Raw genomic sequence first — 72089 nt, 5'->3', positions numbered from 1 at the left:
TTGGCATAACAGTTGTAAATTGTTGTAGCTGTGTTGGGAAAGTACCGGAGCTCGAAGCGCTAATAGAAAGCACTGATGGTCCAATCGTTATAGGCACTGAAGCTGGATAAAATCGTATATCAGCTAAGCCGAAATTTTTGCGAAGAACCTAACGGTGTGCCGGCCGCGGTGACCGAGCGGTTCTGGACATTTCAGTCCGGAACTGCGAGACTGCTTCGGTCGCAGGTTCGAATCCTGCCTCGGGCATGGATATGTGTGATGTCCTTAGGGTGGTTAGGTTTAAGTAATTCTACGTTCTAGGGGTCTGATTACCTCTGATGTTAAGTTCCACAGTTCTCAGAGCTATTTTTGAACCTAACGGTGTTCCGAAAAGATAGGCCAAACACCGTTGGCGGTGGCGTGTTTGTTGCTGTCAGAAGTAGTTTAACTTGTGGCGAAATGGAAGTAGATACTTCCTGTGAGTTAGTATGGGCAGAGGTCATTGTTGGCAACCGGAATAAAATCCTGAGTTTGAATTCAAACACGTATCCGACTCATGCCATAACAGTTGGTGGTGACTTCAATTGACCCACGGTATGTTGGCAAAAATACATGTTTAATTCCAGAAGCACGCATAAAATACCATCAGAAATATTGCTAAATGCATTCTCTGAAAATTATTTCGAGCAGTTAGTTCATGAGCCCACGAGAATAGTAAATGGTTGTGAAAATACACTCTACCTCTTAGCAACAAATAATCCTGAGTTAATAACGATAATCAAAATCGATATAGAGATTAGTGAACACATGGTTGTCGTAGGGTGATTGAACATTGTAATCCCCAAATCCTAGAAAAATGAGCGAAAAAAATAATTATTCAAAAGCGCAGACAAAAATTCAGTTGACGCCTACCTTAGAGGCAATCTCTTGTCATTCCAAATTAATAACATAAGTGTAGGCCAGACGTGGCTTAAATTCAAAGAAATAGTATCGGCAGCAATTGAGAGATTTATACCAAATATAAAAACAAACGACGGAGCTGATACTCCTTGGTACACAAAACGAGTTAGAACACTGTTGCAGAAACAACGAAAGAAACATGCCAAATTGAAAGAGACACAAAATCCCGAAGGCAGGCCATCCTTTGCAGGAGCTCGAAATTTATGTCGGAGTTCAATGCGAGACACCTATAGCAGTTTCCACAACGAAACTTTGTCTCGAAACCTGGCAGAAAATCCAAAAAGACTCTGGTCGTTTGTGAAGGACGTTAGCGGCAAGAAACAATCAATGCCTCCTCTGCGCGATAACATTGGAGTTACTAAACACAGTTTTCCGAAATGCCTTCACAAAAGAAGACGAAGTAAATATCCCATAATTCGAATCGAGAACAGCTGCCAACATGAGGAACGTAGAAGTAATTAACCTTGAAGTAGTGAAGCAACTAAAATCGCTTAATAAAAACAAGTTTTCTGGTCCAGACTGTATACCAGTTAGGTTCCTTTCCGAGTATGCTAATGGATTAACAATCATATACAACCGTTCGCTCCACAAAAGATCTGTAACCAAAGACTGGAAAGTTGCACAGGTCAGACCAATATTCAAGAAAGGTAGTAGGAGTAATCCACTAAATTACAGGCCCATATCGTTAACGTCGATAGGCAGCAGGATTTTAGAACATATATTGTGTTCGAAAATTATGAATTACCTCGAAGGAAACGGTCTATTGACACACAGTCGACACGGGTTTTCGAAAACATCGTTCCTGTGAAACACAACCAGCTCTTTATACACACGAAGTTCTGAGTGCTATTGACAAGGGATTTCAGATCGTTTCCGTATTCCTGGATTTCCGGAAGGCTTCTGACACTGTACCACACAAGCTGCTTGTAGTGAAATTGCGAGCTTATGGAATATCGTCTCTGTTATGTGACTGGATTTGTGATTTCCTTTAAGAGGATCACAGTTCGTAGTAATTGACGGGAAGTCATCAAGTAATTCGGAAGTGATTTCAGGCGTTCCCCTAGGTAGTGTTATAGGACTTTGCTGTTCCTTATCTATAAAAATGAATTGAGAGACAGTCTGAGCAGCTGCCTTCGGTTGTTTGCAGATGACACTGTCGTTTATCGACTAATAAAGTCATCCGAAGATCAAAACAAAATCCAAAACTATCTATTAAAATATCTGAATGGTGCGAAAAGTCCTGTTGACCCTAAATAACGAAAAGTGTGAGGTCATCCACATGAGTGCTAAAATGAACTCATTAAACTTACGTTACCCGATAAATCAGTCTAATCTAAAAGCCATAAATTCAACTAAATACGTAGGTATTACAATTACCAACAACTTTAATCGGAAAGAACACGTAGAAACTGTTGTTGGGAAGGCTAAAGAAAGGCTGCGTTTTATTGTCAGGACACTTAGGAAATGTAACATACCTACTAAGGAGGACACTTCGCTACAAGAGGATACTACGCTTGTCCGTCCTCTTTTAGAATACTGCTGCACACTGTGGGATCCTTACCATATAGGACTGATGATGTACATCGAAAAAGTTTAAAGAAAGGCCGCACGTTTTGTATTATCACGAAAAATGGTAGAGAGTGTCACAGAAATGATACAGAATTTGGGCTGGAAATCATTAAAAGAAAGTCGATTTTCGTTGCGACGGAATCTTCTCACGAAATTCCAATCACAAACTTTCTCCTCTGAATACGAAAATATTTTGTTGACACCGGCCTACAAAGGGAGGAACGATCACTACGATAAAATAAGGGAAATCAGAGCTCGTAAGGAAAGATATAGGTGTTCATTCTTTCCACGCTCTACTGACATTGGAATAAGAGAGAATTTTGAATGTGGTTCTATGACCCTTCTGCCAGGCACTTAAATGTGATTTGCAGAGTATCCATGTAGATGTACATGTGGATGTCTGAGTTAAGGTGGTGGACTGTTGTCGGGATGATGATAGGTGGCTGCTCATAAAGACTTCGTTATTAGTCATACATTTTACTGAAGAACAAACTATAACATTCTGTGGTGCAATGTCCTCCATAACAGCGAGTGTTAAGGAACTGACGCAACAGTTGGCCATGGTCTCAGGCGACTGCTTTCTATGGCAGAGGGCTGTTTGCACTTGGTAGTTGGCCTGAAGGTGGCCCACTGGCTGGAAGATGCTAAGCCACAGCACTGTTGTTAAAACCAGAAGCAGGGGTCCACAGTTAGTGCAGGCCAAATCTCGTGATCGCTAATTGTAGCTTCATGTCGCCTCGGGGAACAACATACGCCTCTCCGTCTAAATAATGGCTACCAGAGTGAGATACCTTTGACAGAAAATAATTGTAATTTATGTTGGGTCTGAACGATCTTGCTATGCCAATCACAGCCCTCAACCATGTAGACCATAAGAAGTCTGTTGATTGGATGTGTAATAACTGCCCTACAAATGCCTTTCTGCTGTGTCATCATTAAAACAATGCCAGCCCCTTTCCTGGAGCACAATTTGGGAATCTGCCTGTGGCATTGCTGCATCTCACGTAATGGTGTTTGGTCGGCTGTGAGCTGGCCCACTAACTAAGTCTTTTGCAACAGCTATGGCAATATCACTTTTGTATCCCACCTGGAAGGCAGCGTGTTGGAATGTTCCTGTTAACTGAAAGTTTGGCTGAATGAAGGAAGTGAGTAGGAGCAGGAAGAGGTGAAAATCTCTCGGTACTGCTCTTAGAAATGGTTTTACTATGTCACAATATTAACTGAATACATAACTTTGCACCGAGGTGCGATGCCTTAGACCCGTAGTAAGTAGTACATAGTCTAAATAGCAAGCGAAGTCTCCCGGCCGTCTGCTCTTGATCAAGATGGGCAGAATCTGTCAAGGAGCTCGTAGACCGTCGCAGCACCGCGTAGAGGGCGTTTTCGCTGGTGTCTGTTGTAGTACTAACTTAACAACTGTCACCTACACCACGGCATCTTAGCTGTCAATACCACATTCCTCACCCTTGAAACGATGCACCGTCATTGAGTAGGGCTTCCGACGACAGGTGGAGGCACACAGGGGGGCCCAGCTGAGGTTGCGGACAGCGGAACTGCCGAGCCGTGCTGTTCGCTCGCGACCCCGTATTGCTTGTGGAAAACCTGTTGAGGCTGCACACCACCACCGGGTATGCTTGGATGAGGATGCGGAGAAACGACATCCATGGGTGGCAGCGGTGGCGTGACGGCAGCCTTAGAGTCCATCGGTACCGGCAATACTTAGGAACATGGCGGCGGCGGCAGCGGCCGGAGGTGGGGCCGTGGTGGCTTCGAGAGGCGCCCAACCCATGCAGGTAACCGGATTGGCAGCGGCGACTTCGACGATGGCAGGCGACGCGCCCGTGGCAGGGTTGCGAGCGGCTGAGGGCCATCAGTGGAGCCGTAGCCTAAGGTGGCGGACTCTGTGAGCCACCAATTCTCCCAGAAAACTAGCGGCAGAAAACCGAGGAAGGCACAAACGAATCTGGTTCCGGTGTCTCTTGTCAGTGCCCGAGGGGCCCAGAAATGACAAATAAGGCGCGGCCGTGCTGGCGAAGAATGCATCCCTGCTCCCAGCGCTGCCTGCCAGAGTAAACGCAATAGAACACTAAATCATGTGGCGCCAAGCCAAAACGAGGCGAAGCAGTGGGTGTGCGCGCCAGCAGGTGCAATAGCTGAAGGAGAGACTGATGGGCCTGGCCTTGTAACAATTCATTTGGGGAACGGGTGCCGAGCGTCTGCAAGCAATATGAAGCAAGGAAGGTCCAGAGCGCATGCTCGCGAGAGTGTGTGGCGCACAACTTGCTCAACTGCGACCTAAACATACGCAATAAGCGATCACCCTTGCCATTTGACTGGGGGTGGAACGGGGCTGAGGTCAGATGGCGAATGCCATTAGCAGCACAGAACGCTACAAACACTCAGGACACGAATTGGGGGCCATAGTCGGAGACAATAGCTTCAGGAAGGCCCCCAATGCAGAAAATAGACGACGAAGCCTGAATAGTACTGGCAGATGTAGTAGTAGACATAGGTACAACAAAAGGAAAGTTTCTGTACGTATCAATGACTATTAACCACCGGGTGTCCCAGTAAAGACCCGCAAAATCAATATGGACGTGCTGCCAAGGCGCAGTAGGAAATGGGGGGGGGGGGGGGGATATTGGCTTTTAACGTCCCATCGACAACGAGGTCATTAGAGACGGAGCACAAGCTCGGATTATGGAAGGATGGGGAAGGAAGTCGGCAGTGCCCTTTCAAAGGAACCATCCCGGCATTTGCCTGGAGTGATCTAGGGAAATCACGAAAAACCTAAATCAGGATGGCCGGACGCGGGATTGTACCGTCGTTCTCCCGAATGCGAGTCCAGTGTGTTAACCACTGCGCCACCTCGCTCGGTGCACAGTAGGAGTCGGCCACGCAAAGAACCGCTGGTGGGGAGCAGATTGATGCCCTACGCAAGAGCGACAGTTAGCAAGCAAATTCTCAATATGTTTATCAATGCTGACCCAAGTGCAGTGACAATGCGCTAATTGCTTCATCCGCACTATACCCCAATGATCTGCATGCTCCAAGAGGAGAATTTACGACTGCAACGAACGACGTACAACCACACTAGACTGATCACTGTCAGTTTGTAACAAGATAACACCATGGTGTGCAGACAAGTAGTGACGTTGCGCAAAGTAACGTCGAACTAGTGGATCACGAATCTGCGTAGCAGATGGAGGCCATTGAGTAAGAATATATTGGCGTTGGTAGGCCAAAACTACTCATCCAAGCAACAGACTTCTTATGGTCTACATGGGTACAAGCAGAGGACCATCGTCTACCGTCCTAGTACTTAATGAGTTTTATATTTTGTGGCTGGAGTTCTTCCATCGTTGCAGACGTGCACGAGAAACATCACTCCGACGCACCGGATGCAGTACATTCGGAGATATTGGTAATTGCTTTGCGTATTAGGGCTATAGAGCTGAACACCTGTGATCACGTAACTTTCATTTTCACTGAGGTTGCACATCACTGTAGATCATCTTTGAAAGTAGTGTGTTCTAGTCATTGGGACGTAGATCATATCAGTCATCCCGCGTTATTTATTTTAGATTGCGTAGCCATAAAAAGTGGCAGATTTGGGCAGTTTATAAATAATATTAGTAAGGAAATTCATTTGTAATTCTTTACGTTCATTGCATATCGACATACAACATTTTTAATATATAAAAGGGTTTTAATTTTCAATAAATATATAAGCAGAAACAACATTTACAATTTAGTTGTTGCTAGTTCTCTTTATCATGCATTTATTTTTATGTTGTAATTTATATGTTAAGGGTACGGAGGAGGAAATAATATCACCGTTAAGAGATTCTAAGACCTGCTTCAAGGGGTAGTCAGACTTGGCCAAAGCTTTACTTTCGCGTTTAGTATTAACCATTGGGCACATTCATTTTTACATCCTCCTGTAGCAGCATCTTGGAAACCATTCAAACACTTAAATTTATATTCGATGTTAGCAAATCCCCTTTTTTTTCAATAATACGTTTCTTTCTATAGTCACTCTTCATTTTATATCCTCCCTACTTCGGCCATCATCAGTTATTTTGCTGCCCAGCAATGGTTTTAGTGTCTCAGTTCGTAAGCAGATTCCCTTAACACTTCCTGATTTAACATTCATAATACCAAGGGAGAGGGAAGCGGTACTTTATGCCTACCTTTTCAGAATAATTTAATCTAGTCATGTACATTATATTTTAAAATTTTGAAAAAAAATGTATTTGTGATTTTTAATGATTTCTTCTACCAGATACAAAACTGTTTCAAATTTTTCAGTAAAAATTAATGGAAAAATTTATGTCTTGTCAGTGGATGTGAACAGGTGTCAAATTCATATTTTCAGGTTTAGGACCCTTCTTAGACATAAATATATCTTTAAAAAGTATGCTGTGCGTAAAAGACAAAGAAATATAACGAAATCCGTGTATCTTTGTGTTGGTCATATATTACGCCCCCTTTTGTAGTACACGTTGTGGAAAATCCGTTGGTACTGCTAGGTTTAATTCGAACACGTTCCATTACCTTTCATTTAGTTCCATTGAGGGTCATCTTATAATCCCTTTCCAGGGCACTATCTTTTCCATTCATATGTTCTTTGCTGTCTCTGACACAATTGCAGTGTCAATGGTAAACTTCAAAATGTTTATTGCTTCTCTCTAATATTTAATTCTGTTTACAAATTTCTCCTTGTGTGCTTTACTGCTTGTTCGGTGCAGATGCTGAATGACATCGAGTGTGGGATACCTGAACGTCTCACTCCCATCTTCAATTTGCACAACGAGAAATCCAGTGGCTGGAGTAGCAAAATGTATGTGCTTCAACAATATATGTTCTTTGATGGGATGGGGCTGTGAATTACATGTCCAGCTTCATTATTCCGCTCTTCTTTTTATCTGAAGAGTGCAAAATTCATATTTCAGTGCATATATGGCAAAAATTCAAACTTTCATTTAGGACAACATGGATTACCAAGGATTCACGTGCTACCAGTTGTGGAGGAACATATTGGAATGAGCGTCTCTACTATTTCAGAACATTAAATGCTATTTTTGTAACTTAAAGAAGAGCACAGTACATTGTGATAACTATTACTAGATCGAAAGGTATGCCAGTTCCGTTCGAACCCACTAGCGTGAACAAAGAGAAAAGACGGTTAGGGATGCAGTAAAGGGAAATGTCTTTAGTGTGTACTGTGGGATTGGAGAAGTGTGAGGTACGAAAACTATTGTATCTTTTTCATGAGTTTACGCCTCTTATCTTCAGATATCATTTTTAAATGACGAATGGTCATCAGAGGAAAGTTGCTACCTCACCATATCTCTGGACCAATAGTTTTCATCTAAGTATAATTGGAGGCGTTTATGTAAAAGTCCGATTTCAGAAGCTTCTCTGTGCTGGGGCGCCTGACTCAAATGCGTCAAAATTGTCATTGTCCATGTCAACAGAAGGTACAATGCAGGAGATTTCTCCAGTTCTAATTACTTGGACGCCGCTTTGAAGCGCTACAAAAACCCACATGTTTTAAAAGCTATAAAATAAGCTATTGCGTATAAGAATTACAGTAGGAATAGCATACATATCGTGAAAAGTTCTTTCATCAGCGTGTTATCAGTTCCTTCATTTCGGGCTATTTCTCCCTCCTCAGAGAGCTTTTCGCACGAAGACATTGTAACATTGTCAGCTGCTTATTCCAACGACTATCGATAGAATGGTTCAGTTATCTATCATGATCTTTAGGAAAACCACTTTTCTTTATGTAAGGGAAGCGTTCCTTCGCTGCAACCAAAAGACCATGAAATTATGGACAATTGGCGCATATATACTGCGCATTGAAGATATTAAATACCAAGGGACATAAATCGTGTAAACAATTCTCTTAGAATGTTACCGACCGGTTTTTGTTCATCTGGAAACTGCGTTGTAAAGAAAACGCGAGATCTGAGAGTTCAGACAATAAAACAGGAGACAGCACATGTCAGATAATTGTTTCTTCTCGCACTGGTTGTCCATATTTCCGTAGTTGCAGAGTACGCGTCTTCTGTTATACTACCTCAGGCATAGACTTTTAACACTTTCTGCCACCTACTGCGACACAGTTGTGGGGTGAGATATAATAGCTTTTGCAGTGTCGATTAACTTCTGAAATAGATCCATAAGACCCTCACCTCTCATAGTTCTGTACGACCTTACGTTTCGTGCACATATAGGAACGCAATTATCGACAGTTATCTCCTGAGCGGGTTTAGGAAGTCGTTTCTCGTTCACATAACACCTTTCTTTATTAGACACACATGGATGGCGAGAAATGTACGAAGTGCCACTTGACACTTCGGCGTGAGAGTAAATTTCACAGCGCAGCGAACAGCAAAGAAAATGAACGCTTTTCTTAGCGCCATCGGCAATAGACTTTAATATGGTCCAAATTGTACTTTTAAAATTCGTTCCAGGCTCTACTCACCACTGATTATTTTTTCTTTTACTTCCCTTTTTATTGACATGTGCTCCTTCTTCTGCAAACCATGTTTAGTTTCCTGCTCTCATTTTGTGTGTTATGAAATAAGTGAAGGAATCCCACCACTCCACTAAACACTGCTCTACTCAGCCCTCGTAGCCCGTACCTTACAACTACGTCGAGTGCTACCAACAGTTCGTAGGTGCGCCACACCAGTGCTTGCGCAAGCAGTGACGTCACGGTCTCGCTCAGTGTGGAGCAGTGAGGTCGCGGCCCGTGGGCTGCGACTCTACGCGCAGCTCAGCTCAGTTCGTGGCATACGTGTTCTTTCGCAACAGCACTGCTCGGCCCTTGGGTGACGTCAGGGACTAACTCTGCCCGTGACAGCTGCAGCCCAGTGCGGCTGCAGCTCGTGGGCCGAGGCTCCTCGCACGACTCTCTCGGCGGACCTCGTTTTGGCTGCTCCTCCCGAACCTGCAGCGCGAGGCAAGGCTCGCACCCCTGCCCTGGCTACGGTCTTGGACGGACCGCGCATTGATTCCCGCCTCTGCTGCAAAGTGCACAACCAGAGCTCACACTCAGCCGGTTGTCACCGACCGATTAACGTCATACAAGCCAACTGCGAAGTCCCTCCAGCAGTGGCTGCATCAATTACCACGGGAAGACACGTCCCTGAACTGATCCCTCTTATCCTCAGAACATTGATACCTTTCAAATTTTAAGTTAGTGTATCTTGTACAAATATCTCACAAGCGAATGTAAATGATTTGTGAAACTGTTTATTTAAAACATGTCAAGTAATGTATTGTTTTTCTTGTATACACCAGTCTTGTAATTTTGTTGTACACGACTTGAATGAGTAATCATGTAACGGCCAGTATAGTAGTCAAATGTATCGGAGACAAACGTAAGACATCAAGAAAATATTTCTTTCTTTATGTTTATGAAATATGTGATTACCAGAGAGTCCACAAGTGTTAAAAAGTACATGTAAAACTTTCTATGATGATAAAGAACAGAGATACCTTCACATTTTTTCTGCAATCAGCTAGGGGATGCCTTCCTGTTTCGTATCGTCCTTTGTTCTTCCGCTTTCGCAGTGTAAGTATCTACACTACAGTCCATTAAAACTGCTACACCACGAAGATGACGTGCTACAGACGCGAAATTTAAATGACAGGAAGAGGATGCCGAGATATGCAAATGATTACCTTTCCAGGGCATTCACGCAAGGTTGCCGCCGGTAGCGACACCTACAACGTGCTGACATGAGGAAAGTTTCCAACCGATTTCTCGTACGCAAACAGCAGTTGACCGGCGTTGCCTGGTGAAACGTTGTTGTGATGCCTCGTGTAAGGAGCAGAAATGCGTACCGTCACGTTTCCGACTTTTTTAAAGGTAGGATTGTAGCCTATTGCGTTTGCAGTTTATCGTATCGCGACATTGCTGCTCGCGTTGGTCGAAATCCAGTGGCTGTTAGCAGAATAAGGAATCGGTGGTTCCAGGAGGATAATACGGAACGACGTGCTGGATCACAACGCCCTCGCGTCAGTAGCAGTAGAGTTGACAGGCATCATATCCGCTTGTCACGGAGCGTGCAGCTTCGTATCGATAGCTGAGTCAACAGTTGGGGACGTTTGCAAGAGAACAACCGTCTGCACGAAAAGTTCGAAGACGTTTGCAGTAGCATGGACTATCAGCTCGTAGACCATAGCTGCAGTTACCTTTGACGCTGCATCACAGACTGGAGTGCCTGCGATGGTGTATTCAACGACGAACTTGGGTGCACGAATGGGAAAACGTCATTTTTTCGGATGAATCCAGTTTCTGTTTACAGCATTATGATGGTCGCATCTGTGTTTGGCGTCATCGCAGTGAACGCACATTGGAAGCGTGTACTCCTCATCGCCATACTGGCGTATCAACCGGCGTGATGGTATGGGGTGCCATTGGTTACACGTCTCGGTCACCTCTTGTTCGCAGTTTGAACAGAGGACGTTACATTTCAGGTGCGTTACGACCCATGGCTCTGCCCTTCATTCGATCCCTGCAAAATCCTACATTTTAGCAGGATAATATACGACCGCATGTTGCAGGACCTGTACTGGCCGTTCTGGATACAGAAAATGTCCGACTGCTGCCTGGACAGCACATTCTTCAGATCGCTCACCAATTGAAAACGTCTGGTCCATGGTGGCCGAGCAACTCGCTCGTCACAATACGCTAGTCAATAGTCTTGATTAACTGTCGTATCGTGTTGAAGCTGCATGGGCACCTGTACATGTGCACGACATCCAAGCTCTGTTTGACTCAGTGCCCAGGTGGTTGTTCTGGGTACTGATTACTCACGATCTATATACCCAAATTGCCTGAAAATGTAATCACATGTAAGTTATAGTACAATATATTTGTCCAATGAAACAGTTTATCATCTGCATTTTTTCTTGGTGCAGCAATTTTAATGGCCGCTAGTGTATCTTGTTAGCTCATAAGAACGATGAATATGTTTAAGTGTATTTAAATTAATAACTTTCAGAAGTATTAACTCAACATATGTCTTTGTGTTCAGTTTTTCGTGAAAGATACGCAAAACTGCTGACGTGGAGCCCGTCCGCCATTGGTGTGACCCTAATGCTGATTAGCAATTTATCAGATCTTTTATGGTGCCCCAACAAAACTGCAGTCTTTTAGAAACTAAGTCCGATACTCAATTAACTATGCAGCACAATGCGATTGACTGATCGCGTTATGCACTTGCCTTATGAAAATTGCATTGGAGGCACATCTGTAACTTTGCATTTCTCTCGACCACCAACCTGGAGTAATAGGAAATCATAATAGGAATCAACAAGCACTGCTCGGTTAATTTCAATTGACATTACTGAGCTGACTACCTGCCGGTAAGTGGTAGATGATCACTACTACTTTCTTTACATTCTCTATCTTCCTTCCAGTTTCGCAAGCAGGCAAGGTAACAGTTACGGCTCACAACTTCCACTCGCTCATTCACCTACCAGAGAGGTTGTAGCTATTGCTGGCTGGGGAGCACTTATACTGTGGTCACTCCGTGTGTGGTTGCAGTTTAACATCAAACCAGACACAATTCTGTTTACAACAACAAAATATACAAGAACCGTTACATCAGTTCGTTGTATCGGCGAGTAGTGTGAGCTAAATAGCTTTTCTCATACGGGAATGAGCAGCACCGTTAATTTAGAGTAATATAGAAACGTCTCTTGCCATGTCAACAGCCGATGGTGCTGAATCACACGAGATCTACCTTACTCATGAGTTCTCCCAGGACAGAGCTAGCACAATTATGGACCAAAAACCTCCCTTTCCTTCATATTTCATTCCCCAATGTTGTTGTTGTGGTCTTCAGTCTGAAGATTGGTTTGATGCAGCTGCCCAAGCTAGTCTATTCTGTGCAAGCCTCTTCAGCGCTGCACGACTAACGCAATGTACATCAGTTTGAACCTGCTAATTGTATTCAAGACTTTGTCTCCATCTACAATTTTAACACCCCCCCCCTCCCCGCCAACACCCACATATACACACATCTCTCCATTACCTTACTGACAAGTCCTCGATTGTGGTATCGATAGCTACGATGCCACGACGTAGGTTGAAGTTGTTAAGTTGGCACTACGACAGACACCGACTACTCGCCCTTCAGCCCTGGGATTCCCAAAGTGGTCGATATCGACCCCTTGGGGTCGATATCGGTTTCCTAGGGGTCTACATAAAGGAAAACTGATTTTGGGGGTCGACGAGGTCTAAAAATCGGCCCCTATTGAATAAACACAAGTTCTTGTTTAAATCTTTCATGATAGGTAGGTACTGTATTGTTTATGTTGTGTTACGTGTACTAAGAATAATTAATATTTTTGTAGGAAATAGGACTGATGTAGTAATGTAACGTCTCAAGTTCGTACAAGATGAAAAACTCGGCAAGTCTGCGTTTTGCTTTGCTCTCTATTTGACGCTTACGCGATTTAACACGAACGAATTCATGATCAAGTCCAAACATGTTCCTGATGTTTTACTATTTAACGAGCTTGCACTTAGGTTGAAAGTTCATTTCCGTTTTGAAATTCGTTGGATCTTTAACGATAATAACTCATATAAGTACTCATTTATTTCAAGAGATTACAAAGTTATTAGATAGGTAGATTAAGTGAATTAAATTGACTGAAAAAGTAGTAAACACAGCATACAACATATTTTAAATAGGTAGGTATAAAAGTTTTTGTAATAATTACTTACACTTAAGTTGTTCAGTAGGTAGGTAACTAAACTTTGAAGTGTTCAGTTAGCTTTGGTTTTCGTTCTTATGCTGATAGGTACCAACTTACCTAATACGAATTTTCTATACCTAATTACCTACTACAGTTACTTACCTAATATAGGTATCCAAGTTTATCAATGAGTAAGTCAGTAATATCTAAGAAGAATCCATTACCTGGGTGTGATAAAAATAAGATAGTGTGCAAATTTAACGGTTTATTATTGTTTTTTATTTAGGTAGTTTTTTATTTGCAAGATTACTGCGAGTTTTATGATGGCGGACACGAAAAAAGATGTAGACAATACAGTTTGGACTACTTGAAGTTCGGATTTGTTGTAGCTCCATCAAATCAACACTTGCCGATTTGTCTCATATGTGAAAAAGTAGTCAGTAACGATATCATGAAACTTTCAAAAATGGATGACCACTTATCAAGAGTACATGTTGACAAAAAAAAAACAAGCCCTTGTCATCTTCTCAAGCACTTAAAGAAAAACTAGACAAAAGGCCATCCATAAGATTGATGTTTGCGTCATCATCTATTAAATACGACGATGGTTTACGAGCGTCCTATAATACACTCCTGGAAATGGAAAAAAGAACACATTGACATCGGTGTTTCAGACCCACCATACTTGCTCCGGACACTGCGAGAGGGCTGTACAAGCAATGATCACACGCACGGCACAGCGGACACACCAGGAACCGCGGTGTTGGCCGTCGAATGGCGCTAGCTGCGCAGCATTTGTGCACCGCCGCCGTCAGTGTCAGCCAGTTTGCCGTGGCATACGGAGCTCCATCGCAGTCTTTAACACTGGTAGCATGCCGCGACAGCGTGGACGTGAACCGTATGTGCAGATGACGGACTTTGAGCGAGGGCGTATAGTGGGCATGCGGGATGCCGGGTGGACGTACCGCCGAATTGCTCAACACGTGGGGCGTGAGGTCTCCACAGTACATCGATGTTGTCGCAAGTGGTCGGCGGAAGGTGCACGTGCCCGTCGACCTGGGACCGGACCGCAGCGACGCACGGATGCACGCCAAGACCGTAGGATCCTACGAAGTGCCGTAGGGGACCACACCGCCTCTTCCCAGCAAATTAGGGACACTGTTGCTCCTGGGGTATTGGCGAGGACCATTCGCAACCGTCTCCATGATGCTGGGCTACGGTCCCGCACACCATTAGGCCGTCTTCCGCTCACGCCCCAACATCGTGCAGCCCGCCTCCAGTGGTGTCGCGACAGGCGTGAATGGAGGGACGAATGGAGACGTGTCGTCTTCAGCGATGAGAGTCGCTTCTGCCTTGGTGCCAATGATGGTCGTATGCGTGTTTGGCGCCGTGCAGGTGAGCGCCACAATCAGGACTGCATACGACCGAGGCACACAGGGCCAACACCCGGCATCATGGTGTGGGGAGCGATCTCCTACACTGGCCGTACACCTCTGGTGATCGTCGAGGGGACACTGAATAGTGCACGGTACATCCAAACCGTCATCGAACCCATCGTTCTACCATACCTAGACCGGCAAGGGAACTTGCTGTTCCAACAGGACAATGCACGTCCGCATGTATCCCGTGCCACCCAACGTGCTCTAGAAGGTGTAAGTCAACTATCCTGGCCAGCAAGATCTCCGGATCTGTCCCCCATTGAGCATGTTTGGGACTGGATGAAGCGTCGTCTCACGCGGTCTGCACGTTCAGCACGAACGCTGGTCCAACTGAGGCGCCAGGTGGAAATGGCATGGCAAGCAGTTCCACAGGACTACATCCAGCATCTCTACGATCGTCTCCATGGGAGAATAGAAGCCTGCATTGCTGCGAAAGGTGGATATACACTGTACTAGTGCCGACATTGTCCATGCTCTATTGCCTGTGTCTATGTGCCTGTGGTTCTGTCAGTGTGATCATGTGATGTATCTGACCCCAGGAATGTGTCAATAAAGTTTCCCCTTCCTGGGACAATGAATTCACGGTGTTCTTATTTAAATTTCCAGGAGTGTATAAACTAACCTAACGTACACTGAAATCCTGTGAAAATGAGGACGTACTTGATTATCTTCTGTTTCGCAAGGAGCAATTTGAAAATGGAGTTAAGTATGCGACAACAAGAGGAATGTAGGAAAATGATGACATCGATGCGAGCGGAATCAGGAAGGTAGTCAATTTTTTCTCGTTGAGTACGTATTATAGTGTATGTCTACTGAGGTAGCAGCGACACAGGTGAGTTGAATACTGTATTTGATGCTTTTGAGGAGGACAGAGAATCATTCATGTCTAAACTTACTCACCTCTGTGTTAAAGGGTAACAGAGAGTGTCCAGGAAGATCGATTGAGATAGAGCGTTGACTCATATACTTTAGAGAAGGACAAGTTGCTGAAGGTCAATTTTTTCCGGTGTTCTATTTGGATTCTTTAGTCACGTGATATAGCCTTCATTCTAGTCGTATGCAGCTACGTGTTCCGTATGTGGTTTGAAGCATTGTCTACTTGCGATCGTTAATGGTGAACCCGTTGGTCATCAGAGGACTTCCATCTCATGTGTGATGGAAGTTAATACATTTCTCTAAACACACTTTGATTTACGTGATCCCTACCCTGTCGCATGCTTGGTGCCAAATCGAGAGTTCAGCGTCATAACTAAGTTAGCTGTGGGTATTTGTGAGGGGCTGTAATCATTGTGTACACACTTACCCGACAGATGGGCTGTTTACAGAGTTGGTGACGGGATGACTTGTAATTTTCACGTATTGGACGCTGCTGTTATGCGTATCTGTTTGCTTGTAGGATGTACCGCCTGCTACTAACTATCAATTTTATATAGACCTGATGGAGTAATAGTATAATTACTGACTCATTATCGGATGTGATCAGTGGGCACTATACGTGTCTGCTCGTATCATAGAAAGAAAAAGTTTTTCGATTGGGCGAGAGATAGTTCAGCGTAGGGGAACTGGGGATAAGGCTGTATGTCTGACAGGACGGAAAAATAGGCGATCTAGGGTTATCGCCCGTTTTTAAGTGCTGAATGTTCTAGTCTTAGGAGTGTGTGATTGTTTATGTTCTCTCTCTCTCTCTCTCTCTCTCTCTCTCTCTCTCTCTTCTACTCTCTCTCTTCTACCGGAACCTGCGATGCACTAATCCTAGACTCTAGAACAATGCTTTACACATGATAGATTGGATGATTTAATTAAAAATGTGTCGAACTACGTTATGTATAAATATCGCTCCGTTCTTGTTTTTCTTAACTGTATGCTATTAAATTAAGGCACTTTGAGATCTGTTACTATAGATCGATATGGTGCGCTAAGCTCCAAGACGTGGTTACATTCCGAGAAATGTGGTGCACTTGGAGGGGCTAGGACTAGGAAAGCTCTGTTCAGTCAAGAGAGGTGGAGTGTAGCTGTATTCGTCTGCTCGGTTGAGGAATAATTGGGTAGTGATGTTGCGGGGTAGGTTGGTCAATGCCGAGGTGAAGATGGTCTTTTAACGTAAAAGGGCGAGATTGCTCTGTGACCGCTATACGCAGAGAGATTGATCGAGTACTATGCGTGAGGACTTAGAAATATGTATAGTGTTGTCTGGTACACTTTGTTCATTTTTATGTGTTCGAGAATTAAGTGTGAACGGACGTGCTGAGCAGTCATCTATGAATGTTCGCAATGCAGAGGAGGTATGGCGTAGCTATGATAGTGAAATTAGGAAAACAAGCTGCCACATGATTGGTCAGTGTTGGACCCAATGTAAAATTTTTCGCGATGTCAGCTGTTATGGATAATATTACAGTAGATCGGTGGTGTCTTACCCATCGCATCTGTGCATAATGATTGAGTGACAATGCTTGTTTGAGTTGGGGGACAAATTTTGGTTGAGGGACCGCAACTTCTGGGGTTGCTAGCACCGAAAACGGTGATCCCGTACTTGTGTACAAAAATGACCAATCACTAGAAATGGAACGCAGAGTTATAAACTATTCGGTCACTCCAACATATTAGTTTAAATGTAGAGGTGGTCAATCACTTTCGAGGGAAGTCGCCACAACGCGACCAGGCTCTTCTAGTTTCATTGTGTTGTGGCTGTCCTTTACTTAAAATCATTCAATATTACGCTATCGACTGTAAGAATACCATTTAAATGGTGGAAGGTATACTTTCCTGTGAGAGGCCGCGCATCAGTCATTGTTAATGTCTGTTTAGAATCAGACACTGACGCTGAAGTCGCGGCAGAAAGACGAAATATTCGTCAGTGTGCAAAATCATGTTAGAAAACACTGTCTGAACAAGGGTCAGGTGTCTGACTTGGTGAGCTGTTGGGAATGCTTGATGGTCACACTCTGAGTTATTCGGGGAGAGTATTGTGAATTCGCTTTGTCCTCGCTGGAGGTGGATCGCATTGGTGTCTTTGTGACTTGTAAATATGATGAGCTTTTTAGCTGGTAATTTTTTTCTCTGTTTGATGGTAGAGGGTAAAGATGATTGGGTGTTGAGGACCGGTTGTATCTAGTTTGGGACGTACAACATTGCGCTCATTCCCGGCGAATGGTCAAAACAAGGTCCTGTTGCAGTGACTGAGCTCGTCCTGTATCTATACAGGCTGCAGAAGGTAATAGATATATCCTTCTCCAACTTAAATTGCAGAGATCAGATGGGTGAAGATAAATGCGTACTCATCTGTGCTTAGAAAGGGAGAATGCTTTTTTATTAGTAAGTGAATTGTGGCGGGAGTGAATATGGTTTTATATATGCGAGTGTTTAAGATTTGTGAGTGGAAATTGCCAGGGAAGGGTGAATGACGTCTGGATTGCTGGTTGTGGGAGACACAGTTTACATCTTATGCTGGAGATGCAAGAGGGAGATAGAGATCAGCGCTATTCTATAGTCCATTTGTGCACTGTATGTCGTTACACAACAGCTGGAGAGCAGGTATAAAGAGAGCCCACTTCAGCATGCTGGTCCTGGGGCTGAGTAAATGGCTGTTTAGATGGACAGATATGTCGCTTTGACATGCCACCGCCGGCACTCGGACGCTCAGTTTGTATGGCACTATGGGATTAGTTTGAGCATTTAGTACTTGGTTTAGTGGTTATTGAATTAAGAACTGTAATATTGATGGTCATGTCCTCAGCAGGACCGCTGTATAATTGTGTGAGAGTGTTTACGTACCTGAAGATATGGTTCACGATTGGTGATGTTAAGCTGATGGTGCAATTTAGCTACCTCTGTAAACAATAGCTGTCTCCTGCTGAAAGAAAGAAAGAAAGGGGTGACCCTGCCCCCACACCTGATGGATGAGTTATTAGATAAGAGCAAGTGATAGTTGTTGAATGATGCTATGGGTTCGGATACAGGAGTCTCTAAACGGCTGGGCGAGATGTTTTTATGTAGAAATTTATGCAATCAATAGATAGTGATATTCTACCGCTAGTGACAAGAGTTAAGAGCAGAAAAATAGGTCCAAATCGAGTGCTATCAGAATGTTGAGACAATGGTAATAATATTTAATTAAGGGTGGAGGTGGTAAATGTGGACAATGTGAGTGTCGTATGTGCTTGATGCTCTGTATAAAAGGTTCACTCTTTAATTGGGTGTGGTATTTCTGGGTGTGTGTAACATTAATTTTAGTGTTGAAAATGCGAGAAAGATGAGGTGATTGGTATTTAGGTAGAGGCTACGTTTGTAATTCGAAAAGAGGGATTGAGAAAGGTAAATTGATTGATGGACATGGTTTGTGGGGTGATAAATGAACATAAAGATAGGGTTGAGGACGTTTGTTTATGTTGATGGTGGGATGCGTGAGAGGTTAGGTGCAGTGGGAGGAGTAAATTAGATCTATTTTTTTTTAATGTTCTAAACTAAGAATAATATTGAGAAGGTTTTAGATGGCTGGTCACGCGCCGAGGCGAGAGCAGGGATGTGTAGTTATGTTTAGTTAAAGGGTCGTGTAATGTCGTGTCAGGAATAATGCGCAGCGTATCATAGGAGGTAAAGACATGTGCTGTTGCTATGATGTGTCTAGTGTATGGAGACTGCGCTTTGGAATTATAATGCGTTGATATAAAGTTGACTTTCACCCGCGTTCGGTGGTCGCAGCTCAGGGTTGTGACAGATCAGGATCCTGGACAGATGCATGTATGTGCTTTGACAGCTGATGAGCGCACTGACCGCGTCAACTCATGCTTGCGGAAGCCGAGCCGTGGGCTGTGCGAGGTCTGAAATCAGACGGATGGGTGACTTCACAATCCTGTGGGCAGGGTGCTGAGGGGGGGGGGGGGGATGGGGTGATGGGGTGGGGGGCGTACCTGCGCACATCTGCTGAGTTATTTTGTGAGCAGATCTGCGGGCTCTGCTATGCATTATTAGGATACTATACGAGTACTGAGCGTATCTACACATCAGTGTGAAGAATTATTTAGTAGCAGTTTGCTATAATGTGTAATTAAATTATGATTGGGTGAGTGTCTGTGGACTGTGCAACATGGCCCAGGGCACATTTGGGTGGGTGTTTTGTGATAGCATGATAGATATACTGTATGGTTAAATAAGTTGTTCGAAAAAATAAATAGAGTGTTCTCAATGATTACACGCGCCTGCAGTGCAGATCAGAGTAATTGGTTTTCCGTCACCATCTCGGTTACATGCAAGTAGCAAATGTTTTCCTGGCCACGTTAACCGTGTGTGTCAACGAGCTATGTGCTATTCTGACAATAAACGTGAAGGCAGGTACAGACCTGAGACGCCGGCGGTATACATGAGAAGAACAACGCGCGGCTTTCACATGTGTCAGAGGAGAGTGCCCTTTCTGGTTAGCTGTCATGAGCACTCGCAAGCTGAACTTGGATGGAGGCTCTGGAACCCCCTCCCCGCAGACAGCACACCTGGCGGCCTGCCTTGGAGCGTAATCTAAGGCGCATAGGCGATATCAATTTCTCCTGAGTTAGGCGTGAATGTGACTATGTTGAGTGCATGCCTGGGGAAGACCGAGCAGTGACTTTTGGTCGGTTTGGCAACCGTGGGTGTTTGGGCGCGTCTGTTGCGCTATTTTTCGAACATGTCCGTGCACTGCGCTGTGCTTTATTTGGAGTGTTTAAGAGTACAGTGCTCGTCTGCTGATATGGTGCACTGCATTATTTAAGAGCTGTTTGCTATTGTGTGGTGAAATTAGGAGTTGTTTACGTGTTTCTAGCCTGTGTCAGATGACAACAGTCGGATGAGTGCGGATGTTTCCTGACAAATATAGTTCACGACTAAATAAAAGGACTCGAAATAACTAGAGTGCAGTCATTCCTTACTTCCCGAAGCAGTACAGCGCAGTCTGAGCGGTTTTGGAGTAAAAACGGCAATATAGTCGGACTGTGAGTGAGTCAACAAATAACTGGACAAATTTATCTGTAGAGGAGTTAGTGCTCTGGATTGGAATGAATACCTTAATGGGTGTGATTGTGTTGCCACATGTAGTGCACTACTGGAGTTCAGAACCTGCCTTATGTCAGCCTTATATATCGAAACCTATGAGCAGCGAAAGTTTCAAAAAGATATGCCCAAAATAAATGCACCACCTTCCTCCTTCCATCATTCTATGGACTGAAATTATTTCTGAAAGTTAGGACTTGTTTGGCAATTTGGACGTATATGTTTTGCATAATTTACGAGCGGTTCGCATGTCTGTAGGCTGTGCAGTGAGTTATTTTTAACTGAATGAATTTTATCCATATTGGATGCTGTCGAACTCCATGACTGTTCCCGTATGGGGTTGTAGAAAAATATCTGCTACCAGTCACAATAAATGGTTTTTATTCGTCACACGACCTGTTTCGGGCTTGCGCCATCTTCAGGTGTTTATACATTCATTTACATGTCTGTACTGTTGGAGATCACTGTATAAATACAAAAAAAAAAAAGTTGCAGGTGGCTACACAAATACAAGTGGGACAATTGTAAGTGGTAAGGCAGTATTTGATGAAAATATATCTGTACTTACAAAAAGATGAAGCACCATTATTACAGTTATGCTGTGATGATAGTTTTGCCACTTAATTACACACTTATGTTCAATTTCACGTCCATATATCAGGTATAGCTCCATATTACACTATGATGATGTGCACTTGTGAAATACACTATGTTTACGTACAAACATGTGGGCTGTGGTCCAAGAACTTAGATGTAGCAGATGTAAAGATGTTGCTCACACAGAAACTCGTAGCTTCTGATCAACGAACTTAGCCACAGCTAGTGCAAAGGTGTTGCATATATAGAAATTTAAAAAGCTATTATAGATTGCGATGTTTCTTGACACACATTATGAAATTTTTTGGTTCACATTATTGACGGAATACTTAGATCTAGGAAGTACATTCTTGTTACATATATGAAATTACTCAAATCTATTACAAATGAAAAAATTAAAAATTAAAAAATTTGAAAACTAAAGAATGACAGCTAGAACTGTTTTGAGCCACACTGCTGTCAGAGAACTTCTATCTAGGAAGTACAATAATGTTACATAAATAAACTTTTTTGAAAGCTTTTACACATTATAGAATGCCAGTTACAGCTTGTGTTTACAATATGACTATTACAAATTATGATAATGACCCTTGGACTGTTGTATGACTGCTACATAGAATTCTCATAGAATATTACTTTGTTATTATATCAGAGGATAATTATTTTCTGTTGTTGAACATTTCATGAAATATTAGAAGATAGGCTTTATTTGCAAGTTCCACTTATTCGTTCAGAACAAGGTCAGGTGTGTTAGAGCTGTGGATATAAATGTCTAGTTCTTCAAGCAGATTCATTTTTTTGCCTTTGTTCACAGTGTGTAGTATTTGTAGGTTTTCTGTAATGGTAGGGGCTGAGTGGCCATGGTCTTTTAGGTGCATTGCAAAGGTGAATTTATCAAAATTATTTAGCTGGAAGGCATCCATATGCTCATGGTATCTTACAGTGAAACACCTTCCAGTTTGGCCTATGTAGAACTGTGGGCAATTGTCACATAAAAGTTTGTAAATACCTGCTTTGTGGTGGCATTGGTTGTTTGTCTTACTGTTGTGGATGTTGTGCTGTTGTAGCTTGTTGTTCGTGCTGAAAGAGATTTGAATACCAGTTATCCGGAAGAGGTTGGCAATTTGGTATGAAATCGTACCTATAAATGGTATGCAAGCAAATGTGTTTTTTCCTTCTTTTGAATCTGATTTAGTAGGTGTGGATTGTTGCTTTTTGATTTTGTTGTTAAGTTTATCATTTACATCTGGGTTGTATCCATATCTCCATGCAATGTCTTTTATAATGTTAATTTCTTTTTTTTCATCAGGGAGGCTGAGTGGGATTTTATGTATACGATTGAGTGTGGATCTGAAGAATGCCATTTTGTGTTGTGCTGGATGACATGAGGAGTTGTTAATGACAACGTCACTAGTGGTAGGTTTTCTGTAAATCTGGAAGGCATGTTTGTTGTTTACATTAGATATTGTAAGGTCCATAAAATGGATACCTTTATCTACTTGATGTTCTACAGTGAATTTGATGTTGTGCAGGCTGCTGAGGCCCTTAGCAAGTTTCTCAATCTTCTTAGTTGTATCATTGTACAAGATAATAGTATCATCCACATACATACATTTGTAGTATATTATTTTATCTTTAAGTGAACTATCTGATCTGAAAAATTTATTTTCGATGTGGTTAATGTAAATATCTGCAAGTATTCCTGCCAAACTACTGCCCATTGGAAGACCATCTTCCTGTTTATAAATTTTGTTATTAAAAGTAAAATAAATATGTGATAGGACCAGTTCTAGCAAGTCAATGAGTTCACATATCTCAGCCTTGGATAGCTTTTTGTGTTTGAATAGGTTGTTTCTAATTATCTGAATAGTGTCATGTACAGGAATGTTGGTGTAAAGGTTTACTATGTCCATTGAAGCAAATTTGGCATCCTCTGGTATTGGTAAGTGATGTGCTCAATAAGTTCGTACCTATTGTTATCTGAAAAATTGTTTTCATAGGTATAAAAGTTACTAAGAATGTCTTTAAGTTTCTTGCTGATAAAATATGCTGGACTGATTCTTGAGTTGCCTACAGGGCGTATAGGGCAGCTTTCCTAGTGAATCTTTGGTTGTGAATGTAGTTTTGGTGCAGATGGGTTCATGACAAGGCATTTTAGAACATCAGAGTCAGATAAAAGGAAGTCAGAAGATTTCAGTAGTTTCTTAAGCTGGGCCTGAAATTTGGGTGTGGGTTCATTGTGTATTTTATGTATTTTATTATTCTGGACAAATTCTAGAAGTTTGTTGATATATTCAGATTCATACATAACAACAGCTGAGTTCCCTTTATCAGATTTGACTACCAGAGCTTTGTTTTCAGATGGTTTCCTATTAATATTTCTGAGCAGTTTGGAGTCATAGTTATTTGATTTTTGATTCTGTTATTTTTTGTGTATGATATTGTTAACTTGCAGCCCAATACTAATCTGTTCATTATTATTTATTTTAGCTAAGTCACATGCCATCTTAGAGCAGACAATTAATTCTTTGATATTGTTATCAGTGAGGAGAGGTGGCATATTATATTTGAGACCCTTCTCAAGTAATTCAGTTTCATTTTTGTCAAATGAGATGGTGGTTGAATTAATCACCCTATCGTAAAAACTGTGTTCTGATGTGGAAGGAGATTGTAGTTGTTGCAGTTTGTTAGGTTTAAGAGCAAGTAATTTCTGATTATGTCTAGTTGACACTACTAGTTGTTCTTTGCACACTTAGTCTTTAATTTTATCTAAAATACACATAAATTGCATTTGAGTCAAGGAGTTGCTTAGTGCCAAGTGGAGTTTTAGGCAGTTGTTTCTTAAGGGCATCTTTACGCTTGCATAATGATTTGATTTCAGTTTTTAATTAAACGATTTCACATTTTGACTTTACTATTTTTGCTGACCTAGTGTGGATCTTAACATTAATTTTAATTTATTTCGGTATTACTTTAGACAAAAGGCAGTTTTTGTGGAATTTAATTGCTGAAATGGTCTTCATCATATTGATTTTACATGTTTTGAATGCATTGACAGTTCGTAATACCTGGCTAGGTAACATTAAATGAATTTTATCCACAGTGGATGCTGTCGAACTCCATTACTGTTCCTGTATGGGGTTGTAGAAAAAATCCGCTACCAGTCAGAATAAAATGTTGTTTATTCGTCACACGACCGGTTTCAGGCTTGCTCCCATCTTCAGGTGTTTATACATTCATTTACATGTTTGTACTGTTGGAGATCACTGTATAAATAGAAAAAAAAATTGCAGGTGACTACACAAATACAAGTGGGACAATTGTAAGTGGTAAGGCAGTATTTGACGAAAATATATCTGTACTTACAAAAAGATGAAGCACCATTATTACAGTTATGCTGTGATGATAGTTTTGCCACTTAGTTACACACTTGTGTTTAATTTCACATCCATATATCAGGTATAGCTCCATGTTACGCTATTATGATGTGCACTCGTGAAATACACTATGTTTACTTACAAGAATGTTGGGTGCGGTCAAAGAACTCAGATGTAGCCGATGTAAAAAATGTTGCTCACACAGAAACTCGTAGGTTCTGGTCAAAGAACTTAGCCACAGCAAGTGCAAAGGTGTTGCATATATAGAAATTTAAAAAGCTGTAATAGATTGCGACGTTTCTTAACACACATTATGAAATTTTTTGGTTTACATTTTTGACGGAATACTTAGATCTAGGAAGTACAATGTTGTTACATATATGAAATTACTCAAAGCTATTAAAAATTAAAATTATTTTTAACTGTTTACAATTAGCAAGCATATGTCTAGAGCGTTATAAATGAGTTATGTATGAGTGATTTGCAGGTCTGTATGGTGTGGAACCTGTCGGTGTGATACATACATTCCTAAATAAAGTAAAGTGGTTCGTCCATCCATGGGCCTAGTGCAGGGTGAGTCCTTTTACCCAAATCGTGTAGGAAGAGGTAGAGTGCCGGTGGCTTAGTTTAGTGGTGATGAGCTTGGCTTGCAACAACATTCTTAGGTTGTTGGTGGAAGCGCAAGTGAGCTTTGTTTACTGGCAGATTTCACACTTAGTGCTGGTTCCTAGGAGGAACTGGCGGTCAGGTGGCTGAGGTTAGTACAAGTGCCCTTTCTTTCGAACAACTTTGTTAGGTAGGTAGAGAAAGTGGAAGTGATGTTTGTTTAATGCCAGAATTCAAACTCGGCACTGGTTCCTAGGAATAGTTGGCTGTCTGGTCCTCGAAAAGTAGTTGAAATTAGGTAGCTGAAAACGTTTGTACACATATATGAAATTGTAAATTGAATTATTTAATATGATTAAAACTGTGATGGAATTAAGTACTTAGGTAATTGATAGGTTAAATGGCGATGTGGCATTTAGCATATTTACAGAATAACTTGTCCGTCGCGTGTATGGAGGGTGTGTGACGTAAGTGGGGCGGCGGTGCAGCGATTGTCCTGTTATAACATTTTCACAAGAGAGAGTCAGTTAGCGAGCGTTCTAGTGCTGACCAAACGTGCTGTTATATAGTCATGGTAGATTCCACTCTCGAGCAAACTTTGCCGCCAAAAATGTAGCACTGCATTCTCGCTCGCACAAGGACATATGGTGGACGGTGAGCGGTCGGCATCGACATGTTTGAATGTGCCCAGGAAAACAACTTTGGCGCCAAAGGTGTTGCAGGGAACATCAGACCGTTTCGTGATTCAGCTTCGAGGCCTACAATTTTGGCGGGAAACGTGCAGAGGCAACGAATACACATGATGAGCTGACAAGGGAGAGTTTTTACGTCAAACTCGGCAACTTCCAGCCTGTCCAGCGAAAACATGTTTACGACGTAGGAGCATTTGCTGGGCTCATCCCAGCGTACTGGCAGTCCAGCGCTAGCGGCCGCCTCACGTAACAGGCATCGGCAGTGTCTCCCTGCACTGGCCAGGGGGTGGCGAGGATTTGAACTAATTCAGTTGGGTCACGGACGACATGGCGACTGCACTCCGATATCAAAGATGAAATAAAGTCTTCAGTCCCTTCCCCCCTGCAAAACCAAAGGACCTGACTTAGGTTACAATAAGTGCAGTTTATTATTTCATGTGATTGTGATAGGTTACCAGTGAAAAAAGATAAGTGACGGAGAAAGTTCGTACGTGTGATCGATTATGGTGTTGGGATTTGAATTTGTGATAGATTTTTGTTATGAATGTAAGGAAAATGGCTTTCTCGCCATGAAAATAAATTATAATAATAAATAGAAGTAAAGTTTTCGAGACATTATCGTGTTTGAATTTGAATTTGGTGCCATTTTCTATAGGAGGTAGGCCTATAACAATAAATAATACTAATAATAAATGATATTAAATCATAATGAATGATAATAAATGAAAATGAATGATGTTGAATGTTAATAAATAATAATGAATAATAATAAACAAAAGTAATGTTTGGCAGCCATTATCGTGTTGGAATTTGAATTTGGAGGGAAGATTCTAGTGGAGGCATGGCCAATAACAATAAACAATAATAAATGATAATGAATAAATGATAATGAATGATAATAAATGATAATGAATGATAATCAATAAAATGAATAATAATAAAGACAAGTACGGTTTTGCATGCATTCTCCTGTTGTGATTCAAACTTCCCGCCATTTTTTCTTCTGGAGGCTTAGGTTATTGGACATAGCACAGTTGGTCTGTTTTCCCGCCAAAATTCAAAGTTCTCGCCATTTTTCTGGAGGTTAGGTTAGTGGATGTACCACAATTGGCCCATACTCCCGCCAAAAGACGCCATGTTGGATGATGTCATGGATTGATGTCAAGTCTACATGCCGCCATCTTTGATGACGTTGTCGCCGCCATCTTGAATAAATTTGGCTACAGTACAGTGTGTCGTCATTTATAGGTTGCCCCACTACTAATGTCTACTACAAAACGAGGGCGTAATATATAGCCAATACAAAGATATATGAATGTCGTTAATTTTCGTTGTCTTTTACGCATAACATTCTTTTTAAAGTTATATTTATGTGTAAGAAGGGTCCTAAACCTGAAAATATGAATATGACACCAGACCTGAAAATTCACATCCACTGACAACACCTAAATTTTTGCGTTATGTTTTACAGAAAAATTTAAAGCAATTACAGTATCTGGTAGAAAAATCATTAAAATTCATAAATATATTTTTTCAGAATTTTAAAATATAATGTACATGACTAGATTACAGTGTTCTGAAAAGGTAGGCATGAAGTACCCATTCCCTCCTCCTTGGTATTGTGAGGGTTAAACCATGTAGTGTTAAGGGAATCTGATTACGAAATGAGACACTAGAAGGACTATTAGGCAGCAAAATAACTGATGGTGGCCGAAGTATAGAGGATATAAAATGAAGACTGACTATAGCAAGAAAAGTATTAGTGAAAAAGAGGGATTTGCTAACATTGAATACAAATTTAAGTGTTAGGAAGTCTTTCTGGAAGGTATTTGTATGGTTTCCTAGATGCTGCTCCAGGCGGTTGTGTAAAAATTAATGTTTAAAATATAAATTAAAACATAAAATAAATGAATGATTAAGGGAACTAGTATCTACTAAATAATAAATGTTGTTTCTGCTTATACATTTATTGTAGATTAAAACCCCTTTCTATATTACAAATGTCGTATAACGATGTGCAATGGACATAAAGAGATACAAATGAATTTCCTGACTAATAATATTGATCAACTTCCCAAAGGTGCCCCTTCTTATGGCTGCACGATCTAATACGAATAACTCGAGATGACGGAAGTCACAAATGAATTTCCTGACTAATAATAATAATCGACTTACCAAAGTCACCCCTTCTTATGGCTACAAGATCTAATATGAGTAACTCGAGATGGCTGAAGTCATCTACGTCCCAAACACTAGAAGACACTACTTTCAAAGATGATCTACGGTAGTGTGCAATCTCAGTGGAAATGAAACTTACAAGATCGCAGCTGTTTAGGTTTATAGCCCTAATAAGCCGAAGCAATTAGCAAAATCACCATATGTACTGCGTCCGGTGCGTCGGAGTGATGGTTCTCGTACACGTCTGCGACAATGTAAGATCTCAAGCCACAAAATAAGAAACTCATTAAACACTAGGATGGCAAAAGGCTGTCCTCTGACTAGTGTCATCCAATACTATCTTCTCCTCTCTGTATTCTACAGGCAAGAATCGCGAACTCCCAGCCACGAGGACGGAATTCAAATACGTCTCATCTCAATCTGAGTATTGACAGGAGAAGTGCTCTCAATCACTGAGCGCTGTCTACTCAATAACGATTCCCTACGCAGAGGCGAAGTCCAGAATCGTATAAGTTAGCAACACCTCCGGACACCTAAACCAACATCCCAGGTCCTGTGGCACTATATCATGCGAATTAATCCTTAGTGACTATGCCCGCATGTGTCCTATGATGATAAACGAACGTTGCAACTCTATTTCAGTAGTGACAGCTTAGGTAATTCTAAGTTCTAAGGGAATAATGACCTCAGATGTTAAGTCCCATAGTGCTCAGAGCCATTTGAACCAGTTTAAAACTGCTCACATGGACCCCGTCCGAAATTGGTGTGATCCAAATACTGATTAGCAATTTATCAGATCTTTTATTGTGCACCAAATAACCCACAGTCTCTCATATATGAGGTCCGATACTCAATTAACTATACAGCATAATTCGATAGACTGACCGCATTATGCACTTGCCTTATGAAAATTACATTGGAGCCACATCAGTAATTATGCGTTTCTCTCGAACAAAAAACTGGAGTAAAGGAAATCACAAGAGGAATCAACAAGCACTGCTCAGTTAATTTCGATTGACAATACTGAGCTGTCTACCTGCCTGTAAGTGGTAGGTGATCACGACTTTTTTCTTTACATTGTCTATCTTCCTTCCACCTTCCTTCTCTTGATAGATCACTGAGCCAGTCTAACGATACTCCCTGGAATAAGCAGCTGATAATGTTAGAATGCCTTTCTGCGAAAAGCTCACTGAGAACGGAGAAATAGCCTAAAATGGAGGAACTGATAATGCGCTGAAGAAAGAACTTTTTACGTTATGTGTGCTATTCGATTACTGTAATTCTTATACGCAATCGTTCATTTTATAGCTTTTAAAACGTAAGGGTTTTTGTAGCTCTTCTAAGCGGCGTCCAAGGAATATAGAACTAGGGAAATCACCAACACTGCACCTTCTGTTGACATGTACAATGGCAACATTAAAGCATTTGAGTCAGGCCCCCTAAGGCAGAGAAGTTTCTGAAGTCGGACTTTTACATAAACGCTTCAAATTTAACTACACTCCTGGAAATGGAAAAAAGAACACATAGACATCGGTGTTTCAGACCCACCATACTTGCTCCGGACACTGCGAGAGGGCTGTACAAGCAATGATCACACGCACGGCACAGCGGACACACCAGGAACCGCGGTGTTGGCCGTCGAATGGCGCTAGCTGCGCAGCATTTGTGCACCGCCGCCGTCAGTGTCAGCCAGTTTGCCGTGGCATACGGAGCTCCATCGCAGTCTTTAACACTGGTAGCATGCCGCGACAGCGTGGACGTGAACCGTATGTGCAGTTGACGGACTTTGAACCAGGGCGTATAGTGGGCATGCGGGAGGCCGGGTGGACGTACCGCCGAATTGCTCAACACGTGGGGAGTGAGGTCTCCACCGTACATCGATGTTGTCGAGAGTGGTCGGCGGAAGGTGCACGTGCCTGTCGACCTGGGACTGGACCGCAGCGACGCACGGATGCACGCCAAGACCGTAGGATCCTACGCAGTGCCGTAGGGGACCGCACCGCCACTTCCCAGCAAATTAGGGACACTGTTGCTCCTGGGGTATCGGCGAGGACCATTCGCAACCGTCTCTATGAAGCTGGGCTACGGTCCCGCACACCGTTAGGCCGTCTTCCGCTCACACCCCAACATTGTGCAGCCCGCCTCCAGTGGTGTCGCGACAGGCGTGAATGGAGGGACGAATGGAGACGTGTCGTCTTCAGCGATGAGAGTCGCTTCTGCCTTGGTGCCAATGATGGCGTGTTTGGCGCCGTGCAGGTGATCACCACAATCAGGACTGCATACGACCGAGGCACACAGGGCCAATACCCGGCATCATGGTGTGGGGAGCGATCTCCTACACTGGCCGTACACCTCTGGTGATCGTCGAGGGGACACTGAATAGTGCACGGTACATCCAAACCGTCATCGAACCCATCGTTCTACCATTCCTAGACCGGCAAGGGAACTTGCTGTTCCAACAGGACAATGCACGTCCGCATGTATCCCGTGCCACCCAACGTGCTCTAGAAGGTGTAAGTCAACTACGCTGGCCAGCAAGATCTCCGGATCTGTCCCCCATTGAGCATGTTTGGGACTGGATGAAGCGTCGTCTCACGCGGTCTGCACGTCCAGCACGAATGCTGGTCCAACTGAGGCGCCAGGTGGAAATGGCATGGCAAGCCGTTCCACAGGACTACATCCAGCATCTCTACGATCGTCTCCATGGGAGAATAGCAGCCTGCATTGCTGCGAAAGGTGGATATACACTGTACTAGAGCCGACATTGTTCATGCTCTGTTGCCTGTGTCTATGTGCCTGTGGTTCTGTCAGTGTGATCATGTGTTGTATCTGACCCCAGGAATGTGTCAATAAAGTTTCCCCTTCCTGGGACAATGAATTTACGGTGTTCTTATTTCAAATTCCAGGAGTGTATAATGTAAAGCTACTTGTCCATATATGTTGTGAGGTAGCAACTTTCCTCTATCGACCATTCGTCATTTAAAAATGATATCTGAAGATAAGTGGCGTAAAGTCATGACTGGATACAATAGTTTTCAATCCTCATACTTCTCCAATCCCCGAATACACTCTAACGACATTTCCCTTTATTGCATCTCGGACTGTCTTTTCTCTTTGTTCTTGCTAGTGGGTTCGAACGGAAGTGGCTTTCTTTTCGATCTAGAAATAGTTATGTCGATGTACTCTGCTCCTCTGGAAGTTACAAAAATAACATTTAATGTTCTGAAATAGGAGAGATGCTCATTCCTGCATATTCCTGCACAACTGCTACCATGTGAATCCTTGGGAATCCAAGTTGATCTAAATTAAAGTTTGAATTTTTGCCGTATATGTAATGAAACATGAACTTTGCCGTCCTGCGATAAAAAGAATAGGGGAGTAATGAGACTGGACATGTATTTCAGGGCCCGACCCTATCAAAGACCAAATGTTGTTGAAGCACGTGAATTCTGATATTCCAATCGATGGATTTCTAGTTGTGCAACGGGAAGACTGAAGTGAGACATTCAGGTAGCCTACACTCGATGTTATTCAACATCTACACCAAACAAGCAGTAAAGCATACAAGGATAAATTTGTAAACAGAATTAAATATTAGAGAGAAGCAATAAACATTTTGAAGTTTACCGGTGACACTGCAATTGTCTAAGAGACAGCAAAGCACTTGGAATAACAGTTGAATGGAATAGATAGTGCCCTGGAAAGGAATTATAAGATAATCCTCAATGGGACTAAATGAAAGATAATGGAACGTATTCGAATTAAACCTAGCAGTACCACCGGACTTAAAATAACGTGTACTAGAAAAGAGGGGCGTAATATATGACCAACACAGAGATATACTTATTTCGTACATTTTCGTTGTCTTTTACGCACAACAGGATATAAAATGCAGACTGACTATAGCAAGAATAGTATTAATGAAGAAGAGGGAATTCGTATCATCGAACATAAATTTAAGTGTTACGAAGTGCTATTGGAAGGTATTTGTATTCTGTCCGAGTTGCTGCTCCAGGCGGGTGTAAAAACGAATGTGCACAATGGAAAATACTGATCGCGAAAGTAAAGATTTGGCCCTGACTGACTGCCTCTGGAGCGGGTCTTAGGATCTCTTAACGGTGATATTATTTTCTCCTTCTTGCTCTTTAAAATATAAAACACAATATAAAAATAAATGAACGATTAATGTAACTGGTAACTACTAAATGTTAATGTTTTTTCTGCATATACATTTATTGTAGATTAAAACTCCTTTATATATTACAAATGTTTATGTGTCGATGTGCAATGGACATAAAGAGATACAAATGAATTTCCTGACCAATATTATTGTTCAACTGCCCAAATGTGTCCCTTTGTATGGCTACTCGATCTAATATGAATAACGCGAGATCACCGATATAATCTACATCTTAAACACTAGGAGACATAACTTTGAGCTATGATCTACAGTGGTGTGGAACCTCAGTGGAAATGAAACTTACATTACCACAGCTGTTCAGCTTTACAGCCCTAATAAGCCGAAGCAATTACCAATATCACCGAATGTACTTCGTCCCATGCGTCGGAGTGATGGTACTCGTAAACGGCTGCGACGATGGAAGAACTCCAGCCACAAAATAAAAAAACTCATTAACCACTAGGATGGAAGAAGGCGGTCCTCTGAATAGTATAATCTAATACTATCTTCTCCACTCTGTATTGTACAGACAAGAAACGCGAACTCCCAGCCACAACGACGGAATTCAGATAACGTCTCAACGTGAGTACTGACAGAAGAAGTGCTCTCAATCACCGAACGCTGCGTACTCAACGACGATTCCTTACCCAGAGGCGAAGTCCAGAATCGTGTATGTTAGCAACACCTTTGGTCACCTAAAGCGACATCCCAGTGCCTTGTGGCACTAGGTCATGCAAATTAAGCATTAGTGATTTCGCCCTCATTTGTCCTATCATGATAAACGAACCTTGCAGCAGTATTTCACTGCTGACAGTTCCCCTAGCTTGAACATTATCCCCTTGGGTTCCAACGGTCGTCATCGAAAGTCAGTTTCTGCATGACGCTTGATGAGAAAGTCTAACCCTGGGATTGCACAGCAACCTTCGCCAGCATCACACATTACACTGCAAGTGTTGTCACTTTTGTCAATCTCCTGATCCACTGGCACAAGCCTTGTCGGCCCGATCATAAACCTTACAAACACATTTCCTGTTTCTTCTCTTCCCACTTTCCGAGGAAGCAGTGCAGTCAAAGATGGTGCCGAATTGCGGCCTTCTGAAATACTAAATGCATTTGTACCATTTCCGTACCCAAAACATCTGCAATACTTTCAACCTTATCGATAGCTTTCTGTGTCACCTCCTAAGTATCTACAGCAAAATTACGTCGGGAGTTGCGCTCTGCAAGACATAATAATGGTCGGCACATGCACTTCCCTCCACATCTGGTCCAGGCTGCAGAAATTTGCAACTTCTCCGCCAGGGTATCCCCCACTAATTATGCAAACAACAAACGAGGAGAACAAAACAGTATGACGACCAGGGAACTTAATCTAATTCTATCCTAACACTTACAATAACTTAACTTCTCCGCTTGAGTGGCTACTCATGACTACTACTTTACGTGCTTAACCGCAGTGGGCCACATTCATTGCTCCAAAACAAATACATTGTGTGGTGTCACCGCCAGACACCACAATTCCTAGCCTTTAAATCGGTCACGGCCCGGTAGTATACGTCGGACCCGCGTGTCGCCACTATCAGTGATTGCAGGCCGAGCGCCGCCACACGGCAGGTCTAGAGAGACTTCATAGCACTCGCCCCAGTTGTACAGCCGACTTTGCTAGCGATTGTTCTCTGAAAAATTACGCTCTCATTTGCCGAGACAATAGTTAGCATAGCCTTCAGCTACGTTATTTGCTACGACCTAGCAAGGCGCCAGTAACCGTACTATTGATATTGTGAATCATGTACCATAAAGAGCGACGTTCATGTACCATAAAGAGCGACCAGGGAACTTAATCTAATTCTATCCTAACACTTACAATAACTTAACTTCGCCGCTTGAGTGGCTACTCATGACTACTACTTTACGTGCTTAAACGCAGTGGGCCACATTCATTGCTCCAAAACAAATACATTGTGTAGTGTCACCGCCAGACACCACACTTGCTAGGTGGTAGCCTTTAAATCGGCCGCGGTCCGGTAGTATACGTCGGACCCGCGAGTCGCCACTATCAGTGATTGCAGGCCGAGAGCCGCCACACGGCAGGTCTAGAGAGACTTCATAGCACTCGCCCCAGTTGTACAGCCAACTTTGCTAGCGATGGTTCACTGAAAAATTACGCTCTCATTTGCCGAGACGATAGTTAGCATAGCCTTCAGCTACGTTATTTGCTACGACCCAGCAAGGCGCCATTATCCGTACTATTGATATTGTGAATCATGTACCATAAAGAGCGACGTTCTCCATGAATGGATTAAAGTTAAGTATTCCACCAGCTACGTCCGTTTTTCTCAATTCTAATTCCCTTGTCATGTTCCAGACCTCACGCCATCCTGCGTGAGCTGAGACGCGTGCATTTCGGCCTCCTTTAACCATACGGTGACTCTCCTGCCAACCACAACACATTGCCCATTCAAAACAGCGAGAAACACCACAACTCCGACTTCTCGACAAAACTCATGTTGCCCTCCTAAAAAGCTACGCATAGTTAACACCTTATACACTTCCAGACATTGAGCCACAATCATTGATGATAGGTAAAAATAACGTTCATGTTTACACATCCTCTGAACACAGTCTGAGTTTACTTGACACATGCCTCACTTGAAAACAGAACTGAAAAGCTGCATAACATGCACTGACTTGACGTGATACTCGCAGGGGGCAAAATAGAACAGTTAGTGCACTCACCCACTGCATACTTGGCTTCAAATGGCTCTGAGAACTATGGGACGTACTTTCTGAGGTCACCTGTCCCCTAGAACTTAGAACTACTTAAACCTAACTAACCTACGGACACCGCAAACATCCATGCCCGAGGCAGGATTCGAAACTTCGACTGTAGCGGTCGCTCGTCTCGAGACTGAAGGGCCTAGAACCTCTCGGACGTTCCGGCTGGCCCACTGCATACTGATACGGTGTGTCGACGAAACTGCAACCCTGAGGTAGTCGAGAGTCATCGTCTCCAGGCAGGGTGGCTGGTAAGGGTTCCCTGTCACTGAAATTTATGGGTGACGCACACTTCGGACATCAAACTGTAGAGGTCCTGTATGGATGTCCTCTAAACGTGGAGGTCTAGGTTGAGGTGGTGGATTGTTGTCGGGTTGATGATCGATGGATGCTTATAAAAAATTTACTATTAGTCATACATTTTACTGAAGAACGAACAAGAACCTTGTCTGGTGCAATGTTTTCCATAGTGTGTGCTGAAGACAGCGAGTGTTAAGGAACTGACGCAACAGGTTTTCAAGGTCTCAAACAACTCCTTTCTATGGCCGAAGTCTGGTTGCACCTGGTAGTTGGCCAACTGGCTGGAAGATGTTAAGCTCACAGCACTGATCTTAAAACCAGCAACAGAGGTATACAGTTAGTGGATGCCAAATCTCGTGGTGACTGCTTCTACCCTCATGTCACCTCGTGGAGCGGCCTACACCTCTCGTATTAAATGGTAGCTACCAGACTGATACACCTTTGGTTGAAATTAATGGTTATCTACATTGGGACAGAGCTTTGCTTCGCAAATCCCAGATTGCAACCATGTAGTCGATAAGACGTCAGCTGATTGGGTGTGTAGTTACTGGCCTACCGACGCCTTTCTGCTGTGTCGTTGTTATGGTGGTGCCAGCCATTTTCCTGGATCACAATGAGGGAATCTGCCAGTGGCATTGTTGCATCTGACGTAATGGTGTTACGTCGGCGCTGAGCTGGCCCATTCCCAAGATCTTCTGCAACAGCCATAGCTATGTCACAATTTTACTCAGTAACGCCGAAAAATAGTGGTGGCACTGCAGATCGAATAACTGATAAGAAGATACTGAGTCGAGCTGGGGAAAACAAGAAATTTATGGCACAACTTTATTTCATGGGGCATATCCTAAGGCATCAAGGAATTGTCAGTTTGTTAATGGAGAGAAGTGTGTATATGTGGGTGTTGGGGAGGGGCGTGTTAAAATTGTAGAGGGAGACAAATACAGTTAGCAGGTTCAAACTGATGTACACTGCATTAGCTGTGCAGCGCTGAAGAGGCTTGCACAGAATAGACTATCTTGGGCAGCTGCATCAAACCAGTCTTCAGACTGAAGACCACAACAACAACATTGTGGAAGAAGGCAGGAGGGATATTATGCTTCTGGTGCACAATTTGGCCATTTCTTTACTGGGAGAACTCCTCAACAAGGTAGATCTCGTGTGATTCAGCACCCTCGGCTGTTGTCATGGCAAAAGAAGTTTCTATATTGTTCTTAATTAATGGCCCGGCCATTCTTGTATGAGAAAAGTTATTTATCTCACAGTTTTTGCCGATGCAACGAACTGAATTAGCGGTTCATGTATTATTTCTATGTTATTAATAGAAGTGTCAATGGTATGACGTTAAACTATAACCACAGGTGGAGTGACCACTGTATAAGCAACAATAGCAGCAACCTCTCTGGAAGGTGGATGAGCGAGTGGAAGATCTGAACTGTAATTATTACCTTCACTGCTTGCGAAGGTGGAAGGAAGATAGAGAATGTAAAGCAAATAGTCGTATTCACCTACCATTTACCACCAGGCAGTGAGCTCAGTAATGTCAATTGAAATTAATCAAGCAGTGCTTGACGATTCCTGTTGTGATTTCGTGTTATTCCAGGTTGGTGTTTGAGAGAACAATAAAGTTACAGATGTGCTCCAATGTAATTTTCATAAGGCAAGTGCCTAACGCGGTCGGTCAGTCGAAATGTGGTGTATAGTTAATTGAGTATCGGACACCGTTTCTGAAAGATTGCAGGATCGTAGGTGCACCGTAAAAGATCTGATAAATTGCTAATCAATATTTGAATCAAACCAATGGCGACGGGCACCAAGTCAGCAGTTTTGCATTTCTTGGACAAATAGCTGAACACAAAACTGAAAGGTATTAATTTAAGTACACTTAAATATATTCATGGTTCTAAAAAGCTAACAAGATAGATGCTTACATTGCGAAAGCTGAAGACAAAGGACGATGCGAAACAGGAAGGCATATCCTAGCTGATCGCAAAAAAAGTGTGAAGGCTTCTCTGTTCTTTATCATCATAGAAAGTATTAAATGTAGTTCATAACATTTGTGGATTCTCTGGTACCCACATATTTCATAAAGATAAAGAAAGAAGAATTTTCATGGTGTCTTACGGCATCCAACGATACATTTGACTACGATAATGGCTGTTATATGAGTAGTTATTCAAGTCGTGTGGAACAAAATTCCAAGATTGGTGTATACAAGATAAAACAATACACTATTGGCATGTTTTAAATAATCAGTCTGACAAATCATTTACACTGGCACGGGAGATATTTGTAGAAGATACACTAACTAAAAGTTTGGGAGGTAGCAGTGTTCTGGGCATAAGAGGTCAAGTCAGTTCAGTGATGTGTCTGCCTGTGAAAATTGACGCAGCCACTGCCAGAGTTGTGTGGCAGTTGGTTTGTATGAAGTCAATCGGTGTGACGACCGGCTGAGTGTGAGCTCTGGTTGAGCTCTTCGCAGCAGAGGTGGGCATCGATGTGCGGCCTGTCCAGGACCGTAGCCCTGACACCAGTGCGAGCCTTGCCTCGCGCTGACGGTTTAGGCGGGGCAGCCACATCGAGTTCCGACGGGCCACACAGTACAGTGTTGTGCGGCCGCACTCGAGTGCAGCAGTCTAGGGCTGAGAGAGTCCCTGACGTCACCACTAGCGCCGAGCTGTGCTGTTGCGAAACAACTTGTGTGCCACGGGCTAAGCAGAGTCGCGTACGGAGACGCAGCCTAGGGGCCGCGGCCTCGCTGCCCGCACTGAGCGGGACCGTGACGTCACTGCACCAGAGCCTTGCGCAAGCATCGGTGTGCTGCGGCTTACGGGCTGTTGGTAGGACTGACCGCAGTTAGAGCTACGGGCTACGCTGTGGGTTGAGCAGTGTTTCGTGGAGTGAGGGGATTTCATTTTTTTCGTAATGCAAAAATAAGGTCGAAAACTAAACGTGGTTTGCGGAAGGAGGAGCCGGTCGGGATGGCCGTGTGGGTACTAGGCGCTACTTTCTGGAACCGCGTGACAGCTATGGTTGCAGGTTCGAGTCCTGCCTCGGGCATGGATGTGTGTGATGTCCTTAGGTTAATTAGGTTTAAGTAGTTCTAAGTTCTAGGGGACTGATGACCAGAGATGTTAAGTCCCTTATTTCTCAGAGCCATTTGAACCATTTTTTTGCAGAAGGAGCACATGACAAGAAAAAGGGATGTAAAAGAAAAACTAATCAGTGGTGAGTAGAGAACCACACGGCCTTAATCGAATCCTAAAAGTTCGGTTTGGACCATGTTAAAGCCTATTGTGGATGGTGTTATGAAAAGGGTTCACTTTGTTTGCTGTTCGCTGTTGTCAGGGAGAGGCAATAAACATTTTGAAGTTTGCCGGTGACACTGCAATTCTGTCAGACAGCAAGGAACTTTGACAAACAGTTGAATGGAACAGATAGTGTCCTGGAAAGGGATTATAAGATAACCCTCAATGGAACTAAATGATAGGTAATTGTACGTATTCGATTTAAACCTAGCAGTACCAACGGATTTTCCATAACGCGTACTACAAAAGGGGGGCGTAACATATGACCAATACAAAGATATACAGATTTCGTTAATTTTCGTTGTCTTTTACGCACAACATACTGTTTAAAGATATATTTGTGTGTAAGAAGAGTCCTAAACCTGAAAATATGAATATGACACATGTTCTGTATATTCACATCCACTGAAACGACCTAAATTTTTGCGTTAAGTTTTACTGAAAAATTTAAAACAATTGCGGAATCTTTTAGAAGGCTACATCAGAAATATATTTTTTTTCAGAATTTTAAAATATAATGTACATGACTAGATTACAGTATACTGAAAAGGTAGACATACAGCTCCCCTTCCCTCCTCCTTGGTATTGCGAGGGTTAAATCAGGTAATAGCCGGTCGGGGTGGCTGTGCGGGTTCTAGGCGCTAGTCAGGGATCGCGTGACCGCTATGGTCGCAGGTTCGAATCCTGCCTCGGGCATGGATGTTTGTGATGTCCTTAGGTTAATTAGGTTTAAGTAGTTCTAAGTTCTAGGGGACTGATGACCACAGATGTTGAGTCCCATAGTGCTCAGAGCCATTTGAACCATTTTGAAAATCAGGTAGTGTTAAGGGATTATTGGGCAGCAAAATAACTGATGATGGCCGAAGTAGAGAGAATACAAATTTAAGACTGACTATAACAAGAAGGGTATTAATGAAAAAGATGGATTTGCTAACATCGAATATAAATTTAAGTGTCAGGAAGTATTTATCGAAGGTATTTGTATGGTTTCCAAGATGCTGCTCCAGGCGGGTGTAAAAATGGAAAATACTGAACACGAAAATTAAGATTTAGCTCAGTCTGACTAGCACCTGAAGCAGATCTCAGGATGTCTTAATGGTGATATTATTTCCTCCTTCTTAATCTTTAACACACAAATTAGAAGATAAAAATAAATTAATGATTAAGGCAACTGGTAACTACTAAATATTACTATTTTTTCTGCTTATACATTTATTGTAGATTAAAACCCCTTTATATATTACAAATGTTTATGTGTCGATGTGCAATGGACATAAAGAGATAGAAATGAACTTCCTGGGTAATATTATTGATCAACTTTGAAAATGTGCGGTCTAATATAAATAACGCAAGATGACCGAAGTCATCTACGTCCCAAACACTAGAAGACACTGTTTTCAAAGATGATTTACAGTGATGGGCAACCTCAGTGGAAATGAAACTTACATTATCACAGCTGTTCAACTTTAAAGTCCTAATAAGCCGAAGCAATTACCAATATACCGAATGTACTGCGTCCGGAGCGTCGGAGTGATGATTCTCGTACACGTCTGTAACGATGGAAGATCTCCAGCCACAAAATAAAAAGAAGTCACTAAACACTACGACGGCAGAAGGGGGCTCTCTACCCACAGGCGAAGTCCAGAATCGTATAAGGTAGCAGCACCCTCGGCTGTTGACATGGCAAAAGAATTTTCTATATTACCCTAAATTATTGGAGCTACTCATTCCCGTATGAGAGAAGCTATTTTGCTCACACTACCACAGTGTACGTGGTCCCCATCCACCAATAGCAACAACCTGTCTGGTAGGTGGATGACCGAGTGGAAGTTGTGAGCTGTAACTGTTACCTTGTCTGCTTGGGACGGTTAAAGGATCCTAGAGAATGTAAAGAAAATAGTTATGAAGACCTACCACTTACGAGCACGTAGTCAGCTCAATAATATCAATTGAAATTAACTGAACAGTGCTTGTTGATTCCTTTTGTGATTTGATATTACTCCAGGAGTTCGAGAGAAACGCAAAGTTATAGATGTGCCTCCATTGTAATTTTCAAAATGCAAGTGCATAACGCGATCGGTCCATTGCATTATGCTGTATAGTTAATAGAGTATCGGACTTGGTTTCTGAAAGACCCATATTTGGATCACACCAATGGCGGACGAGCCCCACGTTAGCAGATTTGCATTTCTTTCACGGATAGCTGAACACAAAGCTGATAAGGACATACAGAGAGATATGATTAGATTGTTAAGTTAATACATCTGAAAGTTATTAATTTAAATACACTTAAATATATTTATGGTTCTTAAGAGCTAACAAGATACGCTACTCACCATTAAAATTGCTACACCAAGAAGAAATGCAGATGATTAACGGTTTCATTGGACAAATATATTATACTAAAACTGAAATGTGATTACATTTTCACGCAATTTGGGTGCATAGATTCTGAGAAATCAGTACCCAGACAACCACCTTACGGCATTGATACGCCTGGGCATTGAGTCAAACAGAGCTTGGACGGCGTGTATAGTAACAGCTGGCCATTTAGCTTCATCACGATACCACAGTTAATCAATAGTAGTGACTAGCGTATTGTGACGAGCCAGTTGCTCGGCCACCATTGACTAGACATTTTCAGTTGGTGAGAGATATGGAGAATGTGCTGGTCAGGACAGCAGTCGAACAGTTTCTGTACCCAGAACGGCCCGTAGTGGTCCTGCAACATGCGGTCGTGCATTATCCTGCTAAAATGTAAGGTCCGAATGGATAGAATGAAGGGTAGAGCTATGGGTCGTAACACATCTGAAATGTAACGCCCACTGTTCAAAGTGCGAACAAGAGGTGACCGAGACGTGTAACCAATGGCACCCTATACCATTACGCTGGGTGATACGCCAATATGGCGATGACGAATACACGCTTCTAATGTGCGTTCACCGCGATGTCGCCAAACACGGATGCGACCATCATATTGCTGTAAACAGAACCTGGATTTAACTGAAAATATGACGTTCTGCCATTCGTGCACCTAGGTTCGTCGTTGAGTACACCATCGCAGACGCCCCTGATGATGCTCTGTGATGCAGTGCCAAGGGTAACCGCAGCCATTGTCTCCGAACTGATAGTCCATGCTGCTGCAAACGTTCAAAAAGTAATTCAAATGGCTCTGAGCACTATGGGACGTAACGTCTGAAGTCATAAGTCCCCTAGAACTTATATCCACTTAAACCTAACTAACCTAAAGACATCACACACAGCCATGCCCGAAGCAGGATTCGAACCTGCGACCGTAACAGTCACGCGGTCCCGGACTGAAGTGCCTAGAACCGCACGACCACCGCGGCCGCCTGCTGCAAACGTCGTCGAACTGTTCGTGCAGATGGTTGACACAGGGATCGACACGTGGCTGCACGATCCGTTACAGCCAAGCGGATAAGATGCCTCTCATCAAGACTGCTAGTGATGAGAGGCCGTTGGGATCCAGCACGGCGTTCCGTATTACCCTCCTGAACCCACCGATTCCTTATTCTGCTAATGGTCATTGGATCTCGACCAACGCGAGCAGCAATGTCGCAATACGATAAACCGCAATCGCAATAGGCAACAGTCCTACCTTTATCAAAGTCTGAAACGTGACGGTACGCCTTTCTCCTCCTTACACGAGGCATCACACAACGTTTCACCAGGCAACGCCTGTCAACTTTTCTTTGTGTATGAGAAATCGGTCGGAAACTTTCCGAATGGCAGTCACCGACGCCAACCTTGTGAGAAGGCTCTGAAAAGCTAATCATTTGCATATCACAGCATCTCCTTCCTGTCGTTTAAATTTCGCGTCTGTAGGACTTCATGTTCGTGGTGTAGCAATTTTAATGGCCTGTAGTGTAGATGCTTACATAGCAAAGGCAGAATATCAAAGGACGATACGGAACAGGAAGGCATCCCCCAGCTGATCGCAGAAAAAAATGTGAAGGCTTCTCTGTTCTTTACCATCATACAAAGTATTACAGGTACTTACTAACATTTTTGGACTCTCTGGTAAACACATATTTCATAAATATAAAGAAAGAAAAATTTTCTTGGTGTCTTACATTTGTCTACGATACATTTGATTACGATACTGGCTGTTACATGAGTACTAATTCAAGTCGTGTACAACAAAATTACAAGACTGGTTTATACAAGAAAAACAATACATTATTTGACATGTTTTAAATAAACAGATTGACAAAACATTTAAATTCGCACGAGAGATATTTGTACGTGATACATTACCTTAAAATTTGAGTGGTATCAATGTCCTGAGGATAAGAGGTTAAGTCAGTTCAAGGACGTGTCTTCCCGTGGTAACTGATGCAGCCACTGCTGGAGTGACTTCGCAGATGCTTGTATGATGTCAATCTGTCGGTTAAAACCGGCTGAGTGTGAGCTCTGGTTGCACACTTCGCAGCAGAGGTGGGCATCGTCGCGCCGCCCGTTCAGGACCGTAGCCATGACAGACGTGCGAGCCTTTCCTCACGCTGCCGGTTCAGCCAGGGCAGCCGCAACGAGGTCCGCTGGGAGAATCGTGCGAAGAGACTCGGCCCGCGAGCTGCGGCCTCACTGGACTACAGCAGTCTCGGGCGGAGCGAGTGCATAACGTCATCCCACGGGCCGAGCAGTGCTGTTGCGAAAGCACCTGTATGCCACGGACTCAGCAGAACTGCGCGTGGAGGCACAGCCTACGGCCCGCGACATCACTGCTCCGCACTACACGAGCCCGTAATGTTACTGCACCAGTGCCCTGCGCAAGCATTGGTGTGCTACAGCCCATGAACTGTTGGTAGCACTGCCAGCAGTTGCGAGATACGGGCTACGAGCAGTGAGTATAGCAGTACTTCATTTTTTCGTAACACACAAAATGAGAGCGGGAAACTAAACGTGGTTTGCAGAAGAAGGAGCACATATCAAGAAAAAGTAAGTAAAAGAAAAACTAATGAGTGGTGAGCAGAGAACAGCACAGCCTGGAACGAATTTTAAAAGTACAGTTTGGACCGTGTTAAAGCCTATTGTGGATGGCGTTCGGAAAAGCGTTCATTTTCTTTGATGTTCACTGTGCTTTGAAATTTACTCTCATGCTGACGGGTCAAGAGGCAGTTCACAGATTTCTTACCATCCATGCGTGTCTAATAAACAAGGGTCTTATGTGGATGAGAAACGACTTCCTAAACCTGATCGTGAGGTAACTGACGATAAATGCATGGCTATGTGTGCAAGTGACGTGAGGTCATACAGACCTATAAGATGTGAATGTCTTAGGGATCCTGTTCAGACGTTAATCGACAATGCAAAGGCCATTATGTCTCACCCCACAACTTTTCGCGGTATATTGCAGAAAGTGCAAGAAGCCTTCGACATATAATTATGCCTGAGGTAAATGCTCACATAACAGAAGGTGAATACTCAGCAACTACAGACATGTGGACATCCAGCGCGAGAAGAAACAATTATCTTCTTTAGACAATTTATGTCTCTTGGTATCCACCACTCTACTTTGAAAGACATGCAGCACACGACTGATAAAGGTACCAACATTGTCGTTGCACTGCGCGATATATTCACGATTGAGTTCTTCCTGTCGTATGCTAAACACAGGACTACGAAATAAATGTAATGGGGAGTATATGTGCGTCAATTGTCCATAAGTTCATTGTCTTTTGATTGCGGCGAAAGAACGCGCCACTTACATAAAGAAAAGTGGTCTTCTTCACGCTTTTGATAGGTGACTGAGCCAATCTGACGATAGTCACTGGAATAAGCAACTGACAGTGTAATAATGTCATTGTGTGGCACGCTCTCTGAGAAGGAAGAAATAGCCCGAAATGAAGGAACTGATATCACGCTGATGAAAGGACTTTTCTCGATATGTTTGCTATTCTATTACCATAATTAGTGTACACAATCGTCTGTGTTATAGCTTTTAAAACATAAGGGTTTTTGTAGCTTTTCAAAGCTGCGTGCAAGGAATTAGAACTGGAGAAATCACCTATACTTCTCCTTCTGTTGACATTGGCGATGACAATGTTAAAGCATTTGAGTCAGGCACCCCAAGGCAGAGAATCTTCGGACTTTTACATAAAAGCTATTTGTCCAGGCAGCAACTTTCCCCTGGTCACGATTCGTCATTTAGTAACGGTATCTGAGGATAAGAGGCGTAAAGTCATGGCAAAGGTACGATGTAGAATCCATTTATTGCTATGGTAATAACTCCCCAGTGTCCTTTCCAAAGGGAACTGATGACTTCCGAGGTCGGTCACAGAATCACGTTCAAGCCTCATACATTCTGAGTCGATGTTCCTTGCCTTGAAGCATAGCCGAATATATGAGAATTCTTTGTCAGATCGCCCAACCTAATCTGTGAGCGACCTGGGCGTAGCCCCGATACTGTATCAAATACTTTAAATACCTTCAACAACAGGACATCTGGTTTTATTTTCAATAAACTTTCACATTCAGAGTGGGGATCACATTGGCGGTGATTGCAAAATGAGCTTTTGTAGTTTTACCATCAGATAAAAAACGTTATGGTGGAAGAGGCATGTACAAGACACGAAAAGGGAATTCATTCATCAAATTCCACAAGAACTCAACTACCAGAGAAAGTAAAGAAGTTTCCATTATGGGCAGATGTCGATGATAGTCTTGCTCAAGAGGGAAGACAATGTGGCTTCTTACTTGAAAACGAGCGGCCAAAATTTTCCTACTCTTCAGAAAGTCGCCAGAAAAACACTGTGTATACAAGCATCTTGCCCATTCCTGAAAGAAATTTTAGTTCTACCGGTTCTTTACTGAGCGCAAGTCGATCACTTTTAACTCCAGACATGTTGATGACCTTCTCAATCATAGTATCTATATCGGAGACAAATGAGTGAAAAAGTATGGTGATCTCTTTTCGAACATTAACTTCCCTTCTTCGTCATTTTTATTGGTGTAAAAGTTTTCGTATATTGCAGGTTTTGTTACGTATGTTCGATTTATGTACGCTGTTTTTCATATTAATTTCGAATTTTTAAATGACAGAACTTTAGAATCATGGGGAACATACTCACTTGCTGACGTCTTGTTATGTTATGCACCGCCAGTGGTTTGTTTTACATGTTCCTGTTGCCATGCGACGTACGTCATGATGTGCTTTTAAGTAACAACAACTGTTCCGGCGATCAGTACGAATGTTGCAAGCACACGGGTCACTATGTGGAGTTAATCACAGGCTTTGCTCCTGCAATGGCGGAGTACACAAGTGCAGAGATGACAGATGCCGATTTCATGGACCAATTCCCTGGCCCCCACGCTCTCCGGAGCTGAGCCCACGGGACTTTTATTTTTTGGAGGTATTTGCGTGGAACCCTAGTACAAAACGTTCAGAGTCTCCGTGCCTGTATTGCGGAAGGTAGCGAAACCATACGCAATACTTCAGGGATACATCAGCGCATCGAGATTCACTACGACGACGGGTTGACGCATGTATCAACGATCACGGAGGGCATATTGAACATCTCCTGTGAGAAAGTGTTGCATGCCGTATGCTGGCGCATTCCGATCATGTGTATTCGTCTACGTGTGAGGAATGTGTCCTTCAATTTCTGCGCACATTGTTGTTACACCCTGTATTTCTGTGAGTCTTATTAGCATTTAAAAACCCCGGAACCACCGTAGATGGCGCTGAGACAAGTAATTTGATATGAGACATATGGGGCCACAAATGTCGGAAACACCTGAAAAAGTGACGACAAATATTGAACGCGTGACGTCCGAAGATGATGTACCTCGCTGCACGTGCATTGTTGTGCTCGTCGATCCTAATCTCGCCGGCAGTGGGCCTGCACTTCTCACCAAGTCAAAGATTGACGTCGGTGGGCTATGAGCCTGCATGCACGACTATAGTGGGTGAGGCAAAGTACTTTTGGTAGAGCACTTGCCCGCGAAAGGCAAAGGTCTCGAGTTCGAGTCTCGGTCGGGCACACAGTTTTAATCTGCCAGGAAGTTTCTTACTAAATAAAGTCTGGCGTGGGACCTGTCGTTCACGGTGCGTTTTGGCGAGGGCCAGTCCGCGCCAGCGCGCCGTAAGGCACAGAGGTTCGCACTGGGGCGTATCGCTTCTAGGCGGACGTGCCGCGACAGGACTCACAGGGGAAGTGATGAGTCACACATAGCCTCTCCTTCCCAAGTGACTCTCTCCGCCTTCAAGTGGTGCCAGACGTTAAGCTTGGCACATCTCGGGTCTCTCCGGGTGTGTCCTGCCACAAAAGGAAGAGCTGCGACCCAACCCGATGCGAAAGCGAAGGGTGCGTGGCACAGGGGGAGCTGTGTCGAGGGACGAACATCCGTCCCTTTCTGTGCGCAGGGCCCAGACCAACAGGTGCTCTGCTTGCCGGCGACTTCGTTTGCGGGGGCGGGATCGCGGCGCGATTCGGCAAGGGAGCTTCGCCGCCGCCCCTGGGTAACCGGGGCGTGTTCTGTCAAACCCAGGAGATGGTGACATCGCCTGGGCTAGGTTAGCTGGGTCCAGACCGCCGAACGACTGGGGGACCGGCCCGCCACCTGAGTAGGAGCGGGTCCTTGGCCGAGAGTGGAAACTCGGGCAAGTAGGCGGCGAAGGGCGAGAGGTGCATCCGTCTCTCCAGAGTGCGGGGTGCACTTGCCGAGGAGCGTCGAGTGAAAACGCCGATGACGGAGCCTTCGATGGGGACCAGTGCGCTGGCGACGGCGCGCTGAACCCGGCAGTCCCAGAGGGCCCTTGACCTAGGGGCGAGGTCGGTGGGCGAGCTGCAATAAGTCCCCCCCCCCCCCCCCATGCCAGAGGAGCCGGTCCGGGGCAAGAGACGGGCTCCCACCCCTCTTTTTTATCATTCGTTCAGCATGGCTACAACCGAAAAGAGTGATATGAGTGCGACATCGAGGCTACCTTTGGTGTCTGATCCCTCTCCCCAGGACGAGATGGGACAGACAGAGGGCGAAAGTGTAACTCAGAGACATGCCAGAATTTCACTGCTCCTAGAGCAGAACATAAAAAACGGCAAAATCAGTCAGGCGGCCCTGTCTGTAATAAAAAATGAATTGGCGGCTTGGGCTATTGCCAACGCCAAGCTGGAAGGCCCCGTGGAGGAACTTCAGAAAGAAAATGACAGACTAAGAAAGCAACCAATTAAGACCTGGGCTGGTGTGGTCGCGCAAGCGCCACCGAAGCCACAAACCACAAGAGACACAATAGCTAAGGCAGCTAATCGGCCAGATACCACGGTCTTCTTGAAGACCTTACCTGGCCAGGATACGAGCGTTAAACGAATTCAAGAGCTGCTGACAACAACAATAAACCCAGTAAGGGACAAAATAAAAATAAACAAAGTTAAGCCAAGTAGAAACTCGGTTATTGTTGAGGTAGCAACAGAAGAGGACAAAGAGAAATTATTGACAAACCAGAAACTGAATTCAGTAGTCAAATGTGAACCACCTAGAAAGAGGAATCCATTAGTGATCCCATATGATGTTCCAACAACAATGACGAATGAACAACTATATGATACAATAAGGGCACAAAACTTTGAATAGATAAAAAAGGAAGATTTCAAAGAAAGCTTCAAATTAATATTTAAAACGGGACCTCGGGACCGCGATGTTGTTCATCTCGTTGCCGAGGTTACCGCGCCAATGTGGCGGAAGATAACGGGAATGGGCAGGTTATACATTGGCTTTCACGCGGTCAACACCAGGGACTATTTAGTGGTACCTCGTTGCCACAACTGTGGTGACCTGGATCACGTTCTGAGGCACTGCACCAGGGGGTCGGCGTGCTCCAAGTGTGGTGAGGACGGACACGTCCGAAAGGACTGTAAAGCTCCAGGAGTCTGCATTCCATGCAAAAGGCGAGGCAAGAAAACCTGTGGAGCAACGGGACGGAATTGCCCCTCCTATCGAATGCTGGAGCAAAGAATGATTTCAAGAATAGACTATGGCTGAGCCTGGGAAGGCGTGCAGGATGCCTAAAAGGAAATCCCCGAGCAAAAGGAGGAGGGATGCTATGAGGGCAAGTGCTTTTAGGGAGTTCTTGAAGTCGCTCTTGAGCGACTTCAAGATCGAGACATGTAACAAGATCACTCAAACTGACTTCCCTACAACAAGTATCGGCATTCAAACTGACCTCCCTTTGGGGGTCAGTACTCCCTCCTCCTACAGCCGGGACAAGGGGCCGACTAAAGACCAGTTGCGGCAGGGGCATCCCGTAAAAGTTACAAATGTAGAAGGATCAGCCATAGATCAAAAACCAGTCCAGGAAAACACTGTGACTAGCTCCAGTGCGAGTCCCACCACACAAGACCCACCTATAACAAGACTGCCACCTGTTGACCCTGTCAGGGTCTATTCAAATATAGAATTTACCATGCAGTTAGCAAGACTGGAGCAACCGAACACCCTGACCACTGCCTTACGACACGTGGTCCGGGTGGGACATGAAAACGGCAAAAAAGTCACCTTCTCGGTAATGGAGGCTGTAGACAGAATACAGCTCAAGTCAGTGAATCTCCCCACGGACTTCGGAGCCCTGCGAGACTTACTGAAGAAAGTTTTTGAAAGGAGAGGTGAAAAATTCGACCTAGATGACATATATAAACAAGCTGTATTGGCTAATGGACGCATCGTATTTGACTGGAGTAAGACCTGGCCGATCGACTGCATACTTACTTTCCATAATGACCAGGATCAACATTGGCCAACTAAACGCGCATAACAGCAGACTTGTGATGCAGGAGCTGCGTAAAGAGGGGAGGAAAGGAGACTGGACGTGCTCTGCCTGCAGGAGCCGTACTCCCTAGCTGGGAAATTAGTTTATACAGCTGCAACTTGGCAAATAGTCAGCACAGGAGCATATCCGAAAGCGGCGATAATCTTAACCAACAGACTTCTGAGAGCCACGATACTCTCGCAGTACACAACCACCCACTGCAATGTCACGGAGCTACAACTACCAGTTGATGACTTTACACTGATAAATATGTACTTTCAGTACGGAGACAACATAGAGGAACATCTCGATCATCTGACAACTGTACTTACGGCATTGCAGGGGCAAATGGTGATAGTTACTGTAGACATTAACGCCAAGTCCCCCCTGTGGTACAGCAGCACCAGGGATTCAAATGGAGAAAAGGTCGAAGAGCTTATCATGGTCTTGCAACTAGTGGTGGCCAACAAGCCCGGTAACCCTCCAACCTACGCGGCTGGAGGGGGACAGGGCACGAACATTGATGTGACCTTGGTCACACCAAACACAGCAAATCTTATAAAACAATGGAGAGTGGAGGAAAATGCCACCTCTAGTGATCATAACCTGATCACTTTTTCCCTGGAGCATACAGAGAGCTGCTGGGCCACAGGGTGGGAAGTCCGCTACAATTTCAGAAGAGCTGACTGGGAACACCTAGCAAGGGAGTGCAGCATTCCTGCATTGCCAGAAGGTGACACTGACACTGACATTGACATTGACAATAGAGCTGAAGAACTAGTGGGCGCTATAAACAGGGCGGTGAAAGCAGCGGTGCCAACCAAGAGAAGGGCCATGGCGGCCTCCCCATCACCATGGTCTGCTGAACTGGAGGAGATGCGCCGATCTGTCAGAAGGCTGAGGAGGCACTACCAGCGCAGTGTCGTCTGGCTGGAAAGACAAAGTTAGCTGATAAGGTATCGAGAGGCAAAGCAGAGGTTTCAAGAGGAGCTACGCTCTGTTAGGTCAAAGAGCTGGGAGACCTTTGTACAAAACCAACTGGCTATTGACCCATGGGGTACTCCATAAAAGCTGGTGAGGGAGGAAGTCCGCTCTCCTATGGAACTGTCAACTGTCAGACACGGGGACGGGATGACGGAATCTTGGCGGGAGACTGCTGAGGTCCTTCTCCAGTCCCTGCTGCCTGAAGACAGCGCGGATGGGGAGACTGAGGAACAGCGCCAGATACAGGAGAAGGATTTGGAAGAATATGTTGACGATACCGCAGTCTACCCCTTCTCTGAGGAGGAGGTAGCAGCTCATATCAAGTCATTAAAGAAAGGGAAAACTCCCGGACCAGACGGCATTGTGGCGGAGCTGGTGCAGTTTTTAGCCCCCCAGCTGATTGCACCACTCACTCATTTATATAATAAATGCTTAAATCAGAAAAAATTTCCCAAGATCTGGAAATCTGCCAATGTTGTTATTATCAAAAAGGGACCAGACAAAGATCCAGTGGAGCCAAAATCATATAGACCAATATGCCTTCTAGACCTACTAGGGAAGGTATTACACTCCTGGAAATGGAAAAAAGAACACATTGACACCGGTGTGTCAGGCCCACCATACTTGCTCCGGCACTGCGAGAGGGCTGTACAAGCAATGATCACACGCACGGCACAGCGGACACACCAGGAACCGCAGTGTTGGCCGTCGAATGGCGCTAGCTGCGCAGCATTTGTGCACCGCCGCCGTCAGTGTCAGCCAGTTTGCCGTGGCATACGGAGCTCCATCGCAGCCTTTAACACTGGTAGCATGCCGCGACAGCGTGGACGTGAACCGTATGTGCAGTTGACGGACTTTGAGCGAGGGCGTATAGTGGGCATGCGGGAGGCCGGGTGGACGTACCGCCGAATTGCTCAACACGTGGGGCGTGAGGTCTCGACAGTACATCGATGTTGTCGCCAGTGGTCGGCGGAAGGTGCACGTGCCCGTCGACCTGGGACCGGACCGCAGCGACGCACGGATGCACGCCAAGACCGTAGGATCCTACGCAGTACCGTAGGGGACCGCACCGCCACTTCCCAGCAAATTAGGGACACTGTTGCTCCTGGGGTATCGGCGAGGACCATTCGCAACCGTCTCCATGAAGCTGGGCTACGGTCCCGCACACCGTTAGGCCGTCTTCCGCTCACGCCCCAACATCGTGCAGCCCGCCTCCAGTGGTGTCGCGACAGGCGTGAATGGAGGGACGAATGGAGACGTGTCGTCTTCAGCGATGAGAGTCGCTTCTGCCTTGGTGCCAATGATGGCGTGTTTGGCGCCGTGCAGGTGATCGCCACAATCAGGACTGCATACGACCGAGGCACACAGGGCCAATACCCGGCATCATGGTGTGGGGAGCGATCTCCTACACTGGCCGTACACCTCTGGTGATCGTCGAGGGGACACTGAATAGTGCACGGTACATCCAAACCGTCATCGAACCCATCGTTCTACCATTCCTAGACCGGCAAGGGAACTTGCTGTTCCAACAGGACAATGCACGTCCGCATGTATCCCATGCCACCCAACATGCTCTAGAAGGTGTAAGTCAACTACCCTGGCCAGCAAGATCTCCGGATCTGTCCCCCATTGAACATGTTTGGGACTGGATGAAGCGTCGTCTCACGCGGTCTGCACGTCCAGCACGAACGCTGGTCCAACTGAGGCGCCAGGTGGAAATGGCATGGCAAGCCGTTCCACAGGACTACATCCAGCATCTCTACGATCGTCTCCATGGGAGAATAGCAGCCTGCATTGCTGCGAAAGGTGGATATTCATTGTACTAGTGCCGACTTTGTGCATGCTCTGATGCCTGTGTCTATGTGCCTGTGGTTCTGTCAGTGTGATCATGTGATGTATCTGACCCCAGGAATGTGTCAATAAAGTTTCCCCTTCCCGGGACAATGAATTCACGGTGTTCTTATTTCAATTTCCAGGAGTGTAGAAAGACTGCTGGCTGACAGATTGGCTGCACACCGAATGCTGTGCGGGATGAGCAACAGGCAGTTTGGCTTCAGGCCTGGGCGATCGGCATCTGATGCTATCGCCCTGGCGGCCGAAGTATGTGGTCGGCATCATGGTTGACATCAGTGGCGCCTTTCACAACCTGTGGCGGCCTTCGCTCTTCTCCTGCTTGAGGGAGGAGTAGTGTCCAGTGCCGCTATATGGGTGTCTCAGGAGCTATTGTGAAGATCGGGAAGTATGGCTATCATCCCCTAGTGGAAGAGTCAGAAAATCAATAACTAAGGGTGTCCCCAGGGATCCGTTCTTGGTCCCCTGTTCTGGGACATCCATATGGAACCTTTATTGGACAGTTTGCAACAGAGTGAAGATGTACTAGAGGTGACAGCCTACGCCGATGACCACCTCTTGCTGGTCGGCGGCCGTAGCCGAGAGGATATAGAACCAAAAATAGAAAGAGCTATTGAGAGACTCCAACAATGGTGCCATAATTCAAAAATGAAGATATCACCCGGTAAGTCAACTTATCTACTGCTCAAAGGTCAGTTAGCAAGAAACCCAACGGTCAGAATAGAGGGCTCACCGGTTCTTCGGCGACGAGAGACTCGGTACCTCGGGATCATCGTTGATGCAAGGTGGAACTATGGAAAACACATTGAGACTGTAACCCAGAGAGCACTCCACGTTCTAAATAATCTCATCTCCATTGGACACACAAGGTTTCATCTTCCACCACACCTCATTAAATTATATCATAACAGTGTATTGTCAGCAATAGTGGGTTACGGCTCGGGAGTCTGGGCGCACAGGCTCACGAGGGTGGTGCCCGCCATGACACTGAGATGGGTACAAAGAAACATGGTTCTGAGATCGGTAGGGGCATATAGAACGTCACCGGGAGGAGCCTTGCTGATCATCCTGGGGCTTTTTCCCTTGGATATCAAGATCAGAGAACAAGCTGCCTGGTATTGGGTAAACAAAGGGAACACGGAAAAAACAGAGGATATCTTAGGAACAAGGGTGGAAAACAAGAGGGAAATTAAGCATAGGGGGGAACCGTTATGGCAAGAACTGTGGGAATCGGAGGAAACGGGCCGAAGGACCTTCAAGTTCTTTCCGAATGTTAGGGAACGGATGGGCATGAAGTATATCGAGCCAAGCAGGGGACTTTTCCACTTCCTCACTGGTCATGGGCCGTATCCGACATACCTTTGCTGATTCGGCAAAAGGGCTACGCCCGAGTGTGAATGTGGCGCGCCAGAGGGTACCCCCGATCATGTGGTTTTCGAGTGTCCCCTTTTCAATGACGTTGCATCTATACTACGCAACCAGCTACCACACCATGACACTTACCACCTACTAAGACAGACAGATACATTTCAAACCTTGAACAAAGTGGCTAACGAGGTATCACTGAAAATTCTGAAAGACTTCTTGAGGGATAGAAATTAATAAAAACAACTTCACAATAATTACCGACTAAGTCCGTGCCCTACTTTCATTCCGCCTGTGCGCGGACAGGCCGGCTTTTTAGTCAGGGATCCGCCGCGTACAGGACTAGGGGGAGTGGGGCACAATTTTCCCGATCAAGACAGCACCGATTTTGACCTAGGTTAGATTCTGTAGTTCTGTAGGACTTAGAATAGGATATTAAGTAAGAGGAACCTTCAGCGCTAAACATTTTGGCCTGACCAGTGTCAGGGGCATCGCTTGCTGGGGTTAACTCAACAAGCAAGGCCTCATACAGTAGGTTTATATATAATGCTGACACACATGTAAGGCTGCAGGCAGAAATATTTAGTTAGTTAGCTTAGTGAATTAAATAACAGTCGATAAATTGTAATAAAATAAGTCTGCCCATTTATCTTAGCCTGTAGTAGTACATTAATTACATTGTTAATAACATAGTTAATAGCCCGTAGCATAGTACATTGTAATATTGTTAAGCATACTGTAAATAGCTGCAAATAAACATTGTATCAATCTATGACCCACTAATCAAATTAGGAAGTGGGTTACTATGTATAAATACCATGAATTGTAAATAAAGTTTAAAAAAAATAAAAGTCTGTAAACAAAAAAAAAGAAGGGTCAAAAGGAAAGAAATACAAAATAAGAATAGCTTTTGCTTGGTTACATAGAGGGCAATAATTTTGTAACTTCTATGTTTACAACAGATCACATTTACAAAAGGTGTTCGAAAAAAGATTAACCAAGCAAGCAATAACCAGTATCACTGGATGAGGAAGGTTAAAAGCGTGGCACAGCTGCATTGCTGTTTGTAGCAACATGGTGACTACATCATGAGAGAAATCACTATATTTGTTGGAATTTGCGCGAAGGCAATTCATTGTTGAAGTGCAACGTGCATTTCACCGTCGATTCAGCAAGAAGCCCCCTCTGCACAAGCAGATTTATGACTGGTACACAAAATTCTTGGAAGGTGGTTGCATATGCAAAGGGAAGAGCACTGGTCGGATACCCAAGTGTGATGAAAATGTCGAGATGCGTTCACAAGATGTGCTGGTCGGGAACTTCAACTTCCTTGTAGCGGCACCACAGTTTAAGATAGGAAAGTCAGATTTGGTGCAATATTTCGGAGCACAAGTTACAGCCAGTAAGATACGCTGACCAGCGGTTGCGAAGTGGAATGGAGGCCACTAGGGCCATGGAACCGCTGAAAAGCGTAAACGCAACGGTTCGCATGTCACAACCTGTACGCAGAACGGGCCCTCTGGCGCAACCGAGGTGTGGGGTGTACGTGACTCGGAGCGATGCTTTAGCGAAACAGAGCTACGAAGCCAAGTGTAAATAGGTGTTGTTTTCTAACGAGATTCATTCAAGTGTGGCCGCTCTCCTGGATGGCGGGGCAAGTCACACTACCAGCGACACACGGCTACCGATGGGGCGACGGCGTCCCAGTCCACGGTGGGTCGTTGGTTCGACCCTCTGAGGCCGACACGGGGTCCACAGCCAGCCAGGGTGGGTCACTCTTCGGGTCGCTACCACGGGCAGTCGTCTCGTCTCCCGGCACACGCCGGAATGGGGGAGGTTGTTGCCACCGCGTTCCCAGTTACGCCAGCCGAGGACGAAACAGTAGCGGGTCCGGCCTACGGCTCCCGGCGGAGCAGCGCAGAGTCAACGAGGATGGTGGGCACTGAGTCGGCTGCTGGCACAGCCATCCTGACGTAATAGGAAATCTACAGCTGGCGAACAAGGCCGGCACGACACAGTGTTGCGTTGCACAGGCCACTGGGGGTACTTCCTCAGCAATGCGGGGCCTGTGACATAGACCGAGGTCAACGAACCAATGCAGTGAAAACGAATAAATCATCTGAAAAGCTCGGAAAAGTTTTAATACAGCACCTCCTGGCACCCATCCACTACATTTGGTGTCAATAGGCCGCATTTTGCGTCTGATACCACTACATTGTAGATTAAAACTGAAGAAACTGCAAAAATGTGGGAAATTAAGGAGATGGGACCTGGATAAACTGAAAGAACCAGAGGTTGTACAGAGTTTCAGAGAGAGCATAAGGGAACAATTGACAGGAATAGGGGAAAGAAATACAGTAGAAGAAGAATGGGTAGCTCTGAGGGATGTAGTAGCGAAGGCAGCAGAGGATAAAGTAGGTACAAAGACGAGGGCTGCTAGAAATCCTTGGGTAACAGAAGAAATATTGAATTTAATTGATGAAAGGAGAAAGTATAAAAATGCAGTAAATGAAGCAGGCAAAAAGGAATACAAACGTCTCAAAAATGAGATCGACAGGAAGTGCAAAATGGCTAAACAAGGATGGCTAGAGGACAAATGTAAGGATGTAGAAGCTTATCTCACTAGGGGTAAGATAGATACTGCCTACAGGAAAATTAAAGAGACCTTTGGAGAGAAGAGAACCACGTGTATGAATATCAAGAGCTCAGATGGCAGCCCAGTTCTAAGCAAAGAAGGGAAGGCAAAAAGGTGGAAGGAGTATATAGAATGTTTATACAAGGGCGATGTACTTGAGGACAATATTATGGAAACAGAAGAGGATGTAGATGAAGACGAAATGGGAGGTACGATACTGCGTGAAGAGTTTGACAGAGCACTGAAAGACCTGAGTCGAAACAAGGCCCCCGGAGTAGACAACATTCCATTAGAACTACTGACGGCCTTGGGAGAGCCAGTCATGACAAAACTCTACCAGCTGGTGAGCAAGATGTATGAGACAGGCGAAATACCCTCAGACTTCAAGAAGAATATAATAATTCCAATCCCAAAGAAAGCAGGTGCTGACAGATGTGAAAATTCCGAACTATCAGTTTAATAAGCCACGGCTGCAAAATACTAACGCGAATTCTTTACAGACGAATGGAAAAACTGGTAGATGCAGACCTCGGGGAGGGTCAGTTTGGATTCGGTCGAAATGTTGGAACACGTGAGGCAATACTGACCTTACGACTTATCTTAGAAGAAAGATTAAGAAAAGGCAAACCTACGTTTCTAGCATTTGTAGACTTAGAGAAAGCTTTTGGCAATGTTGACTGGAATACTCTTTTTCAAATTCTAAAGGTGGCAGGGGTAAAATACAGGGAGCGAAAGGGTATTTACAATTTGTACAGAAACCAGATGGCAGTAATAAGAGTCGAGGGGCATGAAAGGGAAGCAGTGGTTGGGAAAGGAGTGAGACAGGGTTGTAGCCTCTCCCCGATGTTATTCAATCTGTATATTGAGCAAGCAGTAAAGGAAACAAAAGAAAAATTTGGAGTAGGTATTAAAATTCATGGAGACGAAGTAAAAACTTTGAGGTTCGCCGATGACATTGTAATTCTGTCAGAGACGGCAAAGGACTTGGAAGAGCAGTTGAACGGAATGGACAGTGTCTTGAAAGGAGGATATAAGATGAACATTAACAAAAGCAAAACGAGGATAATGGAATGTAGTCAAATCGGGTGATGCTGAGGGAATTAGATTAGGAAATGAGACACTTAAAGTAGTAAAGGAGTTTTGCTATTTAGGAAGTAAAATAACTGATGATGGTCGAAGTAGAGAGGATATAAAATGTAGACTGGCAATGGCAAGGAAAGCGTTTCTGAAGAAGAGAAATTTGTTAACATCGAATATAGATTTATGTATCAGGAAGTCGTTTCTGAAAGTATTTGTTTGGAGTGTAGCCATGTATGGAATTGAAACATGGACGATAACTAGTTTGGACAAGAAGAGAATAGAAGCTTTCGAAATGTGGTGCTACAGAAGAATACTGAAGATAAGGTGGATAGATCACGTAACTAATGGGGAGGTATTGAATAGGATTGGGGAGAAGAGAAGTTTGTGGCACAACTTGACTAGAAGAAGGGATCGGTTGGTAGGACATGTTTTGAGGCATCAAGGGATCACAAATTTAGCATTGGAGGGCAGCGTGGAGGGTAAAAATCGTAGAGGGAGACCGAGAGATGAGTACACTAAGCAGATTCAGAAGGATGTAGGTTGCAGTAGGTACTGGGAGATGAAGCAGCTTGCACAGGATAGAGTAGCATGGAGAGCTGCATCAAACCAGTCTCAGTACTGAAGACAACAACAACAACCACTACATTCCTCAAACAGCGATGTAGCATGTTCTGAAACGACGTCTGCATATAAAGTCTTCCAAGTTGCAGTTACTGCAGCAACTGCATCCCGGCGACCATAAGCGGAGGTACAAATTTTGCCTCTCAGTTCTCCAGTACATGGCAGAGGACACTTTTTCCGAACAGCTCATCTCTTCAGACCAATCGACGTTTCATCGATATGGTAAAGTAAACCGACATAGTGTAGGAATTTGGCGTCCATAATCCTGGGGTCGTCTTCATCGAACCAGAGAGAGATTCGGCGAATCTGAATGTGTTTTGTACTGTATCTGTTCACACGGTTTATGGACCTTTCTTTTTTCAGAGCAAACTGATTGGAATGTCATACCTACACGTGCTGCAAAATTGGTTGTTTCCTCAACGTCACGAACATACCAGTGATATCATTGTTATAAATGACCGTGTCCCGCTTCACCTTCACCTTGAGATGTGGCGTTATCTTAACAACACTATCCCACGGCTTTTGATTGGAAGAGGTGGACAAGGAGTTCTTGTTCGTTGCCTTTTGTCCTCACAGGTCACCAGGCCTCACTCGTTGCGATTATTTTCTGTGAGGACACACAACGGGCACTATCTTTGTCCCACCCCTGGCAGCTACTTTTCAAGAGCTGAGAAGTCGAATGGTTGAAGCTGTAAATTCAGTAAACATGGACCTGTTGATTTGTGTGTGGCATCATATGGACTACGTTTCCATGTTTCTCGAACAACGCAAGGTGCTCGTATTGAGTGAATGGTATAGTATTTGTTGATTCGAGGGTGGGAACCAAACAAGGTCATTGGTCCTTTCAGGTTAGGGAATGATGAGAAACGATTTGGGGAAATCACAGAAAACCTAAATCAGGATGGTTGGCCGCGGATTTGAACTGTCGTCCTCCCGAATGTGAGTCCAGTGTGCTGACCACAGCACCACCTCGCTCTGTCTGGTATAGTGCTTATGCGAACGTAAGACTTCCTTCCTCTATCGAGAGACATGCGCGAAGTGTTTCTGCAGAGTGTCCACCTAGAGCTGCCCGCGCTGTGACGCAGCACGCCCAGTGCGATGTGCTGAGGCGAGCTGACACAGCAAGGTCACAGACTGGCTCGCAGCAGCGTCGAATGCGGCGGGGCGGGCCGAAGGAGAGTGCGGCGCCTCGGGCCGCTCTGACAGAGTGCTCTGCCAGAGCCCCCAGTCCGCCCAGCAGCCTGGATGGCTCGGCTGCTATAGTCTGATGCACGAATGATGGCGGTTCGCGCATGTCGAGGCACTGACGGGAACTGCACTGTTGACGATTCCAAGCTACAGTTGCTTTCCGCTTGAAACAAGCGTATATATTGGCAGAGTTTATCACTCACCACGTCAATCAGCAGTGACAACTGTCTACAAACGGAATCGAAATTCATTAAACAACTCACTACTGTCAGTTTTAATGCTCAACTAAGCAACTGCGTTCACAGTAGAGCGCTCTGAAAACTGCTAAACGCTCATTGGCTGTCAGAGAATGGGTGATGTAGGTGCGCAGAACAAGCCTAAACTCGATCGCCAACGTCTGCGACCCCAACTGCAGTTGACTCGCGAGCACATTGGTCACTGCAATGTTGTGCGCCCACAACTAAATCTTTGTGGCCCATTAGCAAGCAGTTTATTAGTTCACTCAGTGTTTACCGACACAGTAAACCACCCCTGGTCTTGTGGCCGTAACATCAGGAACAAATGGTTACTCACAACTCCACCATTGTTTGTAATTGACTGTTAAGTAAACTTTATGCCTTAAGATACATAAAGTATAGTTACTTTCATTAAAGACTGTCCTACTAATTATCGAATTTTGGGAATACTGTATTATGAAATGGCAAGTGTTCAGGTATTTTATTGACATTCACAGAAGTTAAAGGGTTATGTCTGTTATATGAGAACTGTTCTCATATTGCATGAAGTATAACATTTTCTTACCTGGTACACCTTTCGCAAGCCAAATTCTGGCTTGAGACTGTGGTTCATTTGACAGACATTTATTAAAAAAACATTAGTTCAAATTTTATTATTTCAAGGACCAAACACAAACTTGTGTAACATGCAACACCGTATCGAATCGTTCATTAAACTCTTATAGATTTGGAAGTCTGTGTAAACTGGAAGAAAACTGAGTGCTTGATATCCTTCACAATTTCCTAGCAGAAATTAATCTTACTTCGAACAAAAATGTCAACAATATAATTGAGAAATATTTGAATGAATTTGGAAAAAAACTTGCAGAGACTATTTCCCTGTTCTTTCTAGAAATATCAGTTGGATTCTCAATCGCTTGGAAGAAACAATAACTTTTGAATCAACATGAAGTGCAGCTACTCTAGGCTTCTAGTGACTTAAAGTTACAAAAAAAATCTTTGTCACCAATAAGTTTCTCGTTAAGCATAAAGGCGGAATTTCCCATTCTATCAAATACAGCGCTTACAAATGTATCACCTGTCTCCTACACATATTTGAACGAAAATGCTTTTCCTTCTTATACTCATATAAAAAATTAATCCAGAAACAAACTTCTCAGAGAAAGTTATATGAGACTTCTGTGGTTCCTGATTTCAGATATAAGTCATACACAGAGCAGTCGCATCCTCGTCACAGAGTTCCGAGGAAAGAATGAGCCAGTTAGTTCTATAATGAAAACTTGTAGAGTAACGGAAAAATGTGAAATACTATAATATTGCACGCTAGTCCTACCCGCTGTGCAAAAGCCTTCATCAGCCATTTTGATGTAATACAACTGAATTGTAAAGCATTGTGACTGTTAAACTATTTGCTTTAATTTCAGTTACTTCCATTTTACAGTAAGTACTTTTGTTTTATAAGGCGAGGGTTCGCGCATATCAGATTTTTGTGAAACGAGTCCACAGGCCGGCAAAATTTTGGAACCATTGTTCTCTGGTATATGCAAAAGTATATATTAGACATCGCAGTCGTACTACACAGCCACTGAATTCTCTGCTAAGACACAAAGTAATTACAGAAACAGGCTGTAGGTGGGCATTGATTCAAATCAATGTTGATATGTGCCGTCCCATGTATCGAACCTGGGCTTCCTGCTTACTAGGCAGATGATCTGACCACTTTTTTCTTTTTTCCCTCAAAGCCGCCTCTATTTGACACCGCCACTTTAACCTTACCATAAACTACAGAAATGCGCTGTCCCTTTTCAGTCGTTGCCCCTAATATTCCCAAGGCGATAGGTTCTACCAGTTCTATAATTTTTAATTAATTTTTTATTACGTGATGCTACTTATTATATATGTACAAATGAAAATCCTATAAAACAAAATGTTACAATAAAAACTGAAAAAAGCGTAAACTAAAATAACTTCGTATATGACTTACGCTACTTCATATAAAAGAATTTTTCTTCAAGAAATGCTGCAACTTGAGTTTTATTAACCATTGCCACTATCATTTTCTGTTTCCAACAGTACCATCTAAAATATCTACAACTGAATCATGGTGCGTTGCTAACGTCTCAATCATTGCAGCATTCCTTGAATCAGCCAGTCGCTTTACTTTATCACTCCTTGCAACATAGGTCATTCTGCCTTCAGTATGACGCTGCTCGTTACATTACACTAAGCGTGGCATTCCCCAAGTAGCAGGGGTGGTCTAAGAAAACACTGGGTACATTCAAAGATGTACGATACCTTAGTGCGCGTTCACGGGGCATTGTGAGCGTTTAGCAGATACCACCAGTAATCAAGCTCCACTTTCTCCGCTTCGCCAAGATGTAGTCGATTGTCACATCCTTGTGTGGAAAGTGATAGACATCTGGACACAGAAGGGATCGAGATTCAACCACATCATGTGTGTCACGGATATAACAAGCCAAGATAGTCTGTATCAGTCGCCAAACGCTGAAAGGTGAAAAGCACGTGATGTTTATCAGTGTCCAAGAGGTACCACTTGGGAAAAGTGGGGATTCTGTTAATTCGGTAGCATGGACCTAGTTTCTCGTCACATTTGTTGTTGGTTACTTGATAACAAATTGTTCCAATGGTTGTTGGCTTTATGTGGTGGTGTATTGTTTCCCACACTCGTGGCCAATTTACAGTGGGGTAACAAGTTCGTTTGCGTGGCCACCCTCCGCAGCAAGCACAGAAATGTTTGTTTCGTAAATAATAACCGCCTTTCCCTGCTGCACTGCAATTTATTTTTGCCAGGAGCGTTTTGCGTTTTCTCTTAATTCTAAGGCTTCTTCAGTAGGCTCTAAGACGATACAGTTTTGTTTCGATATGTATTAATTTTAGTGGAGAAGAACCTGGCCCAGGCATGACGTTTGGTGGTGCCTGACGGTGCATAAACATTAATAAATCTCGTGTCAAGTGCTGTGACTACAAATCCTCGAGCGGAGGAGAGAAACTGTGATTTTGGTGGCTTTCTCACGCATTAAAATCGCCCCGCCAGTCTATGCGGGAGCACCAGACAGTATAGTGCGTAGCCATAAAGGTTAGCGAATGCAGTTTTTGGAACTTCTTGTAGGAATGCAAAGACAACTTCTGCGACTCGTATTGTTTTTCTCAGATGACGAATGTTGGCAGGAGAAGTAACCATGTTAATATTCGTCGTGAACTGTTTGTGTGGTAGTTGGCTAGGGTTTTCCATGGAGAGTAGCGGATTTCGCGAGTGATGTCACATTCCGCCGACCGCAGCCCTCAAGGTGTTGTTGAGACCTCAACGGGACCTGGATCGAGATTCTACTCAGTCTCGACTTCCCCGGTCCACGAGATAGTCGTGGAAGTCTGTTCATGTCCCATAAGGTCGTGGTAGTTGATGGTGACTGACTGAGCAGCTTCGTGGCCTACACTGGACCATACCTGTCGATCACTGTTCGCCGCAGAGGACTGGTAGAGGTACTTCACGTGTCCCACCGCGCGATCTGCAGGTGTGGAGCCAGTGGCAACGGCGTCAGCGTCATGGCCTGCCTCGTGTATGAGTGGGAGTTGCTGTGTTCTGACGTTGTCCTGCAGTGTCGCTTTCGGCATTTTGGTTGTTTTCGTGTGTGGCCTTACATTTTAGACGATGACATTGACCCACACCTCGCCAGCACAAAAGCTTCAGCTGGAATGGTAAGTGCACGATTGCCATCCTGCTGTCTGTGGTGCCTGCAGTGTCTGGTAGTAAGAATGATATTAAACAGAGATCTGCCACTAGCCAGTCTGATGATTGACCTGGTGTCGGCCTGGAGAGGTTGTTTCTGGTACTCTCGACAGACAGAGCTGTCGTAAGCGACGCCTTGTAAGTTACTGGAAGGTGTTTGTGGAGGTGCCACATCATGCAGTGAAAGTTGTGACATGGGAGTAAAAAAAAAGTTCAAATGTCTCTGAGAATTACGGGACGTAGAACTACTTAACCCTAACTAACCTAAGTACATCACACACATCCATGCCCGAGGCTGGTATCGAACCTGCGACCGTACCGGTCGCGCGGTTCCAGACTGAAGCGCCTAGAACCGCTCGGCCACTTCGGCCGGCTCATTGGAGTCACTCGGAGTGGAAGTGAACTTCCTTGTCAAATCTGGAACATGTTTTAGGCTGGCCATAGTAAATGACTAAAGAGAAGCTTGATAAAGATTACGGTGAAAAATTGTTCAAATGGCTCTGAGCACTATGGGACTTAACGTCTATGGTCATCAGTCCCCCCAAATTAGAACTACTTAAACCTAACTAACCTAAGGACATGACACAACACCTAGCTATCACGAGGCAGAGAAAATCCCTGACCCCGCCGGGAATCGAACCCGGGAATCCGGGAGTGGGAAGCGAGAACGCTACCGCACGACCACGAGATGCGGTCAGATTGTGGTGACTCTGCACCTTCGATTACAACTGTATATAAGTGATTTCAAAATTTTATGACTGGCCACATGGGCACAACTTATGCTGAACGTTCTGGAGGCAGTTTGGAAGTTACTACTCCAGTTATCATTGATAAAATACATAATATGGTAATGGATGACAGAAGAGATGAGATGCGTGAAATTGCTAATGCTGTGAGCATCTCGAATGAACGGGTACATAATATTTTGCATGAACATTTGGACATCAGGAAGCTATCCTCAAGATGCGTTAGGTGATTGCTCACGCTTGAACAAAAACGGAATCGTGTGTAGTGTTGCAAAGATAGTTTGCAGCTATTCAGGAAGAATCCACAGGACTTTCAGCGTCGTTTCCTCAATGTGGATGAAACATAAATACATTACTATACTCCTGAGACAAAACAACAATCTAAACAATAGGTTACCAAGGGATAATCTGCACCAAAAAAGCAAAGACCATTCCATACGCCGGAAAGGTTATGGCGACTGTCTTTTGGGATTCGCAAGGAATAATCCTGGAAAAGGGGAAAACTATTACAGGTGAATATTTTTCATCGTTATTGGACCCTCGTTTTCCATCACGACAATGCACCAGCACACACCTCAGCAGTTGTGGTCGCAAAATTAATGAAAATAGGATTCTAACTCGTTTCACAAATCAACCCCTCCCCCCCCCCCCTCCTATTCACCAGACTTGGCTCTCTCGAACACTGTTTGTTCGCCAATTTGAAGAAAAGGCTGGTAGGACAAAGATTTCAAACAAACGAGGAGGTGGTTTCAGCAACTACTAGCTATTTTGAAGACTTATTCGGAAGGGATCAACATATTAGTCCAGCAATGGACGAAGTGTATAAGGCTAAAAGGAAAGTATGTTGGAAAAAAAAGATTACCCCAAACATTTAAGCAGTTTTTATTTTGGCATGGACTTTCCAAACGCCCCTCGTATATTATTTAATTATGAAAGGAGAAAATACAAAATTGCAGTAAATAAAGCTGGCGGAAAAGAATACAAACGTCTCAAAATGGTTAAGGAGGAATGGCTAGAGGACAAATGTAAGGATGTAGAGGCGCATATCACTAGAGGGTAAGATAAATACTGCCTACAGCAAAATTAAACAGATCTTAGGAGAAAAGAGAACGATTTACATGAATATCAAGAGCTGAGATGGAAATCCAGTAATAAGCAAAGAAGGGAAAGCAGAAAGGTGGAGGAAGTATATAGAGGTTCTATACAAGGGCGATGTTCTTGAGGACAATATTATAGAAATGGAAGAGAATACAGATGAAGATGAAATTGGAGCTATGGTACCGCGTGAACAGTTTGACAGTCTAAAAAAGGCCCTGGTAGTAGAAAACATCCCATTTGAACTAATGACAGCCTTGGGAAAGCCAGGCCTAACAGAACTGTACCATCTAGTGTGCAAAATGTATGAGACAGGCGAAATACCCTCACACTTCAAGAAGAATATAATAATTCCAATCCAAAAAAAGCAGGTGTTGACAGATGTGAAAATTACCGAACTATCAGTTTAATAAGCCATGGATGCAAAATACTAACACGAATTCTTTACAGTCAAATGGAAAAAACTGGTAGAAGCCGACGTCGGGGAAGATCAGTTTGGATTCCGTAGAAATGTTGGAACACGTGAGGCAATACTGATTCTACGAAAATAGATTAAGGAAAGCCAAACCTACGTTTCTAGCATTTGTAGACTTAGAGATAGCTGTTGAAAATGTTGACTGGAATACTCTCTTTCAAATTCTGAAGGTAGCAGGGGTAAAATACAGGGAGCGAAGGCTATTTACAATTTGTCCAGAAACCAGATAGCAGTTATATGAGTCGAGGGGCATGAAAGGGAAGCAGTGGTTGGGAAGGGAATGAGACAGGGTTGTAGCCTATTCCCTATTTTACTTCATATTGTATATCGAGCAAGCAGTATAGGAAACAAACAAAAGAAAAATTCGGAGAGGGAATTAAACTCCATGGAGAAGAAATAAAAACTCTGAGGTTTTCAGATGAGATTGTAATTCTGTCAGAGACAGCAAACGACCTATAAGAGCAGCTGAACCGAATGGACAGTGTCTTGAAAGCAGGATACAAGATGAACATCAACAGAAGCAAAACAAGGATAATGAAATGTTGTCGAATTAAATCGTGTGATGCTGTGGGAATTGGATGAGAGAATGGGAGGCTCAAAGTAGTAAATGAGTTTTGCTAGTTGGGGAGAAAAATAACTGATGATGCTCGAAGTAGAAGAAAATGGATCAAATGGCTCTGAGCACTATGGGACGTAACATCTGAGGTCATCAGTCCCCTTGAACTTAGAACTACTTAAACCTAACTAACCTAAGGACATCACACACATCCATGCCCGAGGCAGGATTTGAACCTGCGACCATAGCGGTCGCGCGGTTCAAGATTGTAGCCCCTAGAACCGCTCGGCCACTCCGGCCGGCGGTCGAAGTAGAGAGGATATAAAATGTAGACTGGCAATGGCAAGGAAAGCGTTTCTGAAGAAAAATTTGTTAACATCGAGTATAGATTTAAGTGTCAGAAAGTCGTTTCTGAAACTGTTTGCACGGAGTGTAGCCAGGTATAGAAGTGAAGCGTTGACGATAAATAGTTTCGACAAGAAGAGAATACAAGCTTCCGAAATGTGGTGCTACAGAAAAATGTTGAAGATTAGATGCGTAGATCACATAACTAATGAGGAGGTATTGAATAGATTTAGAGAGAAGAGAAATTTGTGGGACAAGTTGACTAGAAGAAGGTATTGGTAGGTAGGGCATATTCTGAGGCATCAAGGGATCACCAATTCAGTGTTGGAGGACAGTGTGGAGGCTAAAAACTGTAGAGGGAGACCAATAGATGAATATACTAGACAGATTCAGAAGGATGTAGGTTGCAGTAGGTACTAGGAGATGAAGAAGCTTGCAAAGGATAGAGTAGCATGCAGAGCAGCAACAAACCAGTCTCTGGACTGAAGACCACAACAACAACAACAACAACAAGATCTATCAAGATAGATGCATACATAGCGAAAGCTGAAGAACAAAGGAAGATAGAAACAGGAAGGCATCTCTTAGCTGATCGCAGAAAAAATGTAAAGGCTTCTCTGTTCTTCATTATCGTAGAAAGTGTTACATGTACTTATTAACATTTATGGACTTCCAGGTACACACATATTTCATAAACATTAAGAAAGAAAAATTTTCTTGTAGTCTTACATGTTCCTACGTTAAATTTGACTATGATACTGGCTGTTACATGAGGAGTCATGTGGGAATTGATTCAGCCACTGTTGGAGTGACGTCGCAGTTGGCTTGTAGGATGTGAATCGGTCGGTGACGACCGGCTCAGTATGAGCTCTGGTTGTGCACTTTGTAGCAGAGGTGAGCATCGAGGTGCGCCCCGTCCAGGACCGTAGCCATGACAGCCGCGCGAGCTTTGCCTCGCGCTGCAGGTTCAGCCGGGGCAGCTGCATCGAGGTCCGACTCGCCGCACAGTGCAGAGTCGTGCACAAAGGCCCGGCCGGCGAGCTGCGGCCGCACTGTACTGCAGCAGTTTCGGGCCGAGCGGGTCCCTTACGTCAGCCCAAGGGCCGGGCAGTGCGGTTGGTAAAGAACCTGTATGCCACAGGAACAGCAGAGTTGCGTATGGAGACGCAACCAACGGGGCGTGGACTCATTGCTCCGCACTGAGCGAGCCCGTGACGTCACTGCACCAGTGCCGTGCGCGCTAATTGCTCATAAAACAGAAGGTGAATACTCAGCAACTACGGGCATGTGGACGTCCAGCGCAAGAAGAAACGATTAGCTGACATGTACAGTTTCATTGACTGGACTCACAGATCTGGCATTTTGTTTACAACCCAGTTACCAGATGAACCAAAAACTGTCGGTAATACTCTAAGAGAATTGTTTAGTCGATTTATGTCTCACCACTCTACTTTGAAAGACGTACAGCACACGCCGGCTGGAGTAAACGAGCGGTTCTATGCCCTTCAGTCTGGAACTGCGCAACCGCTACGGTCGCAGGCTCGAATCCTGCATCGGGAATGGATGTGCGTGATGTCCTTAGGTTAGTTAGGTTTGAGTAGTTCTAAGTTCTAGGGGACTAATGACCACAGCAGTTGAGTCCCATAGTGCTCAGAGCCATTTCTTTTCATGGTCTTTTGATTGCGGTGAAAGAACGGGTCACTTACGTAAAGAAAAGTGGTCTTCTTAATGCTCTTGATAGATCACTGAGCCAGTCTAACGATAGTCGCTGGAATAAGCAGCTGACAATGTTAGAACGTCTTTGTGCGAGAAGCTCTCTGAGAAGGGAGAAATAGTTTACGGTATGTATGCTATTCGATTACTGTAATCTTATATGCATTCGTTTGTTTTATGGCTTTTAAAGCATAAGGGTTGTTTTAGATCTTCAAAGCGACTTCCAAGGAATTACAACTGGAGAAATCACCTGCATTGGACCTTCTGTTGACATTGACCATGACAATGTTAAGCCATTTGAGACAGGCCCCCCACGACATAGAAGCTTCTGAAATCGGACTTTAACATAAACGCCTCAAATTATACTTAGATGAAGAAGGTATTTGTCCAGAGATACTGTGAGGTAGCAACTTTACTCCGGCCATTATTCGTCATTTAAAAATTATATCTGACGATAAGAGGTGTATAGTCATGAAAAGGATACCAATCCCACAATACACTCTAACGACTTTTCCCATTACTCCATCTCCAATCGTCTTTTCTCTTTGTTCTCGCTAGTGCTTTCTAACGGTACTGTCTTACCTTTCGATCTAGAGATAGTTATCTCAATCTACTATGCCCTTCTGGAAGATAATGTTCTGAAATGGGAGAGACGCTCATTCCTACATGTTCCTCCACAACTGGTAACACGTGAATACTTGAGAATTCATGTAAGTTTGAATTTTCTAACGTATTCGAAATAAACCTAGCACTACCAAGGGATTTTCCATAACGTGTACTACAAAAGGGGGACTTAAAATATGACCAACTCAATGATATTTGGATTTCGTTAATTTTCGTTGTCTTTTATGCACAGCATACCTTTTAAAGATATATTTATATGTAAGAAGTGTCCTAAACTTGAAAATATTAATATGACACATGTTATGAAAATTCTATACCACTGACAAGACCTAAATTTTTGCGTTACGTTTTACTGAAAATTTTAAAACAATTCGGGAATTGGAAGAGGAAATCATTAAAAGTCACAAATATATTTTTTCAAAATTTTAAAATTCAATGTACATGACTAGATTACATTGTTCTGAAAAGGAAGGCATACAGTACCCCTTCCCTCTCCCTTGGTATTGCGAGGGTTAAATCAGGTAGTGTTAAGGGAATCTGATTAAGAAATGATACACTAAAAGGACTATTGGGCAGCAAAATAACTGATGATGGAAAAAGTAAAGAGGATATAAAATAGAGACTGAATATAGCAAGAAATGTATTAGCGAAAATACGGATTTGCTAACATCAAATATAAATTTAAGTGCTACGAAGTATTTTTTGAAGGTATTTGTATGGTCTCCAAGATGCTAATCCAAGCGGGTGTAAAGACGAATGTGCGCAATGGAAAATACTGCACGCAGAAGTAAAGATTTGGCCCTCTCTGACTAACGTCTAAAGCATATCTTAGGATCTCTTAACGTTGATATTATTTCCTCCTACTTGTTCTTTAACATATAAATTACAAAATAAAAATAAATGAATGATTAAGGTAACTAGTAACTACTAAATATTAATGTTGTTTCTTTTTATATATTTATTGTAGATTAAAACTTCTTTATAGACTACAAATGATTATATGTCGGTGGGCAATGGACATAAAGAGATGCAAATGAATTTCCTGACTAATATTATTGATCAGCTGCCCAAATCTGCCCCTTTTTATGGCTACTCGATCTAATATAGATAACGCAAGGTGACATATCATCTACGTCCCAAGCACTAAAAGACACTATCTTCAAAGATGAACTACAGTGGTGTGCAACCTCAGTGGAGATGAAACTTACATGATCAGGGCTGTTCAGCTTTATAACCCTAATAAGCCGAAGCAATTACCAATATCACCGAATGTACTGCATCCCGTGTGTCGCATTGATGGTTCTCATACACGTCTGACCGATGGAAGAATTTCAGCCACAAAATAAAAAACTCATTAAATACTAGGACGGCAGAAGGCGGTCCTCTGACTAGTATAATGTTATAACATATTCTCCTCTCTGTATTCTAGAGACAGGAAACGCGAACTCCCAGCCACAAGGACGGAATTCAGATAACGTCTCAACATGAGTATAGACAGGAGAACTGCTCTCAATCACTGAACGCTGCGTACTCAACGACGATTCGCTACTCGGAGGCGAAGTCCATAATCGTAAAAGTTAGCAACACCTTCGGCCACCTAAAGCAAATTCCCAGTGCCTTGTGGCACTATTTCATGCAAATTAAGCCTTAGTGATTTTGACCGCATTTGTTTTATCATGATAAACTAACCATGCGACAGTAATTCACTGGTGACAGCTTCCCCCAGCTTGAACATTATCCGCCTGAGTACTACCGCGCGTCATCGAAAGTCAGATACAAGATCAAAAGGATACAATAGTTTTCCTTCCCCATACTTCTCCAATCCCACAATACCATCTAACGACATTTCCCATTACTGCATCTTCAACCGTCTTTTCTCTTTGTTCTCGCTAGTGGGTTCGAACGGAGCTGACTTACTTTTCGATCTACAAATAGTGATCTCAATGTACTCTGCTCTTCGGGAAGTTACAAAAATAATATTTAATGTTCTGAAATAGGAGAGACTCTCATTCCTACATGTTCCTCCACAAGTTGTGAAAGGCTACCCCTTGTTTGTTATGCTGATTATTTTTCTTGTAAGAAGTATCTCCGTTTAATATAAGCGCACGCAGTGCTCCATGGTTCCCATTTCTACCGCTATGTGTCTAATTTCTTCAATTAGGCCCGATAAATTCAGATATGGGTAATCAAACGCGGTAGAAAAGATAGTATTCTAATTTAAAAATGAAGCGACGGATAACGCAGCATTGGTGAATGGCCATGGAACAATACGTGCACATTAGGGACTGTAAGACTTTCTTCTTTTGATACTATGAATTCAGTTAGTCGCATAAAGTGCATAATTCATGCAATGGATATGCCTGGATTGAAAATTCATACAATATAGTCATTATGTCAGTGGTATGGATGAAGGATACTGAATTACGCTAAGAGAGAATTTCAGTTATCATTCTGATTTATTTCGATAATATTTAAGAAAATACATGAAATCTATTATATTTAAGAAAACGACCACTCTCAGTGACAAAACCTTCATGAAGCACTCAGTATCTCTTGCGTCTCGTCATACGGGAAACACAGACAAAACTTTGTCGCCAGTTACATCTACTAATGATTAAAATGGGTATAAATGAATGTTACTGAATGGTGGGCTCTTAACACCATTTAGTTATTGTCACACCTATTTTACACCCGAAGCAGGGAAGGATGTTACGTTTCACTCTCTCAAACATTACTTCGGTGACTACACATGCAGTACCATGGGGATAAGTTCATGTTGAATTCGCGTACTACGCAACCGCAATGCAATGCGAGCAAACCACCCCAGGCTTCATGACTCCACATTGTTCATGCTATGATTAACGAAAGGCAAATCCAGTGACTACCGTTATGAATGCTGGCCACACGTGGTCAAGGTCGACAACAAAGAAACGAGTAAAGTAAACCGTTGAATCATGAAAAAATTATATTGCTTTTATCCAGAACTAAACTATGCAAGAAATGAAACATTAATGAACCTATCCGCTATTGACCTAAGAACAAGAACCGTTGGTTCATGACCTCAATCAACTCGCGCCCAAATCTGCTAGTTGAAACACGTTAATCTGAAACATTGCTACAAATAAAATATCGCTGAACGTATCCCAGTATTAATTCACACCCGAACATGTTTTATAATCAATGTTACCCCAAAAACGCCTACAGTGTGAATACCTATTCTCACCATCCATGACGAGTGCCGCACCCTTGCGTCCGTCTCGTTCAATCGGCGGCCGCAGAGTGTCCTAACATGGCGCGTTCAAGGATCAACCGTTCAAAAAACTGGGGGGGGGGGGGGGGGGGTTTAGGACCTCAGTGAGAACCAA

Source organism: Schistocerca gregaria, chromosome X, assembly GCF_023897955.1.
Source record: "Schistocerca gregaria isolate iqSchGreg1 chromosome X, iqSchGreg1.2, whole genome shotgun sequence".
NCBI classification, from domain to species: domain Eukaryota; kingdom Metazoa; phylum Arthropoda; class Insecta; order Orthoptera; family Acrididae; genus Schistocerca; species Schistocerca gregaria.
Note: the sequence above shows the minus strand (reverse complement) of the source record.